Here is a 72,089-nt window from a genome sequence, read left to right as displayed (position 1 = left end):
ATGACTTGTCGAAACCCTGCATTTAAGGAGTTGTCTAGGGAATGTCATCACTTTGCACTGAAGGAACCTCTCTACCATCCCCAAAAAAAAAAAATCTAATGTGTTTAACTATAAGCGTCTGACCACATGGTGCACATACAAACTAAGGACTCACGTATCCTCTAGGCCACCAAGTTATGAATCTTGAGCGGGTAACAATGCATCTAGCATCTCAACATCTTCCTGCTTTTCTGCCTTAAGCTTAGATTTGGGGGACATGCTCAGCGAAATGCCTAGCCTCTGGCACCTGAAACGGTACGGGTCTGTCACGACTGACCTTACTCGCCCAATTTTGCCTAGCCTCCCACTCTTGCCTAGTTGGCGCATTTATGGTCATCTTGTTGCCTCTAACTGGAGGGCGAGTCTCCTATCTGTAAGAAATAAAAAAGAATACATTAAAAAATCAATATATTGAAGAAAATTCTGAGACAAGTCAAGATTCAACACATGTGACTCTGTTTCAGATAATATATTTGAAATCATGAACAATACATTTTGAATTACATAATCTGAAACAAATTCGTGCTTGTAAAATATAATAAAAAAGAAAAAAGAAAATTCAAGACTAAATGGTTGAAGAAATTTTGAACTAACATTTTGTTTACTGGTGAAAAATGTATGAAATGTGATGTAATGGAGCAATTTCACTACAAGAATGACACAATCTGTCAAGGTTAGGATTTGGAGGGGGTAGTTTAGGGCAAAGTTAGAAAATGGGGAAATGAGAGAAAGAATATGAGGTTGCATATATAGATATGTTTCAGATTATATAATTCAAAACATGTTTTATTTATTTATTTCTGAATATAATCATTGTTGTGTCGTTAGTGATCATTGATATAATGGCATGCAACCAACATCTTAATCTCAATATACCACACAATTGCACCAGCTCACATAGGAATTCTAGTAGGCTTTATATACACACGCACCGCAAGAGTTGGGACGCTGGCTTTCACAATTTTGATGAATACATGGACATTGATAACAAGTTTCATGTTGTATTGTTTTTTCGCAAACATCAGGACACTCTTTTTCCACTGTCACAATCATGGTCGTATCCGTAACCATTCATTGATCTCTATAATTAATGCATTATTTTCATACCCTAAACTTCAAAATTAGTGATTGCAAGAGAAAAATAATGACATTTTCTTAATTTCTAAGGTTTTTTTTGTTCAAGAAATTAGGGTTTCAGTCTTCTTTAAGATTTTTCAATTCAATTCAAACTAGGGTTTTACAACTCAATTGAACTTCTTTTATTGTTGACACATTTAACATATTTCTTGACAATATTTTTATTGGCAAGTTTTGATTTTATTCTTGTTAATCAAGTTTTCTCTTAATTAACTGAAGTTTTAAAGCTCAAAAGCAATCATGTGAATAGAAACAAAATGGGGTTATTTAGTGGGATCTTTAATAGAATTAAGAGACAGGTTTTTGACCTTTTCTACTCTTTAGGAACTTGGTTGTGAGAGGACTAGTTCTAGTTCTAGTTCTAGTTCCAGCCTTGAATGCATGGGTCAGAGCTCATTTCCTTGTAAATCTTAGTGCCCGTTTGGTTCAGCTTTGAATATAATTGATTCTGAGAGAATTGATTCTGATAGAATTGATTCTGACAGAATTGATTCTGAGAGAATTGATTTATGTTTGGATACAATTATGTAGAATTGATTAAACAAAATGATTTATGTTTGGATGCAATTATGTAGAATTGCTTTTGAATGTATAATTACTAAAATAGACATAGCTAAAGGAGAATTGATAAAGAATGAGAATTGATAAAGGGCAATAAAGTAAAATAACGTGTTGTAATAATAAAATATACAAACATATACACGTTGTTCAAGGAGAATTGATTCTAGAAAAGCTAGAAGCTAGGATTTGTAGCTTCATGGAGAATTGCTTTTGGAGGACAAAAGCAATTCTTAAAAGCTGAACCAAACACGTTGTTTTTGGCTAGAATTACTTTTGGCACTGTAGAGAATTGCTTTTGGGTGGTAATAAGCTGAACCAAACAGACCCTTAGGGAACAAAACCAATTATCGTTATCAAGTTGCACATAAAAATACTGTCAAAATTCACATACAAAGACAACTTCCAATATATTATTAATGCTAATAATTTCAATTTCTTTGTGGGCACCTAAAGTCCCAATAAAATTAATAAATGTAGCTAAGTTTGTAGCTGTACATGAATTTATTCGGTTCAAGAAATAAAATGCTGTCCTGTCTTGATGTAATTTCAACAATAGGTCAGTGTATAGCACTAGTGCAAGCTTAAAGGGAATTGGAATGCACGGTTACAATATAACTAACTCTTTTCTAGATTTTGCATAAATAAATACATTAATTTTCATATTTTCATAGATGTAGCAATCAGGTTATATATATATTTTTTTTTCTTATTTATGGTTGTCTATACAAAGTACTACTACCTCCGTCCCGGTTTAATTGACCTACTTTGGTTTTTCACACAGATTAAGAAAAGTGTATAAATAAAGGGGAAAGTGAAATATATTGTATTGGGAATGATAAAAGTAGTATTATTTAGTGTTATATTGTATTGGGAATGATGAAAGTTGTATTGAAAATTGAAATGAGTCAGTTATTTTGGGACACTTTTTTTTAGAAAATGGGTCAGTTATTCCGGGACGGAGGGAGTATTACTTAGTAATATTTTGTGGTCATGCGTTTCAGTTTTCATTTCAATTGAATTCAACTAAGGCAAGGGCATGCATGGGACCTGCCTCTAGTCTTTGGATACAAGGACAGGGAACCATAGGGTAATAGAGGGGATCCTAAGTAGGAAGGAAGCAGTTAGTGACAATAATGGTTGTGTGTAGGGTCATGAAATGCAGACTGTGAGTACAGCATTGCATGTGGAAACAAAGGGTACACATGGAAACAGTGAGAATATTATTAGAGGAAGAAAAAGAATACAGAGAAACAGCCAGCAAAGGGGTGTTTTTGATTTAGGTTTATTTAGAACTGAAAGATTTGCACGATGGGAGGAATATATATACATGTGGACCCGCTTTATTTCATGTAATATTTCGTTAATCCAATGTTTAAAAGCTTATAAAAATTTGCTAAAAAAAAAAGCTTATAGAAATAGGATTTAATTACCATACATAACTTATAAATTAACTTAAAAAAAACTTATAAATTGGGTTAATGACACGCTACACTTTATTATATTCGTTAATCTTTGATTGAACCGTGTTAACCATATACTTGAATCGAGTTAACTATCTAATTTATTGTTGAATTTGAAGTTAAAATTTTGTCAAAACATCTTAACTCTAAAAATAATATACACTAATGTCTACCTCTATCACGTTCATTACGCAAAAGAAATTGAAGATTTTATTGAGTAGATCATAAAAAAAATCATTTGTTTGTGTTTCACCCAAAAAAAAAAATTGGGCATATAGACGATATAATAAACACTACCGTAAACTGAAACATAAAATGAAATATTTTGGATTCGAATTCAGGATATCAACATAAGATTGCCGGACTAACGATGTTGTATTATCGATTGTGTGATGTCTTTGAGATAAAATTGAATGATTTTAATTAGAGAGAAATTGAATGATTTTAATTAGAGAGAAATTGTTGAAGCCTCTGATTTAATTTCTACGGGAAATAGAGAGAATTGATGTTCACCTATCTTGTCATGCTTACTGTGTCTGTTGCGCAAACTTCGGCTGTCAATCGACCAAAGACTAGGCGCACGTATTTGATGATTGTTTCAATCTTTTTCTATTTGGTCTCACGAGTTGGAAACCAGGTAACCCCTTTTGTTTTTTTATTTATTTATTTGTAACCCTATGTCACATCGAGTCCCCTAAATCATCAACTAATTTTAACAACTAATCCAATCTATCGTCCTTTCTTCTGTTACTCCTTCCGTCCCGGAATATCTAACCCATTTTCTAAAAAAAAGTGTTCCAAAATAACTGAGTCATTTCAATTTTCAATACAACTTTCATCATTTCCAATACAATATAACTCTAATTAATACTACTTTCATCATTCCCGATACAATATATTTCATTTTCCCCTTTATTTATATATTTTTCTTAATCTGTGTGAAAAACCAAACTGGCTCGGATAAAACGGGACGGAGGGAATATAAAGTAGCAACAGATTGGAGAAGATGTTTATTGTAATTAAATTGAATTATACTGTTTTAAAGAGTTATTCTTAAGAATATAAATAATTATTTTGGTTAAAATATATTTAAAATTAAAAAGATTTTATAGGTACGTAGTTAGATTTTAAAAAAATTCGATAATAATAAAATTATTTACAGTTTAGTCCCTATACAATTTTGTTCAATTATTGTACCTATTTTAAAAAAAATATAAAAAATGAGTGTTTATAATCCCTACAAAAGCAAAATAAAAACTACAACTAAACAAAACTTACGTAGACACTAAGGGTCTGTTTGGAAGATTAAAGAAAGTGAAAGGCAAGATAGTATGAAGAAAGATTGTTTAGGGTATGTTTGTTTCTAAGGAAAGAAAGTGGGGAGGAGAGAAAGTTGAGGGAAAGAAGCATCTTCCCTTATTTGGAACACTATAGAAAGGGTAAGGAAAGAAAGATTTTAGTGGGGCCCACCTTCAAAAACCTTTCCACACTCAAATGCACGGAAAGATTGAGGAAACACCAATATTTGATGGAAAAGTCAAAAATACCCCATCTATTATTGTTGTTTATATTTTTTACTATTCACTTGTCATTTCTTTTTATTTTTTTTCAATTCACGGCCTTTTTTTTTTGGTCTTACAATTAGCTGCACATTTTTTTCCATTGAAACAATATGGACGTGTGTGTCTATATATATATATATATATATATATATATATATATATATATATATATATATAATATTTGTTCAAGGGTATTTTAGTCAATTACTAAATATAGATCTTTCTTTCCTTCAACATTCTACTCCACTTTCTCTTATACCAAACAACTAAAACAATCATCTCACTTTCTACTCTTTTACTTTCCTCATACAATCTTTCCTTTCTCTATCTTTCCCTTCACTTTCATCCCCCAACCAAACACACCCTTAAGGAATGAAAAAGGGTAGAAAGTAAATGGAAAGTGAGATGATTATTTAAGTGTTTGGTATGAAAGAAAGTGGAAAGAAAGTTGAAGGAAAGATAGGTATATGCTTATTAAAATGACATAAATATCCTTACATTAAAATTGATGCTATATTATATAAAGTCACATATATTAATAAAAAACAAATAATAAATAAACGGTACTATTTGCACATATTATATAAAGTCACATATATATAAAACTCTATAAATTAATAATGTCAGGACCGGAGAAATTTATTAATTTAGAGAGTTATTAATTTATCGATAAATTAATAATTATTAATTTAAAGAGTTTTTAAGTAATTATACTGTACATACCAAACAAAAAGGCAAATTAGTCTATGCCTCTTAGAATTACGTTGCAGCGAACCTTGGGACTCAACATAAATTAGTAACTACTGTGTTCATATGCATTGGAAATCAATAATGACTTTTGAAGTACAGTAAATGTAAACAAGAGGAACAAATGTTTTCAATGTATTCTTGATATATTTTTTTTCAGTTTCTATGAATTATTAATTTATGATTTTCTTGGGACCGAAAATTATAAAGGGATCTCGCGAAAAATTATTATCTTATTATTTTATCGAGTTTTTCAAATTTTTACATTGACCCAAGTCGGGACCGGACAAATTTATTATTTTAGAGAGTTTATTAATTTATCGAGTATTAAATTAAAGAGTTTCTACTGTATATGTATATACTAGTAGTAAAAGTTGAATGCCATAAACCAATATTACAGGTGAGAGAAAAAAGCACACACACGCCATTGAATTTTTTTTATTCAAATAACGGCAATATTGTAATTTTACAATTTTGGAACCCATGCCCTAGCTTTCTTCGCTGCTTTGGGTGGAAAGTTTCAGAACGTGGGGCCCACCAAAATGATACTTTCTTTCCACACTTACAAAGCAACCAAACCATGGAAGCACATTTATCCATAAACTTTCTTTCCTTTATTCTTTCTTTCCTTATTGTTTCTACGGTTCCAAACATAGCATAAACATGATTAAATGATGATTATTAATTATATATAGGTACTAAAATCATTTTTAAATCTAAATCTTAACCAATAATGTTTGCCTTTCAACAAATTAAAATCAACATGACTGTGGCAATTTTGGTTAAAGAGATTGGACAATGCGAGTGGGGGTGTAAAAGACTATGGGGGTTGTCACTTTGGACTATGAGCAGGTTCACACAAATAGTTAGAACATTAGATCTTCATCCAAAACGTTATCGTATTAATGAGCAAGTCGATATTTAGTGAGGCCATGATTGAGGCAGAAACTTCAAACAACTCTATAATTTTGATAACGAGAGTTTAATTCAACCTTTTAGCGAGATCAAAGTGAAGCATCACATAGGTTGACTTAATCGAGTAACTACCTTTAGGATCATGGAGCAACACTTAGGTATCCGTAGAGACGGGGGTACTATAGACGAGCTCAAGTAACGACCTAAGCAGATCAAACAAACAACGCTCTAATCCACCAAAGATTGCATGTCCAAACATTTCCAGTCTAAGCGCCCATGCTTCCAGTCGAGGCCTTCCTCTAAGAAGATACTTGAATCAGTCTACGAAAAGCCTCCTTAAGGGTACATTGCCGCCCCAATGGTCATTTCCGAAGTCGTTGTAGAAGTCACTACCAACTTTGTTGGAGATACCTTCAGAGTACGAATCAACCAAGTCCTCTAAATTAGACCCAAGCAAAGAAATACCTTTCCACCAGCATGGGGTAAAGCGAAATCCTAAAGGACCCCGCCATTATGGTCAAGAGTAGAACCACCTCAGTAATATGCTTTGGTAATCTCTCCCCATAAAGACTCTCTCCCCGAAATGATATGCCAACACCACTTGTCCAGAAAAAGTCGGATTAACAAGATGAAGATCACGAAGGCCATTTATAAATCTATGTTATTAAATGTCAAAATCATTTATTTTTTAACATGTAATAAACAAACTCTTAATTTCATACAAAGTGCATGAAAAGAAGTGGATAAGTGTTACTCCACAATATTAGTCGTTTAAGGTTTGTGCACGATTATTAAAGAAATGATTAATTGTGTTGATTTCAATGGTAAAATTAGTAGTATTTACTAAAACACCCTTATTAATTATAGTTAGTAGAGTAGTTAAGTTAGATGAAATTCAATAAATAATGGTATAATAGTGGAAAAAAATAATAAATGTTGCATTGATATTGTAAAGTGACAATTATTTTGAGAAAAAGAAAAAATGCTAAAGAGACAATAATTGTGAGACGGATGAAGTAACTGTTTAAAAATCTCTTTTTTTTTTTTTTTTATATCATTGAAGCAAACTATAAATGAATTATTTATGAGTTGCTTAAAGATAATGTAGCACTATTGGACCATTTTAAAGTGGTTTTTTTAACTCAAAATGGGTTGCCTATTTTTTTCTCATTGCAGATGCTTTAACAATTTACTATTTATTTAAATAGTTTAATAAATGTTCCTGTTAATAACAAAAGGGATATTACGATGATTCATGATCCGACTTGATAATGTTACGTATTCACAGCAATAACAGCACATAAAAAATCAGAAAATAGTGGCTACCTATATATATAGATTACGTCAGAATGAATACAATCTAGAACTAGAAAGAGGAGTAGTGGAATGCTACCTTCCTAGTGTGGTGTTTGTCTCGCGGGTTCCCAATGTGAGTCTCTCTCTGCAGAATGATTTCATCACCAAAAAGCCAAAAAATATCTCTCAAATCTGGTTCACATGAATGTATATGCAACATACTAATAATGGCATAAAACTACCACTGTAGACTTTCCCCTACACATCTCGATCAACCATTTCAAGCATTATTACTGATTGAGTTGTTATTAAAGACGTAACAGAATAATGTGACCTTTGGTTAGGACCCCATACTCAAGTGTTAGAAAAGAATGGAAGAAGATCTGGTAACCTATGCCCCAGTTTTAGAGGGTTCGTTCATGACTCTTTTTAACCTATGTTTGTTATTGCCAAGAATATGTTATAATCACGGGTAAATCACATTCTGATATGCTAATCGTGATACCAAAAACATGTATACTTATTCATTTTGATATGACGATGGTCTTCCAAATGCTAGTTACTCCCTCCGTTTTAAAATGAACGTTGTTTAAGGTTTTTACACACATATTAAGAAATGCATTAATTAAAAGAAAGAGAGATATTATTTTACCAAATTATCTTAATTAACTATTGGTTTGTTTTTCATTAAAGAAAAAATAACACTTTGGAAGTAATGTATATAGTATTATTTGAAGAGTACAATTGAAAAGAAAAAGTTATTATTGCATTAGAAACTGAAAGTAACATTTATTTTGAAACAATTTTTTTGGCTAAAACGACACTCATTTTAAAACAGAGTGAATATTATAGTTTTGTTAAGTCGCAGACTTTATTACTATGTGAAATCCGTGATTAGTTACACTTTTGAAAGCTACTATACACCGTCTCAAAACGACGGATAATTTGATTTACGATTACATATATGTTGTGCAAAAAAAATTTAATTTAATTTTTTTAATTTTTTATTAACAGAAACTTCCTTCTATTTTTTTCTTTTCAAAAGTAGATATTTTAAAAAAATTATCGAGACAAAATCCAACATCATATATGCTATTTCCTTTGTACCAATTATAAGTTGTTTGACCATTTCACACAAATTAATAAATATAATTTTGTATACGAAAAAACTATGAGTCATTTTTCAAAATTATTCATTAAACGTATGAGAAAATAAATTTAAAATTGAAAGAAAAGAAAATAAATGGTTAAGGATATAATAGAAAAATAACATTTAATTTTTCATTGGTATTAAAAGCAACTTATATTTTGAAACATTTTTTGTATATACGATTTATAACCTGGGATGGATGGAGTACTATTTATTTATTATATATCCGTAGAAAAATATGATCAAAGTGTGTTATATAAAAATACACATAGTCAAAACTAGATCACTCATTTTAATAACAAGGAGATATAATGTTAGCTATTAGGACAAAGTATTATTAAAAAGAAAAAGATTTCAAAGTTAATAAAATGTTTATAAATGAAAAATATATCACAAAATTAGTTGTGTAAAATTATTTTACACTGTCCATACACAAACAATAAAATAAAGGGTTAATACGTTTTTACCCCCCTGTAATATAGGTGAGTTCCGGTTTTCCCCCCTGTAAAAAAGATTCTTTCGATTCCAACCTTGTAATATAAAGATTCCGTCGAAAACCCCCTGGTCGAATATTGGACCCCTCAGCTGATGACGTGGCGCGACGTGGCGCGCTGAGTCACCCTTTTCAGCTGACGTGGCGTGCTGACTGTATAATTAATTTTATTTTTTATTTTTTTATAGGGTACACGTGGCATTTGTCATTTTTTTATGTCTTTACCCCCTGTAATTTAGGCGAGTTCCAGTTTTCCCCCCTGTAAAAATTTTAAAAATAAAAAATAAAATCTGGAAAATTTTAAAAAATAATTATTTTTAAAAAAAAATGCTGGAAAATTAATAAAAATTGGAAATAATGAAAAAAATTAAAAATCTGGAAAAAAAAATTCGCATGACATGTGTGTATATACATACCACATCATTAAATCATTTTAATAATAAAAATTAAAAACTGAAAATCTTTTAAAAATAACAAAAAATCAGATTATTTTTTTAAAAAAATAAAAGATTGATTTTTTTAAAATTTTAAAAATAACAAAAAAATCAGATTATTTTTTTCGAAAAATAAAATAAAAAAGCAGAAAAGACATTTAGATTTTTTTCAAAATTTAAAAAATCGGAAAAAAGTTCGGATTTTTTTTGAAATTTAGAAGATATTTAAAAATACAAGAATTTAATTTTCAAAATAAAAAAGTTTAGATTTTTTGCGAAATAAAAAATACTGGAAAATATTTAAAATTTTAAAAATCTGGATATATATTTTTTTAAAATCCAATTACAATATGAAAATTAAATTTTAAAAATCATATAATCTGAAGAAAAAAAATCGATTTTAGTTTAATTAAAAATTTAGGAAAAAAATCTGAGAAGCTTGAATTACATAGGAATATTTTTGTAAAAAGAATTATTAATGCGTGTAAAATTTTAAAAAGTGTCTTATTTAAGAGACATTAAAATTTAAAAAGTGAGTACCTCAAGTTGCTCTTCCAATGTCTTTGAACTTCAATTTGTTGCCTCAACGCGTCTGCTATTGAGATTTCTCTGTGAATTTACAGTTAAACTAGTTAGGAAATATAATAAGTTGCATTTACCTAAAAATTAAAATGCTAATTACATAGGCAAGAAGTTTTAGATGAGAATTTGGCTCATGAAAAATATAGTCATACATACATATTGTAATTTTCAAAATTTAATTTTCATATTGTAATTGGGTTTTAAAAAATATATATCCAGATTTTTAAAATTTTAAATATTTTCCAGTTTTTTTATTTCGAAAAAAATCTAAACTTTTTTATTTTGAAAATTAAATTCCAGTATTTTTAAATATCTTCTAAATTTCGAAAAAAATCCGAACTTTTTTCTAATTTTTTAAATTTCAAAAAAAATCTATTTTTCCATTTTTATTTATTTTTTCCATTATTTCAATTTTTATTTATTTTTCCAGAATTTTTTTAAAAAAATTATTATTATTTTAAAATTTTCTAGATTTTTGTTTTCATTTTTATTAATTTTTTCCGAATTTTTTCATAATTTTCAATTTTTATTTATTTTCTAGAATTTAAATTATTATTTTTTAAAATTTCCCAGATTTTTTTTTTATTTTTAAAATTTTCCAGATTTTTTTTCATTTTAATTAATTTTTCCAATTTAAAAAAAAAAATCGGATTTTTTTTATTTTTTCTGAATTATTTTCGTTTTTTAGATTTTTTTTAAAAAAAATTATTTTTTAATTAAAAAAATGACAAATGCCACGTGTCCCTATAAAAAAAATAAAAAATAAAATTAATTATACAGTCAGCGTGCCACGTCAGCAGAATAGGTGACTCAGCGCGCCACGTCTTGCCACGTCATCTGCTGGGGGTGTCTCAAATGTGCTCAGGGGGGTTTTCGACGGAATCTTTAAATTACAGGGTTGGAATCGAAAGAATCTTTTTTACAGGGGGGAAAACCGGAACTCGCCTATATTACAGGGGGGTAAAAACGTATTAACCCTAAAATAAAATATAAAATGATCTAAATAATGATTGTATCATTTCAGAATGTGTTTAGCATGTGTGGGAGCTTATTCATAGTCCAGACAACGCACAAATACAATAAAGAATATCACATCCTTCGAGTAGAGATTGGTAAAATAGGCTCATGTTCATGGCATTCTATCGTTAAAGCAGCTAACACTCATAGTTAAGGATTCATTACATGCGTGAGAAGAGGTGACACCTCCATTTGGTATGAAAAATGGCTTCTCTGTGGTCATCTTTACGAGCAAGTTCCTCGTATTGAACGAGACAACATTAACCTCTGTTTCAAAGACATTTGTCACAACGGGGTGTGGAACTTTGATATCATAATCACGCCTCTTATTCAAGATATAAAGATGGAGATTGAGAGTACATTTCAAATGATGAATATGATGACATCTTGGTGTGGGAGCCATCTATCACAGGAACCTATACCACTAAATTAACCTACTATTGGTTAACCCTAGTATCGGGGCCTAATCCAAAGGTTGTTAAGAGTCGGTCTTGATTTGGAAACATAAATTCCCTGAAAATGTTCGCCATTTTGTGTGGATTGTTATGCATCAGAAGTTGCCTACCAAAGTTCGGTGCACTTATCATATGTCTTTAGATGGTTCCTGTTATAGATGCGGTGCATTATCAGAAACCATTTTACATTTGTTGCGTGATTGCCTAAAAGCCATGGTGGTTTGACACCAACTCTAGTTTGACTTATTGGGTGCATCCGACCAGTGTATGGTTCAAAATGATCTTGAGATATGGTTCAAAATGCATGCAACCGGGCAGTGTAACACACTCTTTTTTTATTGGATGTTGGTTTATTTAGAAGTCTAGAAATGACAAAGCTTTCTCTAACATTAATCACACCATCTAGTTTATTTTCAGCCAAATTTACTCAATTTTATAATTGATGTCATAAATCCGCAAGTGCATGGTTTACCGTAGTAGTAATATAGAGTATCGTTCCGATAGGGAGTTGTGTATTTGATTCACTTTTTGAAATAATGATTAGATGAAAGTTTAAAGGTTCAAAAGTTGGGATTTTTGTTTAATTGAAAATAATAATTAAAAAAACGGCTTGAGATTATTGGTTCATCTTGGTGACAAATCTTTCACAAACCAAACCCTAAACCTAAATCTTACGTTGGATCTATTTTCCAAAGACAAGTTTCTCTTTGGCTTTTCATATCTCCTTTCTGTCTCAATGAATGTATTTCAATAGCAACCACGTCTATTCTCATGGTTGATTGCTATTGAAACCCTTTAGGAACGAAACTTTAATGTCTCAAGGTTTGCTATACTATTCTCATGTTTCGCAATCCTTGTCTAATTTCACTTGTTCCAATATCAAACTTCATCTTTCGATCCTTCGCTTGATATTTGTGATGATGAAATAACAACTATTAAACTTCACCTTTCGGTCCTTCGATTAATACTTGTTATTTCATTAGAAAAACAGTGAAATAGATTAGAAAATAGATTTACATAAGATTAGGGTTCTAGGCTTGGTTTGATAGGGATTAGGTCATTAGACTCATCCAACAATCCGAAGACAAAGAAGTCTACTCACTCATGTTCATTGTAGACATAGAGAAGAAGAAGAAGAATAACATAAAAGTAAATAACAAGAAAATAAAGAAGAACTTTTATTTAAAGAAATAATTGTCACTTAGAATTTCCAAGAACAAAAGATGAGATTACAAGTATGCTAGCTGCTCCTTTTATAGCCTAAAACTAACTTAAGCCCTTAGAATTAAATCACTAGAATGTTCAACAAGCAACCCATGGGCTTTAGGTTAGAAAAACAACAAAAGAAAGCAGCTGGAACATTGGCACGGCCGTGCCACCACAGACATGGGTCGTGCCAGCTTGTCTGGCAAAAGCAGCTAAAGGGGAGAAATAGTCGTGCACGGCCGTGCCACCACAGGCACGGGTCGTGCCAAGCTTTCTGGCACTTGGCTCTTCTTTGATCTTTTGAGGAACGACCACGCCATTGTTAGGCACGGCCGTGCCTGATATTTTTGCACAAGATCTTCATATTTTTGGCCTCAATCAGCTCCAAATCCTCTTTCTTTTGCTCCAAGACTCAATCTTTCATACATTTGTTCCTGAAATTAAATAACAAGCAATTGAAGTAAAATAGTTCTAAAAATTAAATAAAAACACATAAAATTTAAATAAAATTAACTCAAATAACCACTTAAAAACAATAATTATTGACTCATCAATAATTCCACCAAGAAGATTTTTGGTGTACCTTCTCCTCTCCCTACTCGTATGTTGGTTTAATGGCACCTTCCTCTAGATAATATGATTAAAGTTAATGTTGATGATAGTTCGATTGGTAACTCTGGTAGATCAGGGTTTTGGTGTCTTCTCAAGAATTCTCTGGGTGGTTAGATCATTGGTTTTGTTGGAAGTTGTTGTCATACTATTAATATTAATGCGGAGCTTCGTGCTATTTCTTATGGGTTACAAATCATTTGGGGTATTAGTTTTAGGGATATCATCTGTGAGTCAGACTGTCAAACAACTTCGACTTTTATCATGGATGGGGTCCTACCTATTCACCCCTATGCTCATTTGATTGATAAAATTCATTCTTATATGTTGAGAAATTGGAATGTTGGTTTTGTTCATACCTTGCGTGAAGGAAACTCTTATGCATATTGACTTGCTAAACTTGGCGCCTCGTTTACTCATGAGCTTAGGATCATCCCTACATGTCCTTATCCTCTATCGAGATATTGTCTAGCTGATGTTATGGGAACTCAGTTCCCCCTTTGTTGTTTTTTTGTGTGTTTCTTCTACCTTGGTTTTTCCCTTTGATAAAAAAAAATTATTGTTGAATTTAAAATATTCCACATATATTAATAAAATTGATATTGTATATGATATTACTTTGTTGTCTGTTAATGGTGCAATTGTCGAGGGTGTTCAAAATGTCAGGGCTGCGGTATTCAATCACTTTTCTTCACATTTCAAAAGAATAGTTACAATTCGGCCTAGTGTGGATGCTCTTCCTTTTCGCAAACTCACTTTTGGCGAAGGAGGTAATTTAACTAAACCTTTTTCACTTGAGGAGGTTAAGCAAGCGGTGTGGGATTGCGACAGTTTCAAGAGTTCGGGACCAGATGGTATTAGTTTCGATTTTATCAAAAAAATTTGGGAGTTGGTGAAGGATGATTTCATGCAATTCTTGATGGATTTTCATCGAAACGGTAAATTGACAAATGATTATAGGCCTACTTTTATCGCCTTGATCCCGAAAGTAAACAGTCCTCAGTGTCTAAATGATTATAGGCCTATTTCATTGGTTGGTTGCTTGTATAAGGTGTTAGCGAAGGTGTTAGCTAACAGATTGCACACTGTCATAGGGAGTGTGGTTTCCGAGTCTAAGTCTGCTTTCATTAAAGGGAAACAAATTTTAGATGGAATTTTAATTGCAAATGAAGTTGTAGATGAAGCGAGACGTTTGGATAGAGAACTTATGATGTTCAAAGTCGATTTTGAAAAAGCATATGATTCGGTGGATCTAACATATTTGGACATGGTGATGGTAAACATGAATTTTCCAACTCTGTGGCGAAAATGGATATCTGAATGTATTCGGACTGCGAAGGCAGTGGTTCTAGTGAATGGCAGCCCAACGGAGGAATTCCCTATCGAGAGGTGGCTTCGTCAAGGGGACCCTCTCTCTCCTTTTTTATTTTTGCTGGCAGCCGAAGGTTTCAACGTCCTAATGAAAGAAATGGTGGGGGCGGATTTGTTTAAGGGGTACCCAGTGGGCCGAGTTGGTGAGGTGACTTTGATACATCTTCAGTTCGCTGATGATACTTTAATCATTGGTGAAAAGAGTTGGCTAAATGTACGTTCCATGCGGGCGGTGCTTCTGTTGTTTGAGGAGGTGTCGGGGTTGAAGGTGAATTTCCACAAGAGTATGTTGACTGGTGTGAATATCCCTGACTCCTGGCTGATGACCGCGGCTTCAGTTATGAATTGTAAAAGAGGGAAGCTTCCTTTTGTGTATTTGGGTTTACCGATTGGTGGAATTCTCGAAAACTGAGTTTTTGGAAACCTGTTGTCGACCGTATTATGGCTCGCTTGTCGTCTTGGAATAACAGATATCTGTCTTATGGTGGCCGACTGGTTCTTCTGAAGTCTGTCCTGTCCTCGCTTCCGGTTTACTTTCTTTCCTTTTTCAAAGCCCCTGCAGGTATAATTTCTTCTATTGAATCTATTTTAAATTTTTTTTTTAGGGGGGTGTTGAGGATCATAGGAAAATAGCTTGGATTAATTGGAACTCGATTTGTTTACCAAAAGAAGAAGGGGGGTTGGGGGTTAGGAAGGTGGGAGCTTTTAATTTATCATTGTTAGGAAAATGGTGTTGGAGGATGTTGGTGGACAAAGAAGGGTTGTGGTATCGAGTGTTAAAGGCTCGGTATGGTGAGGTTGGGGGCGGCTTAGGGAAGGAGATAGACGTGCTTCGGTGTGGTGGAAGATGATGTGTAGAGTGCGTGAAGGCGTAGGTGAGGGTGTTGGGAGGTGGTTTGATGATAATGTTCGAAGGAAGGTAGGGAACGGGAGGAATACCTTCTTCTGGTATGACACTTGGGTAGGGGACACTCTATTGAGGTTAAAGTTTCCTAGATTATTTGAGTTGGCGGTGGAGAAGGAGAGTAAGGTTGAGGATATGAGGCGGTTGGAGTGGGACGACAATGGTAATGAGTGGGTTTGGCGTCGTCGTTTGTTTGCATGGGAGGAGGAGAGGGTGAGGGAGTGTGTTTCTCTTTTAAGTAACATTATTTTGCAGGACACTGTTCATGACTCTTGGAGCTGGTTGCTAGACCCAGTTCATGGGTATTCGGCGAAAGCAGCTTACCGCTATATTACAGACACAGGTGTTACGGTTGACAGGTCACAAGTTCTCGATGTTTGGTTAAAGCATGTTCCAACAAAGGTGTCTTTGTTAGGGTGGCGTCTTCTTCGCAATCGCCTACCAACTAAAGATAATCTGGTTCAACGGGGTATTCTTATACCAACAGATGGCATATGTGTGGCTGGTTGTAATGTATCAGAAACAGCTTCTCACCTTTTTTTGCATTGTAATATTTATGGAGCTCTGTGGTACAATGTGCAGACTTGGCTGGGAATTTATTTGGTCCCTCCTGGTGAGCTTCGACACCATTTTATTCAGTTTACCAGGATGTCAGGTTTGCCAAGAGCTACTCATCTTTTCTTTACAGTTATCTGGTTTGCTACTATTTGGGTGATTTGGAAGGATCGAAATAATCGTGTGTTCCGAAACACGTCAGTTACTCTATCTACCCTTATTGAAAAAGTGAAGTTGCATTCATTTTTATGGCTGAAATCAAAACAGACAGCTTTAGTTTACTCTTATTATGATTGGTGGATACATCCGCTTTCTTGTATGGATGTGTTCCTTTAATTTTGTTTTTTAGGTTGGCCCTTTAAAAGGGAATTCTGACTCTCTATTGTATTAACATTGTTGGTGTTTCTGTTTTGCGCATCTTGTGCAATTGGAAACACTCTTGAGTATATATATCATTTTGATTTGTTAAAAAAAAATACTCTTAAAATGCTTGTTATTGAGACCCTAAAATTATTATCAAAATCAAATACAATCCGAGAGGAAACTCATTGATGACCTTTTCTCCTCTTCAACTTACTTGTAGTCTTGAAGTTGTACTCCTAGAATTGTGTTAGTGTTGGAATATGCACATATCTTCATTAGAATACATACTTTTGGAGTTTGAATTTGCTTCATTTATCTATCGTTAATTTACTGTTCATATATGAGAGAAATATACTCAGGTAGAAGATTAGTAATACACATTAAAGTGAGACATACTAATTTATCATTTATACCTATCTCTCGCATAAATAGAGGATAGATGAACCCAGCAAATATAAGCTAAATGGTTTGACGATCGCAAACTAGAAATGTATTATGTATAGTCTAGTGGAATTTTGAGATGATAAAATTTAAATTCCCTTTTATACCTATAGGAAAATTTTGGTTGTTAGGATGACCAAGTAATCGCCTCAACTAAAACAAATATATATATGGGATTTGCTAGAACACACCAACTAGTTTTTATGTGAGAGTGTTTTAGCAAGCTACACCTTAAGGTGCATTTAACTATTTTTTAGTTATAACTTGCTAAAACACACCTTCTAACAAATAAGTGGGTGTATTCTAGCAAATGGCTATAGGAGTTGCTAACATACACCCACTTATTTTTTAAAAGGTGTGTTTTAGCAACATTCACCTTAAGGTGTATTTAACAACTTTTTAGTTATATCTTTGCTAAAACACTTCCACATAAAAACTAGTGGGTGTATCCCAGCAACCCCCTATATATATATATATATATATATATATATATATATATATAGGGTTATGATAGAAGACACCTTTTATGAAGGTGTCTTTTATCAAGTTACTCTATGAGCATTTGCGAAAAGACACCAACTTACTTTTAGGAAGGTGTCTTTTATCAAAGTTATAACTAAAAAGTAAAAATCACACCTTAAGGTGTGACTTGATAAAAGACACCACCAAAGGGTGGCTTGTAATATATATATATATATATATATATATATATATATATATATATATATATATGAGTTAGGATCCGTTGACACCAGGTGTCAACGGATTCGTTGACACCAAATCACATCCGTCAGTTCTTTTAATCCAAAGGCCTATAATTAACCCGTGTTTCCTTTTCTTGTGTATCATTTCTCTCACTCCCACACAATTATTGCTTTTAGTGATTGAAAAACTCAAACTGAAAACATGGAGTATTCATACTCGTTATTCTCTTCTGGGAAAATTGTTTTTCTCTTCCCCCACTCCTATGAATATTATTATTCTTGTTTGTATCTCCTTTCCCTCTTATTTAATTCCTCGTATCTATTGTAGCACATGAAGGAAATTTATGCCAAGCTTATGATAACAATTACAATTGGAGAGGATAATGGTGAAAGTAGGAGATTGTTAGATGAGTTTGCTTTTAATTTTAAGTGTTTAACCATGATTGAATATGAATTTCCTTAAAAAAAATGATTGAATATGAATTAAAATAATCCTAGGGTTTTATGGTTTCAAATGATTGGATATCAACAAAATGAATTTTATAGTTTTGGTAGAATGGAAAACCCTTCAAATTGAATTGATATCGAATCCCAGTATTAAGAAAAAAAAAATAAAGAATTAGATTAGCTAGATATGTGTAGAGGTGATTGAGTAATTGAGATCTACGAGTACGACAACACACATACTTTCACAGGAGGTTAGATGCGTTGATAAGGGAAGCAGAAACGAGTTTTCCCAACAAGGGAAGGGAGGAATCAAGGGAAGAAAGCCCACGGAAGTAAATTTAACAAACAATGGCGGGTCTTTGGATTAAAAAAAATAAACGGTTGAGATTTGGTGTCAACGAATTCGTTGACACCTGGTGTCAACGGATCCTAACTCTATATATATATATATATATATATATATATATATATATATATATATATATATATAGACACACACACAAAAGGAAAACGCTAAGAAATATCTTAATAATTTCTGTGAAACAACGCAAGTAACATTTTAAAATTGTAAAAACAATTTTTAAAATGTTATATTTTCAATATAAAACTTTACATTGTAAATTCTTGAGTTGTGTTATTTGAACATCTATTTTTATGACAACCAAAATTTTACAAATAAAATGATGGATTGACACAAAAACCAAAGCAATAGAGATATAAAGTAAAAACATAATGTGAGTATGAGAGAGAAAGTTGTCATAAAAATTACTCCATCCGGTCACTATTATAAGCAAAATTCCACTTTTTAGATACATTGAATAATTAATGTATCTAGCCTTTATTATTGACTATATACATTAATTATTCAATGTATCTAAAAAGTGAAATTTTGCTTATAATAGCGACCAGAGGGAGTATAAAAAAATAGTTGTTCAAATATCTTTTCTATAAATTCTTTAATTCATGTCGTAAGAGAATCCATTAGCATAACTCTACATTAACCCACATTTTTTTTTTATTTTCAATTGTTTCTGATTAATGTATAAACAGGCACAAGCATAAGTGCCCGTTTGGTTCAGCTTTGAATATAATTGATTCTGAGAGAATTGATTCTGATAGAATTGATTCTGACAGAATTGATTCTGAGAGAATTGATTTATGTTTGGATACAATTATGTAGAATTGATTAAACAAAATGATTTATGTTTGGATGCAATTATGTAGAATTGCTTTTGAATGTATAATTACTAAAATAGACATAGCTAAAGGAGAATTGATAAAGAATGAGAATTGATAAAGGGCAATAAAGTAAAATAACGTGTTGTAATAATAAAATATACAAACCTATACACGTTGTTCAAGGAGAATTGATTCTAGAAAAGCTAGAAGCTAGGATTTGTAGCTTCATGGAGAATTGCTTTTGGAGGACAAAAGCAATTCTTAAAAGCTGAACCAAACACGTTGTTTTTGGCTAGAATTACTTTTGGCACTGTAGAGAATTGCTTTTGGGTGGTAATAAGCTGAACCAAACAGACCCTAAGAAGTGATGATGATGGTGACAGGGACAGAGAAAGAGATGTGTATGAATGAATAGTTATGCTATGCTAGGGTCACATACACACTTATTAGTGAGTGTTTATGAACTATGACAAGGCTTGTTCCGTTGTGTAGCAAACTACTAACATATAAACATAGCAATAACAAAGCAAAGACCCTCTCAAATCTTGTTTTGTTTTTGCAGCATTTTGAAAAGAAAGATGTATGTTCCTATCCTTGCTTTGCTCTGTACAAGCCGAAGTAAGCACCCATCACATACTTGTCTTTCTTGTCAATTTAGAGAGAGACAGCCTATGACCCTGCAACTGCAACACAACACCCCCATCAATCTCACACGTGTGACCAAGGTGTTCTTTTGTTAAAATTAATACTCCCTCCGTTCCGGAATAACTGATCCATTTTCTAAAAAAAGTGTCCCAAAATAACTGATCCATTTCAATTTTCAAGACAACTTTCATCATTCCCAATACAATTTAACACTAAATAATACTACTTTTATCATTCTCAATACAATATATTCCACTTTCCCCTTCATTTATACATTTTTCTTAATCTGTGTGAAAAACCAAAGTAGGTCACTTATACCGGGACGGAGGGAGTACTCCCTCCGTCCCGTTTTATCTGAGCCAGTTTGGTTTTTCACAAAGATTAAGAAAAATGTATAAATAAAGGGGAAAAAGGAATATATTGTATTAGAAATGATGAAAGTAGTATTAATTAGAGTTATATTGTATTGAGAATGATGAAAGTTGTATTGAAAATTAAAATGACTCAGTTATTTTGGGACACTTTTTTTAGAAAATGAGTCAGATATTCCGGGAAGGAGGGAGTAATAAATAACAATAATATAGTAAAATAAATAGCAATATATACTGACAGCAACTGCTTAAATTAAAATAAAATTAGAATGCAAGTGTCATTGCCTCAGTCTGTACACCTAACTACTTCAATTGTTCAATCTTCTTCTCTCTCTTTTTCTTTCTTTCTTTCTTTCAAGAGGCTTCATAACTTCAAACCCCTTTAGATTTTTTTAGGTTCTTTCTTTATCTTCTTCTTCAATGGGAATGGTCTATGCAAACATGGAGTCTTTATCACTAAACTATGCTGCTTCTTCTTCTTCATCTCAAGATTGCTATATCTCTAAGGAGGGTACTACTACTAATTGGTCTTTACCATTTATGAGGGAATGTTATATTGAAAGAAACTTTGAGGAAAACAACAACAGTGATGATGGTGGGGAAGGTAATGGTTCTGATTCTGGTGATGGTGTTGGAGAAAACAGTGAAAAAATTAACCCTAATGAGAATAGTTATGTCAGTGGTAAAGAGGTAGATACTGGTCACTCTAAACTTTGTGCAAGAGGTCATTGGAGACCTGCAGAAGATTCTAAGCTCAAAGAACTTGTTGCTCTTTATGGTCCTCAGAACTGGAACCTCATAGCTGAAAAGCTAGAAGGCAGATCAGGTTATATTTCTTTCCTCTTTTTGTTGTGTCCTCTATTTTTGGGTCACTTTCTTTTTCTTTTTCTTAACTTTTTTTTTTTTTTTTTTGGATTTGAAGGCAAGAGTTGTAGGCTAAGATGGTTCAACCAATTGGATCCAAGGATTAATAGAAGAGCTTTTAGTGATGAAGAGGAAGAAAGATTAATGCAAGCTCATAGAATTTATGGTAACAAATGGGCCATGATTGCAAGGCTTTTCCCTGGAAGAACAGATAATGCTGTTAAGAATCACTGGCATGTTATAATGGCAAGAAAGTACAGAGAACAATCAAGTGCTTACAGAAGGAGGAGGCTGAATCAATCTGTTTACAGAAGAATGGAAGAGAATACAAGCTTTGTCTCTAGGGATATAGTCACAGCCACAGGAATGGAACCAGTACCACCACCACCTTATTATATTAACCTTCCAAATGGAACACTTGGCTATAACATGGCTAGTTTTCCATATTCATCTTTCCATGGTGTAATTGATGGTGGTGTTGAGTGTGGCTTAAATGGTTCAACTGCAGTCTCAAGTGACAAGCAAGCACCTACTCCTATTGGCTTGTTTGCTCAACAGTCACCACTTGATTTCTTTTCTGGTATGTGCATATGTTTGCTATATGTGCATGTTTAGGTTAGGTTTGAATTTGACAAAATCACTTTGAACCAATAATCTATGAAAGGAAAATTACCCTTGAGTTTCAACAAGATCATGATGTCACTATAATTTTATCAAACTCACATCCATGCCTACATTCATTCCCATGAGGATTTTTAATTAATCATTTTTTATTGTTATATGGTGGTGTAATTAACATTTTTTCCAAGGTTTATTAATATCTAATTTTCATCTATCATTTTGGTTTACATTAGAACAGTGACTGATGCTAACCTTCATTTAGTTATCTTTTGGTTACATTAATATAACTATCCCTTTCTTAAATCTGCACAAATCAGGTTTTTTTTTTTTTTTTGTTGTAAAAAAAGATTAGAACTTATAATATTAATGTTTTCTTGAAATGGATTGGATTTTCAGGAGGTAGAAGAAATGAGTATTATAGCCAAATGAGAAGCTGGGATAGGCCAAGTGATTTACATGATAATCAACCAACACCAACACCAACACCAAGTGGTTACTACCATGAATATCCACAATATATGATGCCAATGCAACAACAAAACAACAATTTTTACAGTTTCTCATCAAATATTTCCACCACAGCAGCAGCAACAACAACAACAGTACAGATATTAGGCTGTGAAGTTTCACTATCATCAGTGGTAGCAGCAGAAAATCACAGAGATCAAGTTCTGATGAGTAATCCCCCTCCTTCAGATGCAATTCCATTTATTGACTTCCTTGGAGTAGGAGCTACATGATCAAAGTTATAAACCAATCAAAAAGCTGCAATGCAACCCTTTTTTTTTCCATTGAAGCTCCTCAATATAGGTGTGGTCCAACATTACCTAAAAACCATTCGAGGTAAACAGAAAGGATAGTTGCTCTACTTTGGTCACTGTGTTACTTGCGTCATTTCTGTTCATATCACCTATCTCTCTTCTCATCTCCTTTCTTTCTCACATCATATGGGACCCCTCTCCAAGCTTTAATAAAATTAATAATAATAATAATAATATAATTCAATTTTATTACTTTTTTTTTGTTGCGGGAATTCAATTTTTTACTGTTACTATAACCTTTATCCGTCCATTATGATCATGTTTTTTTTTTCTTACAATTTATTGTGGCTTAAGTGCTGTGCGTTTGGTTTTAACCAGATAAAAATTGATTTTAGGAATTGATTTTAATGTTAAATAGTTCATGTTTGAATACATACGGGTGAAATGAGTTTGATAATTTTGAATGTAAAAATTATTATGTTTGGCTTTTTTTTTTGTCGAGGGAAAATAGTTTATATCATTTTATTAAAAATTAAATCAGAAATACATTTTATCAAAGATGTGGAAGCTAGGGAATAATGTGGTTGCCTAGCTAACTAATGATCAACCTCATTTGTTTACCTCCTAATAAACTCGACATAGAGTTTGTTGAAAATATTATATTTGGCTTTAAAAACTACAAATCTTGATTTGTAGTTGGAATAACTTTTTCAGTCAAAATAAGTTATACTAGAAAGAGTATATATAAACGGAATCGAGTCAAAATCAATTTTACATCTCTAAAATCTAATGATACATTAAATAGTGGGAACCAAACATATATATGGTAGATGTTTGAGTCTCTCAGCTATTTGACTTCAATCTCTAAAATGTTGTATGAAAAAACATTTGTTAGAAGAGATAAACCTCTTAAATAGATCTCACTTAACTCGAGAGATTAATCTTAACAATAAGTGCATGAATACCAAACTAAAATAAATAAATTTGGACTAGGTTTTTTATTTTGTTTCCGCCTTTCTACATTTAATTTGGTTCCTCTTTTCTACATTTATCCTTTATGTTATATTTGTCGACAAGTCATATGAAGATTGAAATGGACCATTTGATATTAATTGTCTTGAGACATTCTCTATGTTCTTAGGATATGGCTATAATTTGTTAAGCATAAAAAGGGTATTTCAATTATTAAAACAATTTAGGAGGCAAAAAGGACTTGATCAGAAAGCACACGTGTAAAAGGCTAGGAAAGGACAAATATTGGTAGTCTTTACTCTTTATTTTTAAGGTTGCTTTTTGGGATTATAAATATGTTTGTTTCAATTTCAAGTTGCTATTCAAACAAGGGTCGTTTGACTTTTTAGTTGGGAAAAAGGGGTATGAGAACTATTTTGGGGGGAAGGTGATAGAAGTGATGAAGATAGTTTTAGGGTGAAGAAATTAAGGGAACTGTTGAGAACATCCTTTCCTTATGGGCCTTTTGCTATGCAATAACTAAGGCACAAATTAAGCAAGTAATGCATTCAAGATGGTGAACTATTCAACAGCTTCTCCCTCATCAGCATAAACTTACTGAGAAATTAAATTCATGCCACTCACATGGGTAGTCTTGCTTAGGTTTATATAACTGAATTCTTTTTGTGATCCTACTAGTCTTTCATCACAAAGTTTATTTCTCAAACATGATGAAAACTAGGTGGTTTGGTGAGGTGTGACATTCATTTTAACTGTTTCAAAGAAATATAATGCGTATTCAACGTCTTTTACTTGTAACAAAATTTGACTATATCCATAAAATGTGACTGTTATGTTCATCAAGGTAAAAATAATTTTAAACATATTATGACAATGTATTTAGTCTTAATCCACCAATCTTTATTTTCTGGGGAGGGGGTACAAGTATGTTAGATAACTCTTTGAATATGGTTTTGTAAGACATGTATAGTCAATTGATTGATATTTTTTTCGAAGAAGAAAATTCAATGATAATTAATGTGTGAAATATGCTAAAAAAGTATTATATATACCTCCTTAATCCTTATATATAAGTGATCATGTGTGTTGAAGGACAAAGGTCATATAGATTTATTTAATGTTGTGACCCTACCAATACTTGTTTTGCCATCAACTATTATTGATGTGTCAGATCAGTTAGGGTCAAGTGTTTTGACCGTGGAAAGGCCATACGATGCCCTTAGTTACCGTAGTCCGTAAGCATAAAGCCTCAATGTGGGGCCTATGTAATTTATTATCGGAGAAATTATTTTCCACCGTATTCAGCTCTTATCTAAGAGCATTCATAACTGAGAGTCTTAATTTTGAGGTTTTAAACGGATCTTAAATAGACACATTATTTTTTTAATAATCGTATTTAATAGGTACTCAACCAATTCAATAGAGATGATCTAACAAAATGTTTAAATAGGTCTTACCAATAACTCTTTATTAAAAAGCAACCCTGGGTCTTAAGAGACCTAAAAAAAAAATTTCCCAATGGAGGTACCTATTAGGTATCAGGTCTTAAATGGTGAAGACCTCACCATTGGGGATGGTCTAAAACCACCATTTTGCTTATAATTAGTTAATTTTCGGATATTATATCCCTAAAAAACCGGATATTATAATCTTTTTTTTGTGGTAATCGGGGTTCGAACCCCGAATTTTACATATATTATGCATTGTACATACAAACTTAGTCAAGTTCATGAGGACAGATATTATAATATGTGAAAACATGTGCGCCCTCCGATTCTTATTTCAAAATAGTCTGGAAAATACAATCCAAAAAATAAATTTGCAATTTCATATTATATTATATGAAAGAGATATGATATTTGTATAACCATTTTAGAACAATTTTTTTACAATCATATCTTATACTAGATCACGCCACCTCCAGGATAAAACAAACTCAGCTGTTATTCTCGGTCTCACAATTATCTTTTGGTTTGACTTTATTATCTATTAAAAAAGAAATGTTTAATAAAATAGATTATGATAATTTTATTAAATGCATGTTTCCTTGATCAAAAAAAAAAAGTTTAAATGCATGTTGAATTAGAACCATTATTAATTATTTTTGTTAACCCCTCGGATTTTTTTTTCTTTTCAGTTTCCATTACCAATTAATTTTTTTTCTTCCAGAAATTAAAAGAAAAAGATTATTCAGTTGGTTATTTTCGTTAACCAGCGGGTTATACATCATCTCTAACCTATAGAAGCAAATAGGTAGAAACCTTAAACAAGCGGCCGGTAATTAAAATATATATGTAAATGGCAGTCAAAGGGGCAAAGCTGGCAAATAAGTTGAGTTTCTGTAGAAAGTTTCTGTAGAATCTATTACAGGAGACGCAAAAGCTTGGAAATATAGCTTCGAGTGGACTCGCGTTTAATCAATGGAATCACTTTTTTAAAATTAAATTCAACCATGTTTGTAACTTTCTGAACCATGTTTGCAGCACTTGAATGTGCGTTTGATAGTGTTAAACGCAGACCAGACATGCAGTTAGATGACCAAGTTTTATTAGTGTTTTTTTTTTTTCTTTCTTCTTTTCTTTCTTATTGACTTGGGCTGGTTGGTATTTGTGTAAGGAGCATTACTTTTCCCACCCTGTTGACTTCTCGTGCGCCCTGTAAAATTTTCAAAAATGCCTTCTTGCATTCCGGATTACGTAATCCGGATTGCATTAGCACCATAAAAAAGGGTATAAATGATGGAATTTTAGATTCTGAACATAACATAACTATTAACAAAGACAAGTCATTCCCAACTTAGCTTACAAAGAACAGATTTGTAAAAAGCCTAAGCAGCAAATACTAGGACACCTGAAGCACAAGTTCAGCAGTAAAAAAAATTCTGTGTGAATTACCAAGGAAATCGATTGAGTTCCGGCAGAAGATTGCTAAAAGTTGACTAAAAGCACATGATTTCACCAGAAAAACAGTTAAAGATATAGTTTACATGTACGATCTATCTAACCAATTTTAAATGGTATACTCAACTATTCATTGTTATTATATTCCCTTTTGGTCCAAAGAATAACATCTAGCTCAATCTAATAGCAGTAATGTGCGAAAAATGAAGGCAAACAGAATCATTTTGATTCATATCATGAGGATTCAACAAAGATTTAGGTTAGTCATATACACAAAATATGTCATTTTATCAACTTGTCACACATAACAATTAACAGAAGACCTTCAATCATACATCAACACAAGCACAAAGAGAACTAGTAACAATACATGAAGGCAAATGTGATATGAAACTGTTACAAACATGTTCAGAATTGGTGTTGGTGTTGTCCGGATTACGTAATCCGGATTGCACAAAGGGTGTTTAGGGGGTGTTCGGATTATGTATTCCGGAAACATCATGTAATGCGCCCTATTTTTGAAGTTTCCGGATTACAAAATCCGGAAAAATCCGTAACTCCATTTTTCACCCTATAACAAAGAAAAACACCATTCCGGATTATGAAATCCGGAAACCTCAAGGGCATTTTTGGAAAAAACACATAGCGCACGAGAATCTTATAGGGTGGGAAAAATAATACTCTTGTGTAAGGGCTTACTAGCATGTTGTATTGTGTTATTTCTATATTTTTATTCAATGAGGATTTCTTTTCACGAACTCTCAATATCTTCTACACCTCCCGAACCCCAAATTTATTAGGGTAAAAACGGAATTTTAGAGGGTCTAAGAGAAATTGAGGGGCGTAAGAGTTATTGAGAGCATCTACAATGGTGGGTGCTTCACCTATTTAGCACTCGAATAAATAAGCACCCCTATTGAGGAGAGAAAATGTTTGGTGCTTATAGAGAAGGATGACTATGTAAACACCCTCTCTCTCTTTAATTTTCGTGGGCCATACTGTAACACCCCGTTTTCCCAACGTAAAAATTTCTTAAATAAAATCAGAGTTTTTCATCATAAAACGGAATGTCACATTTCTTAAAAAAAACGTAAATGGAATAATAATTTATCCTTCAAAAATATAACAACATAACATTTAAAAACTTCGCAGCGGAAATTAGTTCAACAATAAAAATAATCTTTGGCACGCAGGCCTCAACATAAAAATCTCATAAGTCTTGTTCAACATTTATTCATAAAAATCCATAAGTAATACGTAAGGAATAGAAATAGAAGACATAATCCCATCCCGTTACGTATCAGAGCACCTAAGACACACTTGTGAGGAGTCCACTCACGACCACAACTAATCCTGGTTACCTGCAAGTTACCCATACGAAGAGCAACATTTCCAAGCAGAGGGGTGAGATTTCTCAAACAATAATATAAAGCATATAAATCATATAAAGTACATTCAACAACTTAAACATCTTATAATTCATTAATCATATCTAACAACTTAAACTTTCTTAACTAGTGTCACTATTCTTCCTATATTAGTCATATACTTCATCTTATATTATCAATAATATCACATACATCATCACATATCATCATTAGTAAACATGTAGCATCATATCATAAATCACATAGCATCATACCATAAATCACATAGCATCTTATCATAAATCACATAGCATCTTATCATAAACAACTTCATAATCAATCATCATAAGCAACTTCGTAATCAATCATCATACACATCATAATCATTCATCCTCTTAAGGATCATAATCATTCATAAAACACTTCATTAATAGCTCATCAACTTGACATCTTAACATCTTAACATCTCGATAACTTGACATCTTAACAACTTGACCTGACAATGCATCTAGACTCGACTATGCAACTCTTAACGTCTTAAACCATCTTTGATCATCATGAAAATGCAAATGCATGTGGTACCATTTTAGGGCATAAGCCCTCATCATCGTGGTTGAGCATAAATATACTCCTAGGGCATAAGCCCTCATCGTCGTGGTTGAGCAAAAGCTCCATCGTCGTGGTTGAGCAAAAAGCTCCATCGTCGTGGTTGAGCAAAAGCTCCATCGTCGTGGTTGAGCAAAAGCTCCGGGCATGAGCCCTCATCTTTAAATGAGTATGCATGGACTCAACATCTTACGTCTTAGAAACTTTATGAACATCTATGACATCCTAACATCTTGATATCTTGACAACATAACATCTTAACAACTTGATGACTTCATAACGACTCGACGACTTAACAACTCTTATCATCTTAACGTCTTAACATCTTAACATCTTGACAACATATGGATCACATAAATAATTCATGTCATATCATAATATAACAATATCAAATGATAATAAACAACATCTTAAAACATCATATTCAACAATCATAAACAACTTCATATAACATCGTATTTAAACATCGACAATAATTCACTATGTATCTTTGTAAAAACATAATAAATTATCCACAACATATTTTCATGTCAAACCAAAGCTACTGGAAAGATATCACAAATATCAACAACTTTCATGTTTAGAACAAAGATCAATTCAAAACAGAAACATATGAACAAAACGCAAAAACATGAAACAGAGAATGCTGTCACCGTACAATTTCGCTAAGACCTCCCTGTAGTATTTTAATCATAACTCAAAGACCAAACATTATTTTCACGTCAAACCAAAGCCACTAGAAAGCTAACAAAATTATCTACAACTTTCATGTTTACGCCTAAGACCAATTATGTACCGATCAATACCAGTTTTTATTTTAAATTCGGAAAAGTTGTGCTGAAAGTCCATAAAAATTCACTGTGACCTACGTGCAGTAATTTGACCATAACTCAATCTCTATAAATCCTATTGACGTGAGACCAACGGCATTAGAAAGCTAACATCCATACCTACAACTTTCGTGTTTACACCTAAACCCAGTTCGGAACTTAAACTTGTCAAACTGAGACAATAAAAACGCGTTTTGCACATTGACAGCAAAATCGCAGTTCAGCTGCGATTTCGCTTTGGGGAAATCTTTTCCACTTCTTATTCGATCCAATACTCTCCAAACTTGATTCTAATCATTACTCTATGATTGCCCTATCATTAGAACACTAATTATTCATCAACTTACTGTATGCAAATTCAAAGGGTTCTCAAATCTATTAACAACCTATTACAATTATTAAACCCTAATTCTTAAACTCACCAACATCTCATCCAATTTCATGGTTTTAACCTCAAAACTACATCCAATAATCATCCTATGGGTTATCTAAGGACTGTATACAATTTCTACATCAATTCAACAAGTTTTCATCATCTAATCATCAAATCTCTCTCAAAACCCTAATTCTCAAATTCTCACAAACTTTCCTCAACTTGTTAGATGCAATCTAATGATTTAACAACTTAATATTAATGCAAGATAGTCTCACCCTCAAATTATATTGTTTTTCTGAAATCAAAAGCAGCGTTCTTCGTTCCTCGTTCCTAGGGTTATCTCTCTTTGAGTTCTCCTCTTTCTCCTCTTTCTCCAAAAAGCGGTTTAACGTAAAACTCTTTCTAAAAAACCTAACTTCTCTATTTATAACACCTTCTTATTTCTCTTACACCTCAAAACTACTCTTTTCTTCATAATCTTATTTATTTCTAAATTAAATATATCTCTCACAAATAACAAATATATTTCTACACCAAATAACAAATATATCTCTAACAATAACAAATATTTTTCTACACCAAATAACAAATATATTATGCTAGTAAATACAAACATATAACATAACAAAATATCACTCATCAAAATAAATCGACTAAATCATAAAAAGACATCTAATCTCAAAACTACCTCCAAATCTACTTACTCTAATAATTCTCATATTCTAATAAATAATAGAATAATGTCGCATAATAAAATACTAACACCTCATATAAATAAATCACATAAATAGACTCTAACTTAATAAAAATAATTAAATAAAAAGGAGGGCGTTACACATACATAATAAATTATACACAAATCAATAAACTTTGTTTGAAATACAATGACATTGAGTTATTAGTATGACATATTTAGTAAATTTGAGTGCTTATTAAGTAATATGATTGAAAATTAAAAAATAGATGATGCGTACATGCATGACTCATTTAAGCACCCAAAATGGAGTGCTCTATTGTAAATGGTCTGAGGGGCCTAAAAAAAAATCTTATTTGATTGTGAACAAGAAAAATATTGAACGAGAAAAATTATTGAAAGGCTCTCAATAATGAAGAATATATTAGAAATGAGAAATGCTTGAATACACGACTTGCTTTGTCGTGGGATATGCACGACCGTGTATTCCACTAAACACCATTCAGATTTTTTTAATTTGTTTTAATTAAAATTGAATTTAAAAAAATGAAGTGATGCCACATCACCTATCGTGCATGTCGTGTGTATGGATTTGTCGTGTGATTTAGCAATGCTCATTAGAAATACTAGAATTAAATACTAGTTTTGAATACCATGATTTCCATCCGACGTTGATGCTCAAGTCATTTAATGATGTTCATAATAAAGGTGATATTTTAATATAAACAAAATGAACACCTCAATAAGATGGAAAATCAAACAACGCCATACAATAATTTTACGGTGATTAAACATTGATTTAGATTATATATTTAAAAAGATTCTAGTGTCCTTTAAAGAGATAAGTTATATCTTCTTTCTAAAGTTCTTTTCTTCGCTCATCGAAGAGGGATAGTTTTTGGTTAATTTTTGGATTGAAATCACCCTTTTACATCTTGGTTTCTCTTCTTGTAATCCAAATGAGTGATTTTCACATGGATCATGTTTTTCGTGGGTGTTTTTTTGTGTGTGATTTTGTCGTCTAAGAGTGGCAGAATTGCTATTTTTTTGTTAGGGGCCAAAATCATAATTTTTTAAAAGTTAAGGGGTGAAAAATACATATTAAACTCGTGTACCTGCAAAGTGCAGAGGTCGGTGGTGACCGTAGAATTGTAGGGATAGAGTGATAAAATAAATATATAGAAATTAATTATGTAATGAGATACACATTAATTATGTCAAAAAAAGAAAAAAAATGTCACATGGGAAAACTAACTATGCAAAGTGCCGTGTAAGTTGGTTTGAAGTTTGTTTCAATGTCTTATTTTAAAACTCACTTCTATGTAGTTTTCTTCCTTGCAAATAAGATTTTTTTTAAGGGAAAATAAGACACTTCTTTCGTAAGAGTTATAAAAATTGTGTTTGGTCCTACTTCTCCTTAAAAGTGGAAGATAATTAGATATAAGGAGGGCCAAACATGATCTTAACCCTCTAAAAAAAAGTTAGTAGATTTAATAAAATTAACAAAAAAAAATGGCATATTTATCTTTTTGGAAGAACTATTTTTTTTATTTATATTATTTGCTTTAAGATGCTTCATTATCACCAATTTATTTTGTTTCATTATTTGTTTTATACTATTTGATAAAACATTTTTTTTTTAAATTTGTATCCTCTACACGCGAAATTGCAGATATTAAACTTTTGAACCTCGTAGATCTTAAATAGGCGGCAAAATCTCCCTTAGAGTTTTCACCTATCCCAACTATCTAAGATGAAATGATAAAACATGTTCATGTGACATTTTGTAAATCTTATTTTAGGGAATGTAAATTTTATTGTTATAACATGGATAGAGAAATAGTTGACACAAAAAAGAGAGATAAATAACTTACTATTTTTTTATTAAGATAAATAACTTACAATAAGATTTAAGCAACAATACTACTATACAGAGTCTTAAAAGATGTTTGGTTATTATTTCTCATGTCCAACCAAAAATAAAAAGAAAGGAAACTTTGCCTACAATGCAATACAACAGAGTATTCAACCAAAACTTTGTTCCATCAACACAACAAACTCATAGTGGTCAATTAATCCATCTCCATTTTGATCAACTGCATTAATCATTTTCTGACACTCCACAAAATCTCTATGCAATCCCAAACAACACAAGACTCTCTTCAACTCAGCAGCCTCTATAAACCCATCTTTGTTTTCATCAAACACATTGAAAGCTTCATTCAACTCTTCCAAACTAACCCCATTTTCAAACATATGAGCAATTTCTTGTTCATCACCAAACTCATCTATACAATCCCCATCAAACTCCACTCTTAATCCCAGCTTTTCCATCACAACAATGATTTCTTCTTTGCACAGTTTCTCACCACTTTGAATGCAGCTATTCAAACCCTGCTTCACTTGTTCAAGATTAGAGTAGCTTGAAAGAGTGATGCAATTGCATAACTTCCAATTGTAGAAAAAGAAAACATAGTTCCACAATGTGTGCACATAAAAAATTAAAATTGAAAGGAAATATTTAAGTTTAATGTAACATAGGAGAATTATTCTAAGAAAATTTGATGACCCAAACATATTTATGCTACAAGGGATTTGCTCCATTGATAATAATAAGATGATTTAGACAGAGTAACCTTGTGGTCTAAGCTAGTTGTTGAATGTGGATGACTTGATGTTTAGGGTTCTTACGTATATACTATATATACACAATAAATAAAAATGACATTTGGTAAGCTTCACCTAGAAGCGTCAACGCATGACGTTTACTTGTGGTAAACTACAACATTGCTGCTATATTTCCCGGAAACGAATGCGCTAAGATTCCTTTCGGGATACGGCCTAACCCTGGTAACACCACAAAAGTAATCATCCTGGGCAATTTTTTTTTATAAGGCAAGTATTGAATATATATGCTGTTTCAAAAAAAAATAAATTAATTTGTTATAAAAAGGTCTCACATTTTTAAATTAATTTTTTTATTTTTGCTAAATTAAGAGCAAAAAAACATCAAAGATAATAGATGATGTCCCAACTAAGTTGGTACCTCACTCTAATCCGTTGTTAAGTGTTCATATATATTATTAAAAAAAAGAAAAAAGAAACATAAAAAAATGTGGGACATATAACCTAACTGAGTCAATCCATGTGAATCAACCCTAACTGACATCAAATGTGGGCGTTTGCAAATGCCAACCGGGTCTATAATTTGACAAAAGAATCAACCATCAACACAATAACGGATCACGTACAATCAACTCTCTACAACATATTTCGAGCCCTAAATAGCTATGTGCGAAACGAAAAGAATGGCTAGGATATAAAAAATGTTGGAATCCGATCACAAGACTGGGAGGGATATTAAGGTTGCGCATGTGCCTTGGAGGCGAACCCGAAATCTCAACAGACCTGGAAAACGATAAGAGAATCTACTAGGAATGAGAATGCCAAAGCAGCAACGACGCGAGACCTTATCTCTATAAACCTACATAATTCAACAAATCTAAAATATAATCAGGAAATTAATGTTTCAAAAAAGGTTCTTTGTTTTTGACAGATGTGTTTCAATCAAGATTAAATCAATTGATTTTATTATCAATTGAAAAGTTAATATTAAATAGAATTGATTACATTAATTTAATAAATTATTTGTATTCTAAGAAGTTTACAGAATTTAATTTAGACAGGAGATATAAGATTTTTTTTTTAAAGAAGAGTCGGGAGATATAAGATTGACTTCGTAGTTAAGGTGGTAGAGTTTTCCTCAAAAAAAAAAAAGTTAAAGTGGTAGAGTTAAATAGTGAGGTTGAATGATAAGAATTGTCTTGAGTTCGATACTCAATATCTCCAACATAAACTAACAATTAACAATTAATATATTAATCTTGTCAAAAAAAAACAATTAATATATTAATATTGTCAATTAAAAGAAAATGGCTTAGATCACAATATGTGTTGGATCAGATATGACGAAATATATGTATTTTGTTGGCAAATTCTTTGATATGCTTTAAAAAAAATGGTAAGTTCTTTGTCCGATTCATGATGAAAATTGCTCTTTAGGCACCTCAAATTTGCTCCCCATTTGCTATTTTGTATGTGAAATTCAAACCGTTAGTAACTTTCGATCAATTTTAATTCAGCAAAGTGAGCAATTTTGAAGTGTCTAAAGAGCAACTATCATTCATGATTAGCATCGTGAGATAATCTATGGCCACAAAAATAATTATTTTATGAAAAAGCCCCATATTTTAAAATCAATATTGTTCATGTTTAATCAATTGAAATATAAATATTAAATCAAATTAATTATATTTCCATTAAAAGAAAATGGCTTAGATCTCAATATGTGCTAGATCAGACATGATGAAATATATGTTTTTTTTTTTTGGCAAATTCTTTGATATGCGTTAAAAAAAAAAGGTAAGTTCTTGTCTGATTCATGATGAAAATTGCTCTTTAGGCACCTCAATTTCGCTCCCTATCTACTATTCTTGTACGTGAAATTCAATCAGTTAGTAACTTCCGTCCATTTTTTTCCTTCAGCAAAGTGAGCAATTTTGAAGTGCCTATAGAGCAATTAGCATTCACGATTAGCATTGTGGGATACAAGGCCCGCCCAATGAAAACACCACCATAGCAATAATCTAGGGCCACAAAAAAAAAACTATTTTATAAAAAAGCCCCATATTTTAAAATCAATATTGTTCATGTTTAATCAATTGATTTTATTATCAATTGAAATATAAATATTAAATCAAATTAATTATATTAATTTAATAAATGATTTGTATTCTAAGAAGTCTAAAAGATAAAACAAAAAATCAATAATTTTACTAAAATACTAAAATGTACTTTAAAAATGCCTCATTTATCCTCGTAAGCTTAACTCAGTTAGTATGTACAATACATAATATATGCAAGGTCCGGGGTTCAAACCCCGACCACCACAAAAAAATTGTCTCATTTAAGAATTTGGCTTAAACAAGGGATATACAATGGTTTAGTGGCTTGGGTGGTAGAGTTGAAGAGTGAAATGGAGTTATAAAGGGAGCTAGTCTTGTATGGTCACACAAGATCATATCTATAGTGTTTACGCACACATGCAAAGATATATTTTTTTCTAATAATAAAAAATAAAATAAAATAAACATTTTGGGGACAAGTGCATTATTGTATGTGTGGCTAAACGCAATGCTTTTGGTCTTGTGACCAAGTAAGTATTTTTGGTTATAAAGGTTGTTTCGGTTTGAAACTCACCTCCAACATAAACTAACAAATTAACAACTAAAATACCAACATTGACATTTAAAAAAAAAAAAAAAACTGGCTTAGGCCTCAATATGTGATGGCTAGGACATGATGTAATATAGTTTTTTCTTTTTTTGGTTAATTTTTCGATATCTAATAAAAAAATATGGTACAAGCACAAATTGTTTAAATAAATAAATGATAAAAAAATAGAAGAAATATATAACATTAGATATAAGTTTAATGTAAAATATCTAATTGTTCATCATCTTTTATATAATTACTAGTCGGCCGTCCCGTGCTCTCGCACGGGTCAACGATGAGCACAATATATGAGCACATTAAATTGAAAGCATGCTAAATATAATATAGTTGAAACTTTCATGACAACATCACATGATTAATAATAACATTAATTAACGAACATTCTGAAATAGTATTTCTTTGTAAGCTACGTTAGATGTAATTTACATATAATATAATAATGAAGTTCAGGTTTTGGTAGAAGCTTGAACCAATAACATAATTTGTAATTAATATAAGTTTTTATAATATGATTTGTGGAAGAATACTTTATTAAGAATAACAATATGGTTACATGTTCATTAACTAATCTTGAGTAGTGCATATGTCTATATCAATGTAGTCTTTGATCTTAGCAAGAGTTCATAAAGTATGAGTTGATGTGCAATGAAAGTAAAAAAAATCAAGCATTATTGTAGAACAAATATAACAATTACTTTATTCATATTCTTTCATAGTCAGTAATTCTTGCATCAGAGGAGTACTCTCATCAGAGGATCACCTGATCAAACATCAAAGGATCAATTCCATGGAGGACGATTCTCATCAGAGGTTCTAATTAGAAGATCATTCTTAGGTTTTCATAATCGTGACAAATGTCAATAAATCAGTTTACTACCTTTTCCACTTATCATCAGTCGCATTGAGTAAAAATCATATTCTGTCAGAGCTAGCAGTTCTTGTATCAGAGGAACACACTCGTCAAAGGATAACCATATTAGAGAATCAACTCCATCAAAGGTTCTGATCAGAAGATCATTGTTCCTTTTGATTAATATTCTGAAACTAATTAATTACATTGTTCCATTAGGCGTATACTAACTTTTGATATCCCATATAGTTGATCAACTAATTTTTTCAACTTGCAACTAAATTATATTTAGGGATCTTTAAAAAGGAAAATATGATAAATGATATGAGAAATGTAATTATTAAACAATATAATTAAATCTCGACCTGTCATCCAAATAAATGAAGTAGACGTTGAAATTCAAAAATGAATTGAAGTTCAATAACAAAAATCAGTATTTCATTATTTTAAATTTAAAAATGTTTTGAATAAATTTTTTAAGATATATTTTGAAGGTGTGTATATTTGAAAATTAAACGATACAATCTCTAGTTTTGAAATTTTTTATGAAATTAAAAAAACAATTCAATTTTAGACATATTGCTATTCCCACCACCGAATTTGGCATACACCCCCCAAAACAAAGCTGAATTGGGCTAGGCCCAATTTTTCTCATCAAACCCTGGTTCTCTCCTCTCTTCCTCACTTTTCTTTCTTCTGCAACCTTAAACCACATATACGCTCTCTCCTTCCTCACTCCCTCCACCGCCGCCGCCGGCTTTCTCTCCCACCACCGCCGACACCGACCTTGATTTGTTAAAAGTACCATGTTTTCTTTACCTCCTCAACCCGCTCTATCTTTCTATCCAAACGAAACCAATAAAGGAGACAATCGAAAAAATGGGTCATTTTGTTTTATGGAGTTTCCAAGCAACTCATGCCTTGTTTTTTCAATTCAAGCATCATACCCTTCGTCACCTACCTCTGCTCTACAAAATCGATGGAATAACATACTAAAACCGTAGAAAGGTATTCGGTACTATTTTTACTTTTCTTTCTCTTGATCATCTTGCACATCTTTGTTATCCTTTTCTACAAATCTGTTTATGAAGCATTTTGGTTTTCTATACTGATTTCCCTCCTGCTTTTGTCTATTAATTTTTTTTTTTTGTTGAGGAGTTGACATCTTGTCTGCAACATCTTTGTTTAAGAGGAGGTGACAGGAAGTGGAACCACTGAATGGAGTCCAGATTTTGGTGTTCAAAGGTATTGACAGGCTTGATGCTATTGGTTATATAAGTATTTGACAGAATGTGGTATACTATTGCTGGAATATGTGGAATAACTCCCTTTGATGGGAGAAATATGTCAACTATTGTGTCCATTGTAATGTGTCTATTGATTGATTTTTTTTTTCTTTGATAAGTTAAAAAGAAACAATTTTATTTATTTTTTAATAAATAGTAATCAAAGTTTTATATGGTAACTGATGGTTTATGATTTCTTTACATTTGATTAGGAAAAAAAAAACAAATTTTGTTTTTTCCTAATAAAATAAAATCAATTTCGTATAACTAATTGAATTTTGATTTTGGAATGTGCATAACTGAAACAGTAAAAACTTTCTCAAATAAAATATACAAATTGCGACATTATCTGATGCATGACTATTATTATGTTAATATAGGACTAAGGTTTTGAAGATGCAAAAACTCTTAATTGAAGCCATAAAGAGTAAAGGTTTTTCATCTATTGGGGGCTGCTGGATTTTGTTTGTGGTGAGTGTCACTCATTCTACTTATTATGCTTCAGCTCCTCACAGCTCTTCATAGGTTTACTCATTTATCAGGTTTAATTGGTTTTGTATGAGATAAGGTGATATATCTTGTCCTTTTTGTATGAGATAATACAACAATGATGCTTTCAATTCCACATGGTTTTATGTACTTTTCGGACCCTTTCTGTTGTAAATTATCAACCATTCTTGAATAGCATGAAAGCACTGTTAGAAATTCTTTTAGTTTTCTTTTTAAATGTGGTTAGATTGATTGAGTTTTGTAATAAAATAGACAATTTAAACTTGAATAAAAACTTTTGGCATGTGGAATTGAAAGCATAAGACATAGCTCAATCAATCATGTGGAATGCTATGTGAGCAGAAGCATTAGTCAATTAGAAGCATAAAACTTTTGGCTTTGATACCTTTGTGCTTTTTATTCAAATGATAATTAAGAACATTAGTTATTTATAAGGCCCGAGAAGATTATTTTGCTGCCATATTTTTTGCACGTGGCTCTTGATGCTTTTGTGAAGATTTTGGAAGGTTGTATTTGTTTGTTACATTAATTGAGTCATCCAAATTTGTAGAACAAATTTATGTGTAAATTGCGTGATTAATTTTGCCTCATGCTATATAAATCTTGAATTTTTAGCAGAACCCATTTGAAATTGGTGTATTTGAAGTGCTTTAACTACATGATTTGTTATCGAAGAATATAAGCATGAATCTAACATGCATCGGTCATTATGCAGATCGCTTGTGTTTGTCCAAGAGGAATTCGTGACCTTCTGTTATACTTCGAGAAAGAGTACACTATTCCTTCTATTTACATCACTGAAAGTGGTAATAATACATCTCAATATTCCTTATATACATACTGTGTTTGAATTGCAATTGAATACCTCAAAACTTATGTTTCAACAATAACATTATCTTTGCAACTTCTGCCTCAAAAGTTAGTTAAAACAATTTCTATAATGTTTGCAAAATATAGTTAGTTTAAGTTAGCAAACTTTAATCCAAACATATTTAAAGCAAATAAGTTTGCATCTTTTATTGTATGGAAAAATTTGTGATGCTGATGTCTTGCTTATGAGGGCTTCCAGCTGCAAAAATGAAGACGATGATAGAAATTTAATGATGAATACCATAAAAGGATGTATATCAGAAATTTAATCAATACCTTTGAATAAATGAAAAGCAACTAATTTATAGGTTAAACAACATAGTTTGCAATAGTAAACAATCTCTCACCTGTTCCTTCATATTTGTTGTTTCTCTTTTATCACATTTTTTCTCTTGTAATAGCTGTTCTGATAATATCTCCCTATTCAAATAATTATGCAGGAAGAGGATGACAGGAAACATATGAGAAGTCCATTATTATGAAATAAAAGGAGTGTTGAATACTAAGCCAGCAAAAGATGGGCCTAAACATAAAGGGAAAAAAATCCAGTGGTAAGTAATAAGTTTATAGAAGCACAATGAGATTATGAGCAAAGAAAGATTTCAACTTGGGTATTCTGCTCTTTGTACTTAGTTTCTATCAAATTGGGTTGAATGAGATTATGGGCAAAGAGTATATTTCAATGGCAAAGCAATACAAAGAAGTGGAAGGAAATAGAAAAGGATTGAAATGCATTGCAACATAACCAGTATATATAGGAAAATGAAACCAATGAAGACAAACTCTCTTGGTATTAATAATATTAATATATTGCAACTTGGATGTCCACGTGTATAGTCTTTTCTGTAAAGTTGAATTTTCTGTAAAGTTTGAAGTATTTTTATTTTCCTAGGCAAAATCATGGTCTACAATGCAGACTTTTTGCATTGGGCGGCTATTTTGTTGAAAAAGTTGCCTGTTCCCAAATGCAGCACTCATCATTCTCCCTAGGTCTGCTATACATGTGAACTGAGGGGGGTTTTTCTTTGCTGGATCCAACTTGGCAATAGTTGAATGGATCTTTACAGCCTACATTCAGAAGGGTAAGAACGTAAAATCTGTCCCAACCAGCAACTTGGCAGACGATGCATTGCTCCTCACATGTACCAAACAGAAGGGCAAGGAGGTATTTTTATCAAAATTGGCACCTAGGGTTTTCCCGCCCAACATACCAGCATGTTAAAATGTTGAGTTAGCTGAGCAATTTTGCTAGGGTTTGCTAGCAGTAGTAAGCTCCTTTTAATATAGTAAGATTCACTAATTTTTTAATTTTTAAAAAGTAACCAATAAATTTATGAAAAACTACTTTGGTATTTATATTTCTTTTTGGCTATTGGTTTAGTGACCAACACATACACAAATAAGCACACACATACGAGGAGCGGGAATATGGTGACCTGAATTTGAACCTTGAATTTCACATAAAACATCGTTATAACTAAATCACTAAGTTGTAACAACGGGGACATTAAAAATATTTTACAAAATTACTAGTTGTTGCTCTTTGTCTTTATTCTTACATGATTTTATTGATTGATATTTTGGATTCAGTATACTGCAACTTTCCCAGTAATTAGAGGTTTTATTTGTTTACAGGAATTCAAATAATTTGAGAAAATAGCTTAATTCTTCAGAATTTATAAATTTACTTCAAACAATAATTATGCAAACAAATTATTGCATATAAATGATATTAATATTTTAAAATAATATTGATAATCAATAGTATCTTTTATTCATTTAACACCATCGCGTACAGTCCCAACATAATTAAAGGAGGCTAAAGTGTTTTTTCCATTCTCTTTTGGTGAAAAGTAAAAGAATGTGTAGGTTTCTGTGTAACTCACAAAGTAGACAAAAGCATGTGAAATAAAAGAGAGTGTGAAATTAAGTCATTGATTGAGAACTTCCTTGGTGATTAAGAACAACCTGAACTTCCTTGTAAAAATTTACTAAGTTAAGTTATTCTCTTAATTTTCCTAGTTTGTGTCGCACGAAATGGAAAGTTCCAAAAGTTAAAATGGTCTCGTGCCAGAAGGGAAATTGTCCTAGAAACTCCCACGAAATTGGGCAATGACCTTTCGCCCTGCCGGTAAGGCTGTCCACAAAATGAAAGTCATGGTTAATTAAAGAGAATGAATAATAGTTATTTTAGTCTTTTAATGTATAACGAGTAGTTATAATAGTCCATTTATGTATCAAATTTTAAAATAATCTCTTAATGTATCGAATGTCCGGATCAGATGGCTGTTGGGAGGTGTTACTAACTGCTGAAGCGTTACAAGTCAAAGAGGACCGTAGGTAGAGATGTTGATGAGGATTTGCCAAAGCGTGTCCTTATATATTTTTTTATTGTATATGCTTTGTTTTTTTTTTTTATTTCTTCATATATATTTTTTTGATAAAATAAATAAACTAAATATAAGTAACTATTATTAAAAAAAATATGGATTTTGATTAATATTGTGTTAATTAAAATTACTATTCTAACTTGTAACAAAAATAAAAAATTACTATTCAGATGGGAATCCGCGCGGATGGGAAAAGAATCCCCCTGTCGTGAGAATCATGGACGGGGAACATAGTCAGTTGTGGGGCGGGGAACAGAGTTTCCCCCCACCACTTCCCACTCACATCCCAAATCCGAGCTTGGGGATTGGTTCTGTTGGATTGGACACTTTGTGAACTGGGCCTTGAGATAAGGTGACGACTTTGTATGATGGTATACGAAGATAGCGCATTGAACTTAATGTCTCATTATGCCTCTGGAGATAACTTGAAGATGATCTTTCACAGAAGGAATCCTCAATGTGATGAGGATACAAATAATCTGAGAAGGATTCATTCATAGGAGGATGAAGACGTTTAGGCTTTGTTTGGGAGTTTGGAGGGGAAGGGAGGGGAGGGCTTTGAGGGTTGGAAATATATAGAAAAATGGACAAAAATTTCACATTTTTTAAAAGAACAGTTTTTTAGAGAATGATAAACTAATACTTATGATTAATATACTTTTAATTTTAAGAATATAATAACAACATAGATTGGATTTGAAAAATTCATATAAACCCTCCATAACCCTCCCCCAATGCAATTTTTGAGTTCCCCCAAATGAGGGGGATTTTTTATTATTAATAAAAAATTAACCTCCAAAGCCCTCTCCTTCCAATGTCTTCTATTTCTTCCACTTGTTCCTTCCTTTTTTCCAAAACCCTCCCCTCCCCTCCCCTCCAAGCTCCCAAACAAAGCCTTAGTGTTAGTTGAGTCCGACTTATCATTTAAAATCAATTAATGCTGATATTATTGTTTTAATCCATATATTCGAGCACATAACTTGAAGGGACTTGATAGTTGACCATCTTGTGCCATGTGTTGAGTCTATAACTCTAGCACTTGAATGTATGCATGTTGGGTGCACTGGGCGCTGTTTTTTGAGGTCATTTTTGAGCCAGTGGTTTGAGTCCTGCTCTTTACCCAAATGATTTCGATCATTCCCAAAGTAAAATACCAAACTACCCCTACGCATGTTAACATGTGTTACGCACGTTAACTTGCGTAGCGTGACTTAAGTCACGTAACGTGAGTTAAGTCACGCTAAGTGCCGTTTTTAGCTCAAAACCCAGTATGCAAGCCCAAAACACCATTTTTTCTTTCCCTCCACCTCCAAAAACCCAAAAAGTGCGAATTTTTGGGTCATAATCTCAACTCCAAATCATTGCAAATCGTCAGGAAGCAAGTTTCTACGCTCATCAAGCATCAAAGAACAGGTAATGTATCACCAAAACTCATCCTATTTTCCAGGTTTTTCTGCTGTCACGTCATTTTTTGTCAGCAGGTACTAGGTCTGAGCGTGAGTTAACTCACGCTAGTTGTGAGGTGTGCGTAAGTTAACTTGCGTAGGAAGATAACACTAGCGCAAGTTAACTCACGCTAGTGTGTGTTGCCCAGTCTGTGCCCAGAATTTGAAATTTTGCGCCACTTTTTTTTGCTTGCTTTGCTTGCCGCACAAGTCATTTATTTATGTTTTCTTTGTATTTTTTTATTGAGTAGACATTGAGTGGCATGGTGGAACATGTGGCGGAGCAATGGCTTTTTCAGTTTTTGGATAGAAACGCCGCCTTCGATGAGCTCATGTCTAAGGAGCCAAAGCCGCCAAAGAAACCAACAAATGAGCACAATCCTATTACTTTGGACACCCCGGAAAAGCCAAAGCAAGAGAAAGAAGTCATGGATGAAGATCAAGATGGAGATTATGACCTATCACTAGTGTAGTTAGATAGGGTATGACACTTTTGGATCGGTGGGTGTTCGTCCTATTTTTTGGTGGTATTACACCCCGACATATTTTTTGGTGGCATATTGTGTAATTTTGATATTTATGGCTGATGACATCTTGCCATTACGTAATTTTCATCACAAAAAGGAGTTCACAAGAAGACTTAAGCAGCAAAAAGATCAGAAAAACTGAAGAAAATGCAAAGAATAAAACGTGTCACGATTTATCAGAAACGTGACACGATTTGGGAAGCAACAGAAGGTTTGGTTCGACATTGCAAAACGTGGCACGATTGGTAAAACGTGACACGATTTGGAGAAACCCTAATTTGTTTTCTTGCTCTACAAGGTGAAAACGTGTCACGATTCACTTAAAACGTGACACGATTTGGGCGATATTCTGAGCCTATTTAAGCTGAAGTCTATTCCAAAAACGGGTGTGACGAATTCTAGAGAGCAAAGTGCGATTTTGTGACTGCAAGGAAGCCTAGGAGGACGATTTCTTCATCCTTCAACCACTTTGTGTATGTTTTATTGCCTCTAATGATTATGTTATTTGTAAACACTATTATGAGTAGCTAAATCCATTAGAGGTTAGGTCTGAGATGATTCGTTGTAACCCTAATTGAGATATTATGTTGTGAAACTCTATTTATTGTGAATGATATTCTAGTCTTTATTCAATTCAATTGTTCTTAATGCTTTTTATATCCTAATCAAATATAAATAAGATTTAGTGAGAACGAATGACTACTGACCATAGCTTTCGACTTAGACCTATTGAATTGTTCTAATGAACATGGTTAGTCTAGGAATGGATAATCGTTTATTAGTGATATTAGGTTAACGTGCTTTAAACCTTCAAAGATTATTAGACCACCTAAGGGATTAGGGGCTGTAGTTTGAGAAGAGGGTTCTAACTCAAGGGATTGATTAGGACTATTTTGTTAACCATCGTGGAACTAGAAGATCATTCACAAGATTAGGCGCAGTATACCAATTAGGGAAACATCGATGATTCGAAAGACCTAAACTCATCTCTCTCTTATTCTTGAAAACCAACTTTATTTTCAGCAATTACTTTTATGCAATCAAACCAATCTACTGCCTAGTGGCAAATCAAAACAACTTTTATACATCCTAAAATACAACGTAGTTAAATTATTGAGATTAAAAACAGTCCTCGTGGGATCGATATTTTACTACTTCGATAGTATTTGGTGCACTTGCCAAACGCCTATCAATGGCCAATATGTAACTAATATTATATAAATATATGAAAAGAATTATTTTGGATCGTTTATGTGTCATTAAGTGTGTTTAAATTATTACGGGTCATTACCGACGTATTTGTGAAATTTGGACCGTTTATGTGTGATTATCTGATTGTGAGAAAAACGATGTTTTTAATTAATTTTGATCAATTATGTCGTATTATCTGATAAACTTCTTAAACTGGCATAATTTGGTTAAGTTATGGATGTGGCGTGATTACAGGTCTTTCTAGACTTATCAAAAGTCTGTTCTGTTACTGCATGCATGCATGCAATTTCTGTTTCTGCTATGAACGTGAGTTAACTCACGCCAGTGCAAATGGCAACGTGAGTTAACTCACGCAATCCATTACACTAACGCATGTTAACATGCGTTATTTTTTTTTACAAATAACACCAACGCATGTTAAGATGCGCAATGCTTTTCAACAAATAACACTTACGCATGTTAACCTACGTAACACATGTTGACATGCGTAAATATTTGTACTAGCGTAACTTAACATGCGCAGGGGCAGTTTGGTATTTTACTTTGGGAATGAGCGAAATCATTTGGGTAAAGAGCAGGACTGGTTTAATCTAAGTGTTTCATATGCGATCATTCATTCAATATTGTTATGTGAATCGTTGGATAAATTATTGGCCTATAAATTGTACCCATTGATTATGGTATCCCTTTTGGATCATTTATATATACTGTGTTGGCGTGACTCAAAATTGCATGGTGTGAGCATTAGGGGTGGGCATGGTTCAGTTAACCTAAAAAACCGAACCGAACCGAAATTTTGAAATGGTTCGGGAAAACCGAACCGAACCGTTTCAGGTATGGAGCTAACCGAACTGAACCAAAGTTATGGTTCGGTTAACCGTTTTCTTACCTATGAACCGAACTGAACCGAACCAAAAGCAATATTTTGAACCGAAATGTATTTTTTTTTTATCCTTTTGTGAATTTAACTGTTTTTTTATCCTTTTTTTTATCCAAAATGCATATAAGTGCTTATCTGCAAATACAAAAAAAGCAGAAAAACTTTAGCATAGAATTCAAACAGAGAATAGAAGAATGAAACAGAATCAAAAGCTTTGAAACTGAAAATTTGAACACCTTCAAAATACAACAAAATGAACCAAAAAATGCACTCTTCTGAACAGAATTAACTTGATGATTAACAATTAACAATTCAATACCTGCAAACACAGAAAATAAACCAAATTATAAATTGAAGCATCTTATAATTATAATTTAGATTTTAGAAACCTTAATTATGTTAAAGAAATTAACAGATCCTTAGCTTTAACCATTCAGTAATGAAAATTAAGATCTTAAACGATGATGTTTGGTTTGGAAAAGAGAATGGTGAATGGACATAGAAAATTTGTTGTTGTTGTTGTTCTTCGTCGTTCTCTTTTGTTCATGTGATAGAATGTCACTGACTTCACTTCACTCATTCCTATGTCTCTTAAGGAAATTGAATTGTATGTTTCGGTTCGGTTCGGTACGAACGGTTAACTGAGTTTTGATAACGGTTCGGTTCAGTTAATGAACTGTCTTCAAAATAGCGGTTCAGTTCAATATCCAATATAAAGGTTCAGTTAATTTTAGTATGGATCAGTTCGGTTAACCGGTTCGGATTGGTTTTTGGTTGATTTTGTCCACCCCTAGTGAGCATTGCCAAAATCATGAGGCAATTTCTCAATGGCTCCAAATAGCAGCACGATTGCGGGAAATGATGGTGCGACTTCGTTAGTTATTTACACGACTCTTTGAGCTTGAAAATTGTGACATGATTCCAGAAAATCGTAGGACGATTTTTTTTCTTCGGATTGACAACTATAAAATGTTTTTTTTGACCAATTTGTTGTATGATCTCATGAAACCAAAATGAGGGAACTTTTAGGTAAATTAGAGCTTTTAGAGAAATTAGAGGCTACGAGTTAATGACCTTTGGGAGAGATTCAAAGGGCTAGGAAAATGTAATCTTATGGAACAAAAAGAGAGCACTCTTAGAAAAAGGTTGGTGCCTTTTGGAGATAGATTCATATGGTAAACATGAAAACCCCTTGAGAGTGAAATCATTGAGTGATTGTAAGAGGGTAAAGCAGAGCAATTTAGGCGATATTCCTGGTGAACACTAAGAGCTAAATTTCTTGTTCACTTTGTAACTCTCTTGTTCAAGGGAAAAGAGTGGGAAAAACATAGAAATTAGGTTTATTTTTGGAGAGCTTGTTGAATATAATTTCGTGTGACTCTTTGTATATATTTGTAGCGACTCTTTGATTGTGGTTTGTAGATATGCTCTCTTTGTTAGATGTATGTCATTGTTGGACCAAACTAGGTAAACAAACTTTTGATGTGTTGTTCATCTACTCTATATTTTCTTTATATTGTTGTTCTTTGGTTTGATTGTGATTTTCCTTTGCATTTGGTTGCTAGATTGTTTTTGTTGTTGCTTGAGACTATTTGGTTGTTGGTTGTCATCGATACTTGCTCCACACCCTTGTTCTAGTTAGTTTTTTTCATAACGGGTCTGAATTCAATATGTATCGAGTAAAACAATATTGAGTGGTGTAACATTGAAGTAACAATACATCGATGTGATTTGATCCGAGATCAAATTGCACCAATGTAATGTTACATCGCTCAATATCGTTTTACTCGATATATATTTTTCAAATTTGACCGTTGGATTGTAAGTTTATATCAAATAGATCATTTATGTAAATTTTTTACAAAAATCTAAAATCATTTGATATGTTATTGAGATACATCAAGATTAACGGTTTATGCACTTTTATAGAACAACATTAATCTTGGTGTATCTCAATAATATATCAAATGATTTTAGATTGTTGTAAAAATTTACACATGATCTCATTAGCATCAACATCAATATTCTCTAACATATCCTTCTTCAACGACAAAGTTGTCAAACCGTTTGATCTCTCTTGTGACATTGACGATCTCAAATACCTTTACTCAACTTCGGTTTTGAAAAAGTTCTTTATGCGGTCACGAGCACAGTCATTAGTAAAAAAATCAATTATTAGAACAAAATTGTTGAACCATTATGCAACAAGATTCAAACTCATCATAAATAGAACAACAATATTAAACAAAATTCCGTGGAATCAGAATCATTATAAATAACAATCAACGAAATCCTTATTTATTAATTTTGTTACGTCTGCAACAACTTAACCTAATTTTTTACCGCTCATTTGCTTTATTAGGTTTGCAATTATTTAACCTAACAAATTTCATCTAAAAAATGCATTGCACACCAATTTCATTCCTATCCGCTTGCCTTTTTTTTTTTGAAGAAAATATTTTTTACTATATCAATGATCACGTATGATCCTTCTATTTTATATTTTTTTATGTTCAAGAATTTTACACTTTTTTTTTGGATTTTTTTAATTTCATGCCTTTTTTTTGACATCCTTATTTATTAATTTTGTTACATCTGCAACAACTTAACCTAATTTTTTCCCGCTCATTTGCTTTATTTGGTGTGCAATTATTTAATCTAACAAATTTCATCTAAAAAAATGCATTGCACACCAACTTCATTCCTATCTGCTTTGCCTTTTTTTTGAAGAAAATATTTTTTACCATATCAATGATCACGTATGATCCTTCTATTTGATACTTTTTTTTTGGTCAAGAATTTTACACTTTTTTTTTTTGGATTTTTTTTAATTTCATGCTTTTTTTTTACATCCTTATTTATTAATTTTGTTACGTCTGCAACAACTTAACCTAATTTTTTCCCGCTCATTTGCTTTATTAGGTTTGCAATTATTTAACCTAACAAATTCCATCTAAAAAAATACATTGCACACCAATTTCATTCATATCCGCTTGCCTTTTTTTTTTTGAAGAAAATATTTTCTACCATATCAATGATCATGTATGATCCTTTTATTTTATACTTTTTTTTTTGTCAAGAATTTTACACTTTTTTTTTTGGATTTGTTTTTAATTTCATGCATTTTTTTTTACATCCTTATTTATTAATTTTGTTACGTCTGCAGCAACTTAACCTAATTTTTTCCCGCTCATTTGCTTTATTAGGTTTGCAATTATTTAACCTAAAAAATTTCATCTAAAAAAAAGCATTGCACACCAATTTCATTCCTATCCGCTTGCCTTTTTTTTTTTGAAGAAAATATTTTCTACCATATCAATGAGGGAAAATTACATTTACCTCCCCCGAGGTTTTATTCAAAGACACTCTCACCCCCTCTAGTTTGAAAAAAACAACAACCTCCCCTCATGTGTTAACTCTGTTACCACCGTTAGCAACTTTACAGCTACCATTTTTGTATTTCCAAAATTAATTCATTACCAATAATTTGATTTGCTTCTTCGTCATTCTCCATAATAGAACAAAATCCATCCTTTTATAATCCTCCTATTAACAGAAAATGACAAAATGGAAAGAAAAAAAAACATTTTTGAATTGATATATATTCATAAACTGATTCGTCCAAACAAGATAGCTAGGAAACATTGTGACATTCAAAACACCAAAGGTTAAAACTTAAAACATTAGTTTTTTTTTCTTCTGCAAAACGCACAGTACACCAAAAAAAAAGCTCATCTTCTCTGCAAAACAGACACAATTTTTACTTATAAATTTGGGTTTCGATCATTCTTTAATGGGTCTCGCTTGAATTTTTTATTTTCTTTTTATTAAATTTTGTCTAGGATGGAAGTGTAACCTAACCGTAGCAATGATTTCAACGAAGAAAATGACACTGACGGTACCGATATATCTCCGTCGGAAACGGACAATGACAACCTCGACGAATCTCTTTCAATGGGTGTTATTCGGATGCTGATGACAATGTTAGCGGAGAAGAAACCATCTACACCGTCACACAAAGGGGAGGAACGATGACAGTGCCGTCGAGGAAGTAATGGTGGTAGATAAAGGAAACAAATGGGAATGTTTTGGTTTTAACAGAAGAATAACGGTGTTAAAGTGGGAGGGGGTTTCTGTCATTTGCAAAGATAAATAAGGGAGGTATGTGTCTATTTAAAAACTAGAGGGGAGGTGAGTGTAATTTAAAGAAACCTGGAGGGAGGTGAATGCAATTTACTCTATCAATGATCATGTATGATCCTTCTATTTTATACTTTTTTTTTGTCAAGAATTGTACACTTTTTTTTTTGGATTTTTTTTAATTTCATGCCTTTTTTTTTTACATCCTTATTTATTAATTTTGTTACGTCTGCAGCAACTTAACCTAATTTTTTCCCCCTCATTTGCTTTATTAGGTTTGCAATTATTTAAATTAACAAATTCCATCTAAAAAAATGCATTGCACACCAATTTCATTCCTATCCGCTTGCCTTTTTTTTTTTGAAGAAATATTTTCTACCATATCAATGATCACATATGATCCTTCTATTTTATACTTTTTTTTTGGTCAAGAATTTTATACTTTTTTTTTGATTTTTTTTTTAATTTCATGCTTTTTTTATTACATCCTTATTTATTAATTTTGTTACGTTTGCAGCAACTTAACCTAATTTTTTCCCCCGCTCATTTGCTTTATTAGGTTTGCAATTATTTAACCTAACAAATTCCATCTTAAAAAATGCATTGCACACCAATTTCATTCCTATCCGCTTGCCTTTTTTTTAAGAAAATATTTTCTACCATATCAATGATCTTACGGGTTAAAGATTACTTATTTATCTCTATTATAGTCGAGAAAACCCGTGCGTCTAGTAGAATCAATAAATTTATGGTAAATAACCTAAAAAACATTATACCTTAAAAATTGATGAATCAGAGCATATAACATAGAAATTTGAAAGGGGATCTTGAATGAAGAAGTAGTTTGAAGGCAACGAGGCTGATTTAATTGGAACATAAAACATAAAAATAAACAATTTTTTAAGGTGACATTTGGTTTGAAGGCAACGATGTTGAGACCGATTGAATAGAGGAAGATGTTGTTTGAAGGGTTAAATGGTGTTTAATCTCATGTCATTTGGTCGAGTTTAGGTTTACACTCCCGTAAAAAAAAATTTGAATTGAATTTTGGTTTACCACCAAATAACATGTGATTAAATTAGGCGAGTGGTTTAAATGGTGTTTAATCTCTTGTCATTTGGGCGAGTTACTAATCATCTATTTTGATTGAATATTGGTTTACCTCCTACTAATCACTTATTTTGTACGGTCGAAATTCACAAGGGTCTAAAACTAAAAAAAATTCAAATACAAGATTAGAATCCAAAGTTTTTTTTTTTTTTTACATATATATTGGAGGGTAAACTAAAACTCACCAAAATGACACTGGATAAACACCATTTATCCCTTGTTTGAATAGACAAGTGAGGCAACACCTTTTTTGTTGATCTGAGAGTGAAGCGTGTAATGTCTTTTTTTGTTATAATTAAAAAAAATGTAATTTTTTTTGGGACCCTAGACTGTCGCATCCCAAGTCTAGGCCTCCGACGCTCTAACAAGTTATAACTAAAAAGCGGTTAAATACAGGTTAAGGTGCATGCTGTTAAAACATTTATTCTAAAAATTAAGTAGGTGTAGTTTAAGAGCTTCTTCTGCAAGTATTTGCTAGAATACATCAGCTTATTTTTTTAGGAGTATGTTAGTAAATAATACCTAAAAAGTGGTTAAATACGTCATAAGATACATGTTAAAATACTCATTGATAGAAACTAATGAGTGTAATATATATATTGGACTCTATCTAGTGGAGAAATTGTTGAGTCTCCCTTTCCTCCTGAACAATGCACAAGTTTAGGGAAAAAAGTTGAAGCTACTGCTTACATCTGTCAAAAAATTGGTAATAATCAAGTTACCCTTCAAGAGCTAAATCCTATAATTAGAGATCAAAATTATGCTAATGCTTTCCTTACTCGTATAGGAGACCAACTTATTTCTTTAGAAAAAGAATTAAGTAATTTAAATAATCTTTTTGAAAAACACATAATTCAAACAGAAAATAAATCTTTTGATTTTCCTAGTTCTTCTACCTCCGTTAGTGATGCTCCTGTAATTCAACCACCTATTAATATAAAGGATTTTAAAATGGAAAAAGAAAGTGATGAATTTGTTAAAATTCTTGAACGAAAACTTAGTCAATTAAAAATAAATATGGTATCTCAAAAGGATACTTCTGATATTTCTGATACTTCCAGTAATAATGAAAGTAGTAATAATGAGAGTGAAATTGGTGATGTTGACCAACTTACTGCTATGTTCAATAATCAAGACCTTAACGAAGCAGAAATAAATCCAATTTATACTTCTAAATCTTTAGAGAAGTATTACTACAAGAGGCCTTCACCTCAAGATCTTCTTTTTGAAGAAAATGAATTTTATCAAAATTCTTATTCTGGAAAATCCATTTATGAATGGAATATTGATGGGTTAAATGAAAAGCAAATTCTTGATGTTATTGATGAATGTCATAAAAGTGTTAAATTCATGTTATATTTTAAGCACTTTTTGTTGCTTGCTTTGCAAGTAATTGAAGGAAAAGCCGAGAAATAAGCGTTAAATGCCTTATTACGCTTTATATGTCTTACTCTATCCTTTTATGCAGGAATTTACCCCAAGACACAGAGCAAAGACCAAAAATCATGAAAAGTGCAAATTAGCAGAGGCTGGTTTTGAAGAACGTCGCTATTAGCGACAAATACGCCATTAGCGTAATTGGTCCAGACATCCACGCCATTAGCGTAGCTGGAGCGAAGCAAAAACTGGATTTGAAGAAACACGCTATTAGCGTGATCTACGCTATAAGCGTAAAGGTTCCAGAGGACGACGCTATTAGCGTAGCAAGGGTGAAGAAATAGGGCAAGGACCAACGTGGCACACTGCAATTGGCCAGAACTTAGGCCGACCAACCACGCTAATAGCGTATATTTCGCTATTAGCGTAGGTGTAAAAACTTAGCCCTTTAAAATAGAAGTTTAGGCTCACTCAAGTGGCCCACTTGCTAGTTATGTAAGATATTTATGTAAGATATTATTTTAGATATTATGTTAGATATTATTTTTAGATATTTTGGGCTTGCTTTATTATATATATTAATAGTTCATATTAGATAGTAACTTAGGGAGTTTTTCATAGCTTTTGTCTTAGTTTTCATTGTAATATCTTAGAGAGAAAATAGGGTAGATCATATGAAGTGAGAGTGATTTTGGAAGTTGGATCCTTATTCCTTTGTTGAGACATCACAAGTGTAATGGTTCCTTCCTTTTCAATCCATCCTTGCAAGGCTTCCATGATGATGTGTAGCTAAACACTCTTTGTTGGGATGAGAGGTACTTGATTCTTGCTAACATGTAATCTTTTGATCTTGCAAAATATGATTCTAGCAATTTATATTCAATATTGTTGTTATTCTTGTAGTAATGCTTTCAATGAGATTCAAGATGATTTGGACACAAACTCTTGAATCTAGAGCTAGAGTAGCAATATATCTTAGGTTCTATCATTCTTGACAAGTTTGTTAATCTTGTGATAATCACCATAATCAAGAGTTAAATGCTTTCGGATACTTAATCAGGCTGGACACGGTCGATTAGGTTATTCGATCGACTTTGTTATCGTTTAAGGGATTTGGACACGAATGTTTAAACGATACCTTAGAATTAATTATATCGCTTTGGACACGAAGGATAGTTTAGAATTGATTGTGATAATGTTGTTTATAAAGCTAGAATTCGTATGGATCATTAGTTTACGTGTGACGCTTGGTTAAGGAACGCTACTCCTAACAAGTTTCAATCCTTATTAATCTCATCTTTTACTTTTTGCATTTAGTTAACATAGTTGTAAATTCAAACAAACAATCACCCTTTTTACTTAGAATGATATTTGATGTTGAAATATCTGTGATGTCGCACTAATCCCTGTGGAGACGATACAAATACTTATCTTGTTTTTGATGCAAAATTACTTCATCAGTTATACATTGTATGATCATGTATTCTACTGTTTGTAAACAACAAGGAAACCTTGATAGTTCCATAGCCCAGTTTATTGTAACGGGATTTGTAGGTCAATTAAGAGGTTGGTGGGACCATTATCTCAATGAAGATCAGAGGCTTGAAGTTCTCAAACATAAAAAAATTATTGTTAAAGTAGAAGGACCTAGTAATAATCCGGCTACTATTAATACAGAAGAAGAAGATGCAGTTTATACTTTGTGTCTTGCTATACTTCATCATTTTGTAGGATCTAATATTCCTATAGCAGAAAAACTTAGTACTCTTCTTCAAAATTTGAGGTGTCCATCTTTAACTCATTTTAGATGGTATAAGGATACTTTTTTATCCAGAGTCTTTCAATTAAAAAATCCTCATGCGGACCATTGGAAATAAGTTTGTAGATGGTCTTCCCTATTTATTTGCCGAAAGAATTAGGCAGTCATTAAGAAATAAAAATGACGGTATAAATATTAATTACCCATATTTAACTTATGGCCAAATTATTAGTACATGTATTAATGAAGGATTAACTTTATGTAATGATATAAAGTTAAAAAATCAATTAAAAAAGCAAAAATTAACAGAAAAACACCAAATAGGAGAATTCTGTGAACAATTTGCTTTTGATTTAGGAAAACCTCCTACTAATAAAAGTAAGAGAAAAGAAAAAATTTCTAGTAAAAAATCACATAGAGATAATAAAGGAATTTATAAATCATCTCATAAGAAGAGAAATAAACATAGAAAGAATTTTTCTAAAAACAAATTCAAAGAAAATAATCCTAAAAAGGACACTAGAAAAAGGAAAGCCAAGAACATGGATATAACTTGCCATAAATGTGGTAAATTTGGCCACTATGCGAACCAACGTTGGACAAAAAAGGCTCTCAATAAAATTAATGATGAAAATCTTCGTATTCAATTAAAAAAAGTTCTTCTTATCAATACTGATAGTGAAAACAGTGATAATAACTTCTCAGATTATGATATAGAAGTTATCAATGAATCCTCTTCAGACTCTGATAATTCAAATAATAATAATGATTGTCAATGTGATTATTGGAAAGCCATTGTTGAAATGAATGGATTAAATGTTCTTACTGAAGAACATGATGAAGCTATAAAAGCTATAGAAAAAATTTCAGATAATAATCTGAAAAGAAAGATGATTGAATTCCTTATAAAGGAACATTCTAAAAAGGAAACGCCTCTAATTATAGAAGCGCCCTATCAATTAAGTGAAGTCTTATCGAGATTTCATCAGTCTAATATAAAGGAAATTCCTGTTTCTACTACTGATTTAAAAAGAGAAATAAATCTCTTAAAAACTGAAATTACTCAAATTAAAAGAGATAATAATATATTATCTCAAAGAATTAGTGTTTTAGAAAATATTAAAAATACTAATATTTCTGAAGATGAAATTGCATCTGATGATAAGAATCCTGAGAAGGGTTATTTAAACCTTTTAGAAAGAGTAACTTCACAAAAATGGTTTGTTAAAATTACTCTAGTCATTAACAAGGAATTCATTCTTGAAGATGAAATAGCCTTAATTGATAGTGGTGCAGATCTTAATTGCATCCAAGAGGGAATTATTCCAACCAAATATTTTGAGAAAACTGCTCGGTCCATTACTCATGCTGGAGGTAATAAACTCCAGGTTAAATATAAATTAACTAACACCTATGTTTGTAATCAAGATATTTGTTTACCAACTCACTTTATTTTAATAAAAAATTTAACTCACAGAGTAATATTAGGTACTCCCTTTTTAAATAATATTATGCCTATTATCAATATTGACCAAAAGGGAATTACTACTTTTATAAAAAATAAAAAAATAATTTTTGAATTCATCACCGATCCTCAAACTAAGATGTTAAATGAGGTAAAAAACATTTTACTTAAAAAAGAAAAACAATTATGTTTTCTTAAGGAAGAAGTTAATTTCCTTAACATTAACGATCAACTCAATAGAGATGAAGTAAAATGACAAATCAAGTCTATTGAGCAGCGATTTCATAATGAAGTTTGTAATGACCTTCCTAATGCTTTTTGGGATAGAAAAAAGCATGTTGTATCCTTACCCTATGTTGATGACTTTAATGAAAGTCAAATACCAACTAAAGCTAGACCAGCTCAAATGAACCAAGATTATCTTGATCTTTGTAAAAAGGAAATTCAAACCCTTTTAGATAAAGAATTAATTAGAAAATCTAAATCTCCTTGGAGTTGTACAGCTTTTTATGTTAACAATGCAGCAGAAAAGGAACGTGGAGTTCCTAGGTTAGTCATAAATTACAAACCTCTTAACAAAGTGTTAAAATGGATTAGATATCCAATACCAAATAAAAAGGATTTATTAGATAGATTAAGCACTGCTTTAATCTTTTCTAAATTTGATATGAAGTCTGGGTATTGGCAGATTCAAATTAAAGAATCTGATAGATATAAAACAGCCTTTACTGTCCCTTTTGGGCATTTTGAATGGCTTGTCATGCCTTTTGGGCTTAAAAATGCCCCTTCTGAATTTCAGAACACTATGAATGATATATTCAATCCTTATTCTGATTTTATAATAGTTTATATTGATGATGTTTTGGTATTTTCCAAAAGTATTGATCAGCATATAAAACATTTGAAAATATTCAAAGATATTATAAAAAGAAATGGGCTAGTCTTATCTGCCCCAAAAATGAAATTTTTTCAAACAAAAATCAGGTTTTTAGGTCATGAGATACATAATGGAACAATTATTCCAATTCAAAGAAGTATTGAATTTGCTTCCAAATTCCCAAATATCATTAATGATAAGAAACAATTACAAAGATTTGGCTTAGAACTTTGTTCTTTTTCTTTATTAATTTGGTCTTCTTTAATAATACTTTCAACATTCTTGATTAATGTTTGAACATCTCTCCTAAACCAAAGAAGTAAGAATAATTTTAACAAAAAATTCTCAAGCTTACAATACATCTTTAAAACTCCCTCCACAGGGAAAAGTGATGAATTTTTTGCGAGAATCATTAAAATTATTCTATGGATCTTTGAAAATCAGTAAAGGCTCTGATACCAGTGGAGAAATTAATAAAGAAAAAGAATAAAGTTCTCAGCCAAATCTTTTAATTCAAATGAAGAATTATTTTCAGAGGAAATATCCTAATGAAACTGAGGACCAAATCATGCTCAGAACATTAGAGCATATGAAGCAGCAATTTTGCTCCACTTTTTTAACCAAGACTCCTAAGGATGATACCATGCCAACCTCATCACAAGGATCTTTTGATTCTAACCTAGCAGAAGAATCACAGCATGACAATGAACCTACTCCAGAAGATATCTGGGATGCCATGATCTACACGGCTGGTTCAAAAGGTAGCAAAGGCAAAGAACCTCAATGATAAAGTTGAAAATTCCAGATCAATAATTGAAATTAATAAAATCAAAAGATTCCATTATAATGGAGATAGATGCAGTGGCCGACATTAGTTATTTTTTCTTTCAGTGTTTTTGTAATTTTTGTTTTTAATTTTGTTGTTGTGATCGATGGGTCCCACAAAGTGCACCCGACATCAATAATTGACTCTTTAATTATTTTAGTTTGTCGTTTTGTAATCACGTTGGTTACCGGTTACCGTTTGTAATAGTTTTGTTTTACTGGTTCAAATAGTGAACCATTTCCCTCTATATATAGAGGTTTTTTGTGCTTCATTAAGTACTACGCTCGTTGTAAAATACTTCCATAAATAAAATCTTTGTCTTCATAATTCTGCATCCAAATACTTTTGCTTCCGTTCAAGTACTCTATAAGGTTAGTTTATTTCTTTACTTTATATTCTGATATTATATATGTCAGGCTAAATTAAATAAGTTATGGTGAGTTAAGCACCATGACTAAGGTTCGATCTAATCTGCAATCATAAGAAATCGTAGCCTTTACTGATTTTCAAAAGATCCATAGAATAATTTTAATGATTCTCGCAAAAAATTCATCACTTTTTCCCTGTGGAGGGAGTTTTAAAGATGTATTGTAAGCTTGAGAATTTTTTGTTAAAATTATTCTTACTTCTTTGGTTTAGGAGAAATCCTTGCTGTCCCTGCGGGTTGATAGTTTAAACACTTTGTGTTTACAAAGAAGATACTTAAACTTCCTAAAACAAGGCTTTATGATGTTATTTTTATAAGATTTGCATATTTCTTTGAATCTTAATCATGGTATTTAATGAACCATAACTTATCTTAATCATTTTAATGGCTGACTCTGAAGATCATAATTATGATCAAGATAATTTAATTAAAAATGAAGACTTGATTGAATATTCAACAAATTTGGATAAATTAAATAAATGGACTATACCTTCCGTTTCACCCAAACAAATTTATAGTTTTGGGAAATTTGATATATTATCTCGTTTTGCTGTTAAAACTATTGAGCAAACCATTCAAGTATCTGATAATAGTCAGATTATTAATTTAATTAGACCTGAGGATTTAAAACCCTTTAAGAATTATAAATTTATACATATAGGATTAATACAAGTAGCTTTTAAACCTTTAACTTTGTTAGGTTTAAACGCTAGCCTAATGGCTTATGTTAGGGATGGAAGAAGTAAAGACTTTAAATCCTCTCTAGCCGCTTTAATTGAAACTAGTCTTTGTCACGGACCAGTTTATTTTGATATTTTTCCTAATATAACCCTGTCTTTAACGGACAAGAATCTTTATGAGGCTATGCAATTAAAAATTCACACTAGTGGATATAATTTTAAGCCAGGTAGTGAAATTATGGCTATCTGTTATAGAATTTATTACAAAGTTCTTAACACTCTAAATCCCAAAGTTAGACACATAAGTTTTCTGGGAAAAACAACATTAGTTCAGACTAATCTTCTAACCTCAAATGTTGCAACTAATAGACTTATTAGATGGGATGAAATAAGCTTCCCTGAAACTTGGGATCTTCAACATGAAGTTGAACCTGAACCTGTTCTTAATAAGGATATAGATCAAATAATACAAACTACTGAAGGAGATATAGAAGTAAAATTTACTCCTAGAAGAAGTTTAAAAATTCCTAGAAGTTTATCTTCTAGATATGAGAGTAGTGATTTTCATACGGCACCTAGTAATTTGTCTAGGGCATCTACCTCTCAATTTAGAGAAGAATTAGAATCAGTAGAAAATATAATAATAAGTGAAAATAAAATTCCTCAAGGAATTTATAATCAACATACCACAAGTAGGAAATCTCCTACTCAATCTGAGATGAGTTTTCATCTTCCAGACCAATGAGTTTTATGGATTTTACACCAGGAAGTGATTTTAGAAAACTCATCAATGATGAGTTTGAAATGTCTAGATATTCTGAATTTAGACAATGGTATTTTAAAACCTTTAAATCTTGGGAATTAGCCGAGATAAAACAAGATTGTTATAATGATCTTAGTATGAAAAAAGATTATATTCCATTTGTCAAATGGTTTCTAAAGTATTTTTTAGAAAAAATTGAAAAAGTGGAGCAAAATTGCTGCTTCATATGCTCATAGTTCTGAGCATGATTTGGTCCTCAGTTTCATTAGGATATTTACTCTGAAAATAATTCTTCATTTGAATTAAAAGATTTGGCTGAGAACTTTGTTCTTTTTCTTTATTAATTTGGTCTTCTTTAATAATACTTTCAACATTCTTGATTAATGTTTGAACATCTTCGGTGCTCATTTTTGACCACCATTTATAAAAGAATATTCTCTGAAGAACTGGAATATTGAATTTGTCTCTAGTCACTATAAGTGACCACCTCCATATCCATGGTATTTGGAATTTTATAAAGAACAACATTGGACTTTGTCCAGTTATTAATTTATCTGGTCTAATTTTAGAAATTAGAGGACTATTGTCACTCCATTTTTTATATAATTCTGAGAGATTTTCTGGCAAAATTTCATTTGTAATGGGACTAAATTTAGTACACCAATCAAGAAACCAATTTGGTATGGGTCTATTAATAATTTGAGGATTAATTGAGAAAAACCAAGAATGTTTATTCTTTGGATTTTGATAATAGAAAGCTTGTGTGAAAGCTTGGACATAGTCCCAATAACTAAAAGAAATAATTTTGTCATCGGCTATTTTAATAGCCTTTTCTCCATTAGGATCTAATCCCCATTCTTTGGGAGACAAGATTTTGGTAATATGACATTTGCTAAAATTTATAAATTTTTTTGGATCATTATTATGATAATAATGAGTGATAGTCACAGATTCTGTGATTTTTAAAATAATTTCTAAATAAGGTCTAGATTTTCCAGACAGACCAGGATATCCCCTTGATTCAAGGTATCTGGTTTTTATGAACCAACCATCATTATTGGCCATTTTGACATCTTCTTCTTCAATATGAAAAATATTTTCAGTAACAGGATTTTCGAAATAATCTGAAATTTGTTCTTGAAGAGGTTCATTAATAGCTACTTCTTTATAAGATATTATCTTATCAGAAGTCTTTGAAGAAGATGCTTCTTCCTTTTTCTGGGTAAAATATGTTTACCCTTGTTATCGTAGTCCAATCCCCTATTAGGGGAATGTTTGATTCCTGGTAAGGTAATATATTATTACATCTACCTCTGCCATAGCTTCCAGAGCCACGACCTCTGCTTCTTCCCCTATTAGGGGTTGTCATTTCCCTGTAAGAATTCACGAGTCAAATAGTCAGCCAGAGATTTATTTTCTCCTTTAATGAATTGAATATGTATATATATATATATATATATATATATATATATATGGGGTTTGCTAGGATACACCCACTAGTTTTTATTAAGGTGTGTTTTAGCAAAGATATAACTAAAAAGTTGTTAAATACACCTTAAGGTGAATGTTGCTAAAACACACCTTCTAAAAAATAAGTGGGTGTATGTTAGCAACTCCTATAGGCATTTGCTAGGATACACCCACTTATTTTTTAGAAGGTGTGTTTTAGCAAGTTATAACTAAAAAGTAGTTAAATACACCTTAAGGTGTAGCTTGCTAAAACACTCCCACATATAAACTAGTGAGTGTGTTCTAGCAAATCCCTATATGTATGTATGTATGTATATATATATATATATATATATATATATATATATATATATATTGTTGGAACAAAATGTGCTTAACAATGAACCTTAAAAAGTTTTGATGATAACAAGGTATTAAAAATTGTAAATTGGACAAGCTAATATTTGTTCAAGTGTACAGGACCATAATTATAAAGTCACATCATCATTGGTTCTGAATGAGCAAATAAAGAGCAAAAGAAAATGAAGCTTAGATGATTCTGAAGGCAAAGCGCTCCTGAAGTCAAGCTGCTCCTGAAGAAATAGCGCTCCTGAAGTAAGCCACTCCTGAAGAATAGTGCTTCTGAAGACAAGAGGTCCAGAAGCCACATCATCAGAAGCTGCATCATCAGAAGCTGCCTCATCAGAAGCTATTTCACCAGAAGCTGAATCTCAACTGGATTTGCAAAAAGATTCAAGAATTGAAGAATTATCAATGCAAAAGCTGTCCATTGGATTCGAAAACACAAACAAAGGATTAGTGGAATTTTGCAACGGTCTTTTCAAAGGTGTTTGAAGGCTTGTGCTTGCATTTTGGACGAAAGCGTTGACATTGTACTTTGTACGAATTGTACAACCACGTTCTCCACTACTCTGTTTTGTGTCCACGCTACAAGACAAGAAAACAGCTCCAGAATACAGCTTCGCCTGCATAGATGTTCCTTTGGATAAGGAATGGATTTCAAATTGGTTCTTCATAGGACAACAACCAAATCAGGCAAAAGATCATTGGTGAAAGATTAAGCTTCAACAACGACTCTTTGGAGTGCTGGCAATTTCATAACGTCTCTTTCACACCTCTATATAAAGGAGTGAAGACCTAGAGAATTGGTAATGCAAGAACGCTAAACGATAGACTCACAAGATTTTCACAAGTACCAAACCTCTGCTGAAATTGTTCTGCATTCACTTAGAATTTCTGTGTCTCAAAGTCATATCTTAGAAATTCTTAAGTTCATTGAGTCTGTATCTGATTTGTATTGTGAGCACCTCTGATTGTATATCAAGTGTTCAACCTTAAACAATTTTCTGTGTAATTTTGTTTAGTTAGGAAGTCTCTTGCAGTTGTGCTTGAGCAGGAAGTCTCTTGATTGTGTTCTTGAGCAAAGGAAGTCTCTAGCTTGTGTGCTTGAGCAAAGGAAGTCTCTTGCTTGTGTGCTTGAGCATTTGTAATCAGATATTACTCATAGTGAAATCTCCTTGGAAGTGCAAGGGGGACTGGACTACTTCCGGATTGTGGAAGGAACCAGTATAATTGCTTTGTGTCGTTCTTCTTCTCTCTCTCTGTTTTATTCCGCTGCATTTAGATTCTGATTATCACTTCAGAAGCTGTCTCACCTAGCTTCTGATCAGTGTGTTCAGTTTTTAGGAGAAACGAAGAATTTTTCAAAACACAATTCAACCCCCCTTCTTGTGTTTTTCTCGCCTTCAATTAGTATCTAGAGCCTTGGTCTGTTGTGTAACACTTAACCGTGCAACAGTCAAAGATCTGAGAAAAACATGTCTACTCCTCCTCCTACTGGTTCTAGTGATACTAGCTATAAACATGTCTCACATGATTATAGTGATAGTAAGAAAACCAGTGTTGGAAAAGTTCCAAAGTTCAATGGAGATGCTGAAGAGTTCTCTTGGTGGAAGACCAACTTTTACAGTTACATCATGAGCCTGGATGAAGAATTATGGGATATTCTGGAAGATGGTGTTGGTGATTTAGTCCTTGATGAAGAAGGAGCTGCTGTGGATAGAAAGAAACATACTCCAGAACTGAGGAAACTTTACAAGAAGCATCATATTATCAGAGGAGCCCTTGTCACTGCCATACCCAAAGCAGAGTATATGAAGATGAGTGACAAATCCACTGCTAAAGCTATGTTTGCTTCTCTCTGTTCAAATTATGAAGGGAGCAAGAAGGTCAAAGAAGCAAAGGCTCTCCTGCTTGTACATCAGTATGAGTTATTCAAGATGAAGGATGATGAAACTATTGAGGAGATGTACTCAAGGTTTCAAACCTTAGTTTCTGGGCTACAGATTCTAAAGAAGAGCTATGTTGCTTCTGATCATGTAAGCAAGATACTCAGAAGCTTACCTGCCAGATGGAGACCAAAAGTGACTGCCATTGAGGAAGCTAAAGATTTAAACACTTTAAGTGTCGAAGATCTTGTTAGTTCTCTCAAAGTTCATGAGTTAAGTCTTAATGAACATGAGTCTACTAAGAAGAGTAAATCAATAGCTCTTCCATCCAAAGGCAAGTCATCAAAAGCTCTCAAAGTAGTTGAATCTGAAGAGGAAGAACAGTCAAGTTCAGATTCTGAACCAGATGCTGCTGAAATGGCCATGCTCTCAAACAGACTTCAATATCTGGCCAAGAAGAACAGAAAGTTTCTCTCCAGAAGGGGTAACTCCAGAAGCTCAAAGAAAGAAGATCAGAAGGGATGCTTCAACTGTAAGAAGCCTGGACACTTCATTGCTGAATGCCCTGATCTTCAAAGAGAAAAGTCAAAGGACAAGTCAAAGAGGTCTACATTTAAACCAAGCAAACTCAAGAAGCAGATTAAGCAGAGTTTAATGGCAACCTGGGATGATTTGGGTAGTGAATCTGGATCTGATAAAGAGGAAGCTGATGAAGATGCAAAGGTAGCTGTTGGGTTGATAGCAACAGCAACTTCAGAAGCTGGATCAGATTCAGACTCAGAAGATGAAAACGAGGTATATTCCAAAATTCCCAGAGATGAACTTGTTGAGTCACTTAAAGAACTTCTTACACATTTTGAAGTAAGAACCAATGAGTTGAAGGATTTAAAAGAAAAATATGCTGATTTGGTACAACAGCAAAAATCAACTCTATTGGATCTGAAAGCTTCTGAACAAGGACTTAGGGGCTTTGACTTCATGTGTAAAACATATGAAGATCAGCTCAGGTTCTTATGTCAGAAGCTACAAGAAAAGTGTAATGAAAAACCTTTAAGTAACCATGAAATTGCTCTTGAAGATTTTATTATATCTGGCATTGACAGAAGCAGAGTAGCTTCTATGATTTATAGCATTTACAAGAACAATGGCAGAGGAACTGGTTTTCCAGAAGTGAAACTTGAGAAAACCAATCTAAAATCTTGTTGTGAATGCATCAAGGAAGGTCTGAAAACATTCTTTGTACCAGAAGGGGCTGAGTTGGAAACTGTTGTTCAATCAGAACCTGAAGCTTCTAGTCCTAAGGCTAAGATTACTTCAATGCCAAAGAACTCTAAGTCAAAGGCTATGATCAAATCTGATTCCAAGACTTCAAAGGTCAGGATCCTGAAAAGATCAGAACCTATTCCTCAGAGTCTGGTGAAACCAAAATCTGGGGTTCTGAAGTCTAAGTTTCAGAAGAAGATAGTTACTGCTTCTGAAGTACCAAAACCTAAGGTGATGGTTAATCAGAAGCAACCCAACTCACAGCACAAGGTACAAGAAGTGAAGAGTAAAGCCTTAAGTACTAACCTTCCAGGACCCATAAAACAATGGGTACCTAAATCTAAAAATGTCAATGATGCAGGTATGTCTAAGAGCAGTGCCAAAGCAAAGATCATGGTACCTAGACAGCGGTTGCTCAAGACACATGACAGGAGACAAGTCCATGTTTCTCAGCCTAACAATGAAAGAGGGAGGAAATGTGAAATTTGGGGGCAACCAGTCAGGCAAGATCATAGGTACAGGAACTATTGGTAATTCCTCTACCTCAATTAATAATGTATGGTTGGTAGATGGTCTTGAACATAACCTTTTGAGCATTAGTCAATTTTGTGATAATGGGTATGATGTGCTTTTTGAAAAACCCAACTGTACAGTAATCAACAAGAAAGACAAATCCATTGTGTTCAAGGGAAAGAGAGTTGACAATGTCTATAAAATCAATTTTTCTGAACTGGCTGATCAGAAGGTGGTTTGCCTACTATCAGTGAATGATAAGAAATGAATGTGGCACAGAAGGTTGGGACATGCTAACTGGAGGTTAATCTCTAAGCTTAGTAAGTTACAACTTGTGAAAGGGCTACCAGACATTGACTATCATTCAGATGCACTCTGTGGTGCATGTCAGAGAGGGAAAATTGTGAAATCATCTTTTAAAACCAAAGACATTGTTTCAACCTCAAGACCTTTAGAATTACTCCATATTGATTTATTTGGACCAGTGAGTACTGCATCCCTATATGGAAGTAGATATGGATTAGTCATTGTTGATGATTACAGCAGATGGACTTGGGTGAAATTCATAAAGAGTAAAGATGTTGCGTGTGATGTATTCAGTAGCTTCTGCATTCAAATTCAATCTGAAAAAGAATCAAAAATTTTGAAAGTCAGAAGTGATCATGGTGGAGAATTTGAAAATGAGCCATTTGAAGCTTTTTGTGAAAAACATGGAATTTTCCATGAGTTCTCTTCTCCTAGAACACCACAACAAAATGGGGTTGTAGAGAGAAAGAATAGAACTTTACAAGAAATGGCCAGAACCATGATTCATGAAAACAATTTACCAAAACATTTTTGGGCAGAAGCAGTGAATACAGCATGCTATGTTCAGAACAGGATCTATATTAGACCTATTTTGGAGAAAACAGCATATGAACTCTTTAAAGGAAGAAAACCCAATATCTCTTACTTTCATCAATTTGGATGTACATGTTACATTCTGAACAACAAGCTCTACCTAAAGAAATTTGATGCCAAGGCCCAAAGGGGAATCTTTTTAGGTTACTCTGAAAGGTCAAAGGCATACAGAGTGTATAATTCAGAAACACTTTGTGTTGAAGAATCTATGCACGATAAATTTGATGACAAGGAGCTTGAAGATAAAACTTCAAAGCAAGGTGAAAGTTCTGCAGAGATACAGGTTCCTGAAGCTACTCCAGAACCTGATCAGATAGCTGAGTCTGAAGATAGTCCAGAAGCTGAACCCACATCAGAAGCACAAGATGAAGCTGCTTCTGATGAAGCACAAGATGGCTCACATCAAGCAGATCCTCCCAGAAACACATTCAAACACAAGTCTTCACATCCTGAGGAGCTAATCATTGGAAACAAGGATAGTCCAAGAAGAACAAGATCACATTTCAGACAAGAAGAGTCAATGATTGGACTAATCTCAATGATTGAACCTACAACAGTTGATGAAGCACTTTCAGATGATGGATGGATCCTAGCTATGCAAGAAGAGTTGAATCAATTTCAAAGAAATGATGTGTGGGATCTGGTACCCAAACCTCAGCACAAGAACATTATTGGAACAAAATGGGTATTCAGAAACAAGCTGAATGAGCAAGGTGAAGTAACAAGAAACAAAGCCAGGCTTGTTGCACAAGGGTATAGTCAACAAGAAGGCATTGATTACACTGAAACGTTTGCTCCAGTTGCAAGATTGGAAGCAATCAGGTTACTTCTTTCCTATGCAGTTAATCATGGCATAATATTATATCAAATGGATGTCAAGAGTGCTTTTCTAAATGGTGTCATAGAAGAAGAAGTGTATGTCAAGCAACCTCCTGGATTTGAGGATATTAAATATCCTGACCATGTTTTTAAACTGAAGAAATCACTATATGGCTTGAAACAAGCTCCCAGAGCTTGGTATGATAGACTAAGTAATTTCTTAATCAAAAATGACTTTAAAAGAGGACAGGTTGATACTACACTCTTCAGAAGGACCCTTGGGAAAGATATTCTTGTTGTGTAAATATATGTTGATGATATAATATTTGGTTCTACTAATGCATCTCTTTGCAAGGAATTTTCTGAGTTGATGCAGGATGAATTTGAAATGAGCATGATGGGAGAGCTGAAGTTCTTCCTTGGCATTCAAATCAATCAATGCAAAGATGGAGTCTATGTTCATCAATCAAAGTACACAAAGGAGCTTCTGAAGAAGTTCAAACTTGAAGATTGTAAAGTGATGAACACTCCAATGCACCCTACGTGCACCTTAAGCAAAGAAGATGAAGGAGCTAAAGTAGATCAGAAGCTGTATAGAGGTATGATTGGTTCTTTGTTATACCTCACTGCATCTAGGCCAGATATTTTATTCAGTGTATGCTTGTGTGCAAGATTCCAATCAGATCCCAGAGAATCTCATATGACTTCTGTCAAGAGAATCTTCAGGTATTTGAAAGGAACAACTAATCTTGGACTCCTTTATAGGAAATCCTTAGATTATAAGCTAATTGGATTCTGTGATGCTGATTATGCTGGTGATAGGATTGAAAGAAAGTCAACCAGTGGCAACTGTCAATTTCTGGGTGATAATCTTATATCCTGGGCTAGCAAAAGACAAACAACTATTGCTATGTCTACAGCAGAAGCAGAATACATTTCAGCTGCAAGTTGTTGTACACAACTACTCTGGATGAAACATCAGTTGGAAGATTATCAGATGACTGCTAACAGTATTCCCATTTATTGTGATAATACTGCTGCTATTTGTTTGTCTAAAAATCCAATTTTGCATTCAAGAGCGAAGCACATTGAAATCAAACACCATTTTATCAGAGATTATGTTCAAAAAGGAATTTTAGATATACAATTCATTGATACTGAAAATCAATGGGCTGATATATTTACTAAGCCTTTAACTGTTGAAAGATTTGATTTTATAAAGAAAAATTTGAACATGCACTTTGTATCTGATTAAATGCTTGCTTGCTCCTGAATAGGATTTTAGGTTCTGAAGTTAGTTCAGAAGCGGTAGTCCATCAGAAGCTCTTTATTGAGGTTCTGAGGAAAACTCGCTTCTGATGATGACGTCAGCATCAGAAGTCCAGAAGCTGGATTTGTTGCTTCTGAATAGTTGAATTAGTGGAAACGTTGGAAGTTACCTTTTAAAAAGTAACTTCTGGCCCACTAACTTGGTAGTCACTCTGTGAACTTCTTACGTGGCCTGTATGTGTTGGTGTATAACTAAAAGGGCAATGATGATTTAATAGCTTTGAAAGTACTTTTCACGCGCCCCCAATTTTGTCATTAATGTTATGTTTGTTTGTCTCTTTTGAATTGCAATCGTTTTACTTTTAACACTTTGACAATTCACACACTACTCACTCACAACAAACACATTTGCTCTCAAACCTCTTGCGAAGTAAGCGCATTCTCTCAACCTTAGAACCCTAAAATCTTCATCTTCTTCAAATCTTCGTCAATCATCAAATGGCATCATCAAGCTCAAAAGTTTCAGAATCTACATCAAACAAGCAAAGCGTATCAGTATCTGGGTCAATCTACAAAGAGAAGACTATGGATATTCCATGGGAATCCTTAACAGTTCAAGTAGAGTCACCGGTGGATTTTGCTTCACTCAAGAAGTATGAAGTAAACATGGAAGGATTGATAGAGACTCAGATGCTGTCTGAGTATTTCAAGATGCTAAATGGACCAACATATGTGAACTTGGTCAAGGACTTTTGGTTAAAAGCTGAAGTGTACAATGAAAAGCCTGCAAAAGTCGTAAGAAAACAAGCTGGGTCAAAGAAAGGGAAAATGATCATGGATATGAATCCTACATCATTTGATAGCTTAGAAATAAGGTCTGAAGTGATGGGCATTCCTATAACCATCACTGAGGACGTTATAGCTAAAGCTTGTAGGATGAATGCAGAGGGAAGATTCCAAGAAATAGTCAGGAAGGAAGATGTCCTGCTACAAGGTTACTACAACACTCTTTTGGGTGGGAAGAAAGATGCAAAGCCTTCTGAAATGGAGATTCACAACAGGATGTTGGTGAAATTCAGTAATGATTGCTTCTTTCAAAGAGCAGGAGGATCTGACCAACCCAACAATCAACAGAAGCTAGCAATTTACTTCATGGCTATTCTGGAAAAGATAAACTTCCCAAGATATGTAATGGATCATTTCTGCTGGGCCATAAATGAAAGCACTATCAGAGGAAGAAAACAAGTACCCTATGGAAGATTGCTGTCTGAAATCTTTTATCAAGGAAGGGTACTGGAGTTCTTAAGAAGGACAAGGAGTGCTTCTGATAGATGTTTCGAAGTCTCTACTGCTGAAAGGACTATCAGTAGCAGGAGCTTATGCTCTATGAAGTTCATCAAAGAAGCCCCTAAAGATGAAAAGTGGTTAGAGATGACAACTGCTGAAACTGAGATAATCAGGGACTTTCCTCCCATCTTTAAGGAAAGTGACTCTGATTTCCTAGTTCAATCAGTAGCTGAGTACGTCTTGGAGGAAGATGCGAGGTCTCAGGAGGAAGCTGCTCTTGCTAAAGGGAAAGGCAAGAAGACCAAAGCAGTTGCTGTGTCAGAAGCTGCTGTTTCTGATGCACCTAAAGGGAAAAGGGCCAGAACTAGTTCTGAATCTGATGCTGCTCCTACTAAAGGAAAGAAGGCCAGAACTAGTACTGAGTCAGAAGCTGCTAAACCTGTTTCTATCAAGGAAAAAGGAAAGATGCAGAAGGTTGGTGCTGCCTCTATTCCTCAAAAAAGAAGAAAAGGTAAGGCAGATTTGGTAATCACCCAAGAGCAGCTGGAGGAAGCTCTTGAAGAAATGGAGAAAGAAGAGGCCGATCCCAAGCTGAAGAAGAAGAAGGCTCCCCTTCAACTTGTGAGTCCTATGGTTGAGATGACTCCAATAAGGAAAAGGATGGCAGATGAACGTGCTTCTGATCTTATATCAGACAGAAAGGAACAAAAAGCACAATACATTTATCAAAGAAATGAAAAGCTCAAGGCCTTGGGATTGGAAGTTTGTGATAGGTTCTACAAAGATAAATTGGCTGAAGTAAGAGCCATTGCTGGTAAGCCCACTGAAGACAATGAGGAAGACGATATGATGCTCATGTTTGAAAATGCTCCAGAAGAGGGAACTTCAGAAGTAGTTCCTCAAGCTGCTGATCCACAAAAGATCACTTCTGAAGCTGGCCCTGCAGATCAGGTAATTCAGATTCCAGTCACCTCTATCCCCATTTCACCTTCTTCAACATCTGTACCTGAACCAATAGAAGACACTTCTGTCTTAGACAATCTTGCTCTCCATTACTCAGGTGAGTTACCCATAGACAAATTTACCTCAGAAAAGGCCTCTGAAGCAACTCCAGAAGCAGCTGCTTCTGAAAACGTTGTTTCAGAAAACCCCCATCAACAAACACCTGAACCACAAAAACCCACAACACCCCCACAATCACCAACAGCTACCATTGACCCCCAACTCAACACTCAAACATCAACTTCACCACAACAACCATCAACTGAAATTGAACACTCCCCACAACCAACTCCCATGGATGTTGACATCTCTCTAGTCAATGTTCAAGCCTCAACCTCTACCACTCACATTGCCTCTGACCAGCCTTCATCTTCAAACACACAAACACACTTTACCATTCCACTTCCTAACCCTGTTCAAGATCTGGAAATCAGTGATTCTGATCTTGAAATCCTTGAACAACCACCCTCAAACATCCTGGAATCTGGATATATTACTTCTGAGCTTCTGACAATCCTTAGTCAATTGCTTAATCTTGTGGATCAACGAAGGACAATTGATCTCACAAGTGCATATGAAGACTCCTGGGCATCACTTCAGAACCGGGCAACTGAGCTAATTGAAAGCTTAAGGGCTAAGTGCATCAGAAGCAAGGAAGCTTCTGTCAGGAAGTTAATGGAGCATCTGAATCAGAGTCTCAGAGTAAGAAGTTCTACACTGCTCCTGGCAAACCAGCCTTTCTTCTTAGAAACGGATTACTTGACCAGAGAAGCAAGGTTGTGTAAGCTTCTGAAGAAACAGATGGCACAGCAGCAGCAAGAAGCTAAGGAAAGGGAACAGGCTCTTCTCCAGAGGCAACAACAGCTTGAAGAACTGTTGCAGAAGAAGATTGAAGAAATGGAGGAGATGAAGAAACAACATCAAACCAACACTTAGTTGCACACCCTTGTGTTTTTCTTTTTGTTTGTTGTTTGTTTTGAATTCCTAGTCCTTGCTTCTGAAACCATTCTGTTTTAATTCTCTTTGCTTCTGAATGCTTACTGATTCTGACTGTTTAGCTGCTTCTGATATTTTTGATATTCATGTTCATATATTTTTTTTCTGATTAATTTCTTGTATACTCTCTTTTGATTAATTTCTTGTATACTCTCTTTTTGTTTTTTATATTTTTTTTTCTTTTTTTTGATAATGACAAAAGGGGGAGTATATGTGACAAGTATTTAAAGGCTCTGAGCCCCATTAATGGCATTTGAATTTTTTTGAAAAACTTCTATTTTTTTTAAGCTATGAACGAACGAAGGAGTATCAAAATTCAAGTAAAATTAATTGAACCATTCTTCTTATCTATAAGTTAATTCTTTCAATGATTCAATTTTGTTTTTAAGCGCTGATTTTTTTTTGTGCGAAAAATGAATTTAATTAACCTGGATAGAACTTAGGGGGAGCTTACAAACCTCACCTTAAATACTATCAGACTCAGGGGGAGTTTGAGCTTACAAACCTCAGATTCTGAGCTTACAAACCTCAGAACCCCAAAGTCAACTTGTTAATTAGATTAACAACAATTGATCAATTTTAAATACTTTTGTTTGTCATCATCAAAAAGGGGGAGATTGTTGGAACAAAATGTGCTTAACAATGAACCTTAAAAAGTTTTGATGATAACAAGGTATTAAAAATTGTAAATTGGACAAGCTAATATTTGTTCAAGTGTACAGGACCATAATTATAAAGTCACATCATCATTGGTTCTGAATGAGCAAATAAAGAGCAAAAGAAAATGAAGCTTAGATGATTCTGAAGGCAAAGCGCTCCTGAAGTCAAGCTGCTCCTGAAGAAATAGCGCTCCTGAAGTAAGCCACTCCTGAAGAATAGTGCTTCTGAAGACAAGAGGTCCAGAAGCCACATCATCAAAAGCTGCATCATCAGAAGCTGCCTCATCAGAAGCTATTTCACCAGAAGCTGAATCTCAACTGGATTTGCAAAAGATTCAAGAATTGAAGAATTATCAATGC

At 32.9% G+C, this 72,089-nt stretch overlaps 4 protein-coding genes, 2 long non-coding RNA genes and 1 pseudogene across 11 annotated transcripts; 4 read left to right on the top strand and 3 right to left on the bottom strand.

The window, feature by feature from the left end:
* Positions 1 to 15,884: 15,884 nt before the first annotated feature.
* On the top strand, positions 15,885 to 16,829 carry LOC146931865 (uncharacterized). Its single transcript, XM_085707704.1, has one exon. The coding sequence runs from the start codon at positions 15,885 to 15,887 to the stop codon at positions 16,827 to 16,829; it is 945 nt and encodes a 314-aa protein (XP_085563830.1).
* Positions 16,830 to 20,903: 4,074 nt separating this feature from the next.
* Positions 20,904 to 23,346, top strand: LOC146931864 (uncharacterized). The gene is made up of 3 exons (XM_085703440.1): positions 20,904 to 21,469; positions 21,566 to 22,087; positions 22,525 to 23,346. The coding sequence occupies exons 1-3, from the start codon at positions 21,064 to 21,066 to the stop codon at positions 22,866 to 22,868; spliced, it is 1,272 nt and encodes a 423-aa protein (XP_085559566.1). The 5' UTR covers positions 20,904 to 21,063; the 3' UTR covers positions 22,869 to 23,346.
* Positions 23,347 to 32,496: 9,150 nt separating this feature from the next.
* On the bottom strand, positions 32,497 to 33,294 carry LOC146931863 (calmodulin-like protein 3). Its single transcript, XM_085708347.1, has one exon. The coding sequence runs from the start codon at positions 33,236 to 33,238 to the stop codon at positions 32,660 to 32,662; it is 579 nt and encodes a 192-aa protein (XP_085564473.1). The 5' UTR covers positions 33,239 to 33,294; the 3' UTR covers positions 32,497 to 32,659.
* A 4,161-nt stretch (positions 33,295 to 37,455) lies between these two features.
* LOC146931861 (uncharacterized) lies at positions 37,456 to 44,440 on the top strand. 6 transcript variants are annotated; one of them, XR_015006861.1, is made up of 6 exons: positions 37,794 to 38,024; positions 38,446 to 38,536; positions 39,291 to 39,381; positions 39,886 to 40,235; positions 40,338 to 43,248; positions 43,532 to 44,440. It is a non-coding gene; the product is annotated as an uncharacterized LOC146931861 (long non-coding RNA). The 6 variants fall into 6 exon arrangements; XR_015006863.1 differs by lacking the exons at positions 40,338 to 43,248; positions 43,532 to 44,440 and adding an exon at positions 37,456 to 37,787 and having other exon boundaries at positions 37,938 to 38,024; positions 39,886 to 40,312; XR_015006862.1 differs by lacking the exons at positions 40,338 to 43,248; positions 43,532 to 44,440 and adding an exon at positions 37,456 to 37,787 and having other exon boundaries at positions 37,935 to 38,024; positions 39,886 to 40,312.
* On the bottom strand, positions 39,416 to 39,933 carry LOC146931862 (uncharacterized). Its single transcript, XR_015006865.1, has 2 exons — positions 39,793 to 39,933; positions 39,416 to 39,644 (listed from the first exon to the last, which is right to left on the bottom strand). It is a non-coding gene; the product is annotated as an uncharacterized LOC146931862 (long non-coding RNA).
* Positions 44,441 to 52,100: 7,660 nt separating the features above from the next.
* On the top strand, positions 52,101 to 57,414 carry LOC146931860 (uncharacterized; annotated as a pseudogene).
* Positions 57,415 to 58,909: 1,495 nt separating this feature from the next.
* LOC146931859 (uncharacterized) lies at positions 58,910 to 60,692 on the bottom strand. The gene is given in 3 exon segments (XM_085707702.1): positions 58,910 to 58,997; positions 60,045 to 60,566; positions 60,568 to 60,692. Coding segments are annotated over 3 exon segments (735 nt in total).
* Between the last annotated feature and the right edge of the window lie 11,397 nt (positions 60,693 to 72,089).

This window comes from Medicago sativa, chromosome 4, assembly GCF_051527215.1.
Source record: "Medicago sativa cultivar Bolivia chromosome 4, Bolivia_mono, whole genome shotgun sequence".
Taxonomy (NCBI): domain Eukaryota; kingdom Viridiplantae; phylum Streptophyta; class Magnoliopsida; order Fabales; family Fabaceae; genus Medicago; species Medicago sativa.
The sequence above is the reverse complement of the archived record's forward strand: the minus strand, read 5'-3'. Positions and strand labels throughout refer to the sequence as shown.

Bases quoted from the DNA above. Each gene is read 5' to 3' on its own strand.
- LOC146931865 (XM_085707704.1), top strand. From the start codon at position 15,885: ATGTGTAGAGTGCGTGAAGGCGTAGGTGAGGGTGTTGGGAGGTGGTTT.
- LOC146931864 (XM_085703440.1), top strand. From the start codon at position 21,064: ATGGGAATGGTCTATGCAAACATGGAGTCTTTATCACTAAACTATGCT. The intron at 21,470-21,565 runs GTTATATTTCTT...TTGGATTTGAAG, and splicing joins AAAGCTAGAAGGCAGATCAG to GCAAGAGTTGTAGGCTAAGA. The intron at 22,088-22,524 runs GTATGTGCATAT...TTGGATTTTCAG, and splicing joins ACCACTTGATTTCTTTTCTG to GAGGTAGAAGAAATGAGTAT.
- LOC146931863 (XM_085708347.1), bottom strand. From the start codon at position 33,238: ATGGAGCAAATCCCTTGTAGCATAAATATGTTTGGGTCATCAAATTTT.